The sequence below is a fragment of the Canis lupus genome, chromosome 28, assembly GCF_011100685.1.
Source record: "Canis lupus familiaris isolate Mischka breed German Shepherd chromosome 28, alternate assembly UU_Cfam_GSD_1.0, whole genome shotgun sequence".
NCBI lineage: Eukaryota > Metazoa > Chordata > Mammalia > Carnivora > Canidae > Canis > Canis lupus.
This window is the reverse complement of record NC_049249.1, coordinates 3,963,833-4,022,938: the sequence shown is the minus strand read 5'-3', so window position 1 is coordinate 4,022,938 and position 59,106 is coordinate 3,963,833. Positions and strand designations below refer to the sequence as shown.

General features: G+C 52.3%; 1 protein-coding gene and 2 long non-coding RNA genes across 3 annotated transcripts; 2 read left to right on the top strand and 1 right to left on the bottom strand.

The window, feature by feature from the left end:
- Nucleotides 1-374: 374 nt before the first annotated feature.
- Nucleotides 375-32,019, bottom strand: RASGEF1A (RasGEF domain family member 1A). The gene is made up of 13 exons (XM_038578117.1): nucleotides 31,922-32,019; nucleotides 12,040-12,240; nucleotides 9,509-9,634; nucleotides 7,980-8,117; nucleotides 6,960-7,181; nucleotides 6,326-6,400; nucleotides 5,897-5,989; nucleotides 5,303-5,405; nucleotides 5,136-5,215; nucleotides 4,037-4,228; nucleotides 3,035-3,158; nucleotides 2,480-2,553; nucleotides 375-2,179 (listed from the first exon to the last, which is right to left on the bottom strand). Exons 1-12 carry the CDS (start codon nucleotides 31,937-31,939, stop codon nucleotides 2,531-2,533), a joined length of 1,395 nt encoding a protein of 464 aa, XP_038434045.1. The 5' UTR covers nucleotides 31,940-32,019; the 3' UTR covers nucleotides 375-2,179; nucleotides 2,480-2,530.
- LOC119866560 lies at nucleotides 17,757-19,511 on the top strand. The gene is made up of 2 exons (XR_005380384.1): nucleotides 17,757-18,172; nucleotides 18,887-19,511. It is a non-coding gene; the product is annotated as an uncharacterized LOC119866560 (long non-coding RNA).
- A 231-nt stretch (nucleotides 32,020-32,250) lies between the features above and the next one.
- On the top strand, nucleotides 32,251-35,034 carry LOC119866561. Its single transcript, XR_005380385.1, has 2 exons — nucleotides 32,251-32,815; nucleotides 33,439-35,034. It is a non-coding gene; the product is annotated as an uncharacterized LOC119866561 (long non-coding RNA).
- The last annotated feature ends 24,072 nt before the right edge of the window (nucleotides 35,035-59,106 follow it).

Here is a 59,106-nt window from a genome sequence, read left to right as displayed (position 1 = left end):
AGAAAGAGGTCAGGAGGTGTCCCCAACTTGCCCTGCTCCAGGAGAGACCCACAGTGCCCAGGGACACTGATGGTTCTGATTAGTCCTGCAGTAAAGGAGCCTTTACAATCTTATTTAGGGTAGGTTTCCCCAACTGAAAGGGCCAAGTGATACGATCAGCTTCTAATACAGTTTTGGATCTTTGAGGAAAGCAGAGTAGAACGTACCTCTTGTCCGATCTTGCATTATTTATTTGAAAAGCCCTTTGTCTGAATGTGTTGTGTAGATGAGAGTTCCTTGCTCATTCTTTGAAAGGCCATGGAGGACCTAGACATACCCACACCTCCTGCCAGCAGCCCTCAGGCCTCACCAGCTACACACACACAGCAAGCATGCAAGGGGAGCAATATGTTCTTTTATTGATGCAATAGGTCCAGTCACACCAACAACTGACATCCTGCATTATGGTACAGCTTTGTACTCAGAGTTCATCTCAAAATACCAAAACATCATAGGGTGTGTATCAAAGTGGGAAAATAAAGTAGCAAACATAGACACTGTATCAGGTAGGTACTAGAACTGATGACCCAGTGGAGTGAGTGCACATTGACATGAAAGCTCCTTAAAGCAAGAGGGAAAGTTCTAACATTGTATTCCAAATATATAGTCTCAAGTTTTTAGCCTTCCTTTTTTTCAAATACATAAACAAAGCAATATGTACTATCAAGATACAATATGTACTATCTAGAATGTCTGAAAAGTGCGAAAACACTGTGACAATACAGTGTAAATATTCTGGCTCCACCCAAGGCTGCAGTCAGCAGTGGATCTCAGAGCCACCCCTTCCTGAGGCCTCACCTCCACATCTCCAGGCTCTCCTAGGAGCTTTGGGAATTAGCAACTAACTGCCCCATCCTCACTCAGGCATCTCAACCGCAGTGGCTCCTGCAGAAGGAAGCCAGGCCTAGAGAGAAACAAGGGTGAGTAGTTCCACATCTGCTTGTGCTGAATGAAAGCCCCACTGTGAGGGGAGAGAGAGCAGATGACCCACCGCTGGCTTTTGAGGGATCAGGACTTGCCATCCCACAGCCAGAAAGACAGAAAATGGAGTATACTCCTCAAGTTTGGGTGTGGAAAATACCTCCACATGCTGGGCAGTTTTAGGAGTGGGCTCCAGCAGTCTGGTGTGATGTTGTTAGATTCCGTCCGGGCACCCCCACCTGGAGGGCCGGAGGAGGCGGGCCACTAGAGGGCGCTGCGTGAGTGGCTTCTTTTCACTTTGTACTGGAGTTTCAAGAACTGCTTTAAATCTCCCCATCCTCAAGTCGGCTTCGTACTCTCTTCATTACAGCTCCGTGTACCTGTTACAGCCTAGAAAACGGACAATTGCACCATATCCTCCCCTATGTTATTTTAGATTTTCTCTTTTCCTATAATGTAGTTGAACAATTTGCCAGACATATTCCAACAGAAAATATGCTGCCAGGTATCCCCCTGGCCCTCCCCAAACCCCTAAATCCCTGATAAAGGAAAATGAAAATGTAAACTTTGGAAAGCCCGTACTCAGGTTTGCTTCTAGAAGGATGCAAATGAAGCCCCCCGGCCAGCCAAGCCCTTCCTGCTGGAGCCTCTCTGGCCTAGGCTCTCAGGGCAGGTGCCTCGTGGCCCAGGGCACAGCTTTCCTGGCGATTCCGGAGCACTGGCTGCCTGAGGGCTAAAGGAACAGAGCGGGAGACCGGCCCTCCAGTACTCTCTAAGGCACTAACCCCGACATCAGAGACACTGGCTGGAGGGGCGTCCAAGCAGGCAGGGCTCACATTGGTTTTGGTTGGGTTTTTTTTTTTAATATTTTTTCATAAGATGTTAATAATCAAAAGTAGAAAATAAAAATCTACATTTCATTAGAATAAGATGTTATCATGGATGCCATCTCCCATGATACTCTTTCCCCACCCCTCCCCAAAGCAGGGCCCTGCCCTGTTATTTAAAATAAACAACAACAACAAAAAAACTTTGTAAGTGCCAAAGGTTGATGCATGAAATATTTTTCATAAAAGTTATATACAAAATGGACCCCAACCAGTGAGGCCGCCTCATCTCAACCCTTATCAATCAAGATTAAAACTCAGTGCATGTGTGTGCTTCATCCAGCGTCTGCGGGCTGCATCCGCGCCTTCAGGCTCTGTTAAGGAGAGTGGTCCTAGAGGTAGGCAGGGCACAAGGAAATGGTCAGGTGGTCGGCAGGCCCTTCCCCTAAGCAGGCAGAGGGCGGGCCATGCTATCTGGGGAGGGCCTGGATTCTAGGAACCGGCCAGCAGGGGAAGGGTCAGGGACACGTGGACCCAAGTCCAGCCTCCCACCGACTGGCAGCCTGTGTGGAGGTACCCCCTGGCCGCCTTTCAGAAGAACAGATCATGCTCCCCAGTCCTCTCCCTTCCTGTAGACCCAGGCATGGGACTAGTCTCAGGGGCTCACAGGCCTGTCCCTAGGGTTTTCTTACCTGAGAGTCTTCCAGCTATCTTTTTCCATGTGGTTTTCAGGACCTTCGCTTTCAAAGGAGGCGAATGAAGAGAGCTGCGGGATGAGAAGCCCCTCAGAACCCATGTGCACGTGCAGTCAGTCTGCACACCACGCCAGTTAACCCTTTCTAGGGGAGCAGCTGGGCAAGGACAATGACCTCTGGTCTGGACTTTTCCACAAGTCTCTGTTTCATGAGGTGATAGGCCCCATGAGATCTAGAGCTCCCAGCTTCCTTCTTAGGGACTTAGGGACTGAGAAATTTCCGGTTCTGCAGCACTAACCCAACCATGCTCTGGCTCTCTCAGGTGGCTTCCAGAGCCCTCTCTCTCCTTGTCCTCATCCTGTCATCTACCCACTGCCCAACCTCATGTACTCACCCCTTTGGGCTGAGCTGCTCCTGTATAACATGAGGACAATGATCAGGCCCGCCTCCCAGGGCAACCCCATGAGGGCAGAGGCCCTGGATGTGGGGGAGTCAGGGTGACATGTACGGTGTGGGGACATGGGTGTGCTGCCACGGGGAGCTGGGCCTCACCTTCCTCGCTGTAGATGGGTGCCGTGAGCAGATAATTCTGAATCTTCTTGTCCTTCTCGAAGGGACACTCTACCTGAGTCCATGTCATGAACTCATGGATCTGTCTGGAGATCTCCCAAAATTTCTGAAAATACAGAAGACCAACTGGAATGTTCATTTGTCATTTTCAGCTTGAAATCCTTGGTTAGGGTTAGGTTCTGGTTTCATTCTGCATCCCAGCAAGATGGGACAGTGACCCTAGTCAGCTGACTTTGTGGCCACAGCAGCACTTGATGCAGCATGAGAGCCAGTAAGTGTCCCCAAGACCACTCTGTCTTGCTCTTTGCCTAGACCATCAGGCTGTGGCAGGGTCTGTGCCCCCCCTGTGTAAGACCCAAGAGGTCCCCATATGAGACTCCAGGCTGAGGCGGGTATGCAGGCCACACCTGGCATAACACCACCAACCAGAACATGCCATGATCTCACTCTTTAGGGCCTGTGTAAGGATCCCTAATTCCTTCATACCCCTTACCTGTGTGAGGTAAACACTGGACAACCTCACTTCCCCTACACCTCCCCGATCACCTTTGTCCTACCTTCCCACCCTTGGCCAGCGACCCTTAGCTTCCATCTGGAATTCTGTTGCTGCTTCCTTCCTGCTCAAGTCCCTTCTTGCCCAAAGCCTTCCTCCCTCCCAACGCCCCCCCCCCCAGAAGGTATAGCCCCCTTCTCTGTCTACCTGTTGGGACCAGGGTCCTGGGTAAATACAAGTTCCCTGTGGCTCCAAGCCCTATAACCAGAGCATCCACCCAGAAGGGTTGGGGTCACCCTGATACTTCATAAACAGCACACATAGCCCCCCCTGGAGCTTTCAGTCCTAAAGGCCTTTCTGTACCAGGGTCACCGCCTTGCAGCCTAATGGCACAGACTGTCTGCCCTAGGATAAGGCTGAGGGGTCTGTCCTGCCTTGTGTTGGGACAGTTTGGCCCCCCTCCCCTTGGACCACAAGGGGGCTGAGCTCACCTTGAAGTTAACATGCCCATTGGGCAGGTGGTTGGTGTGGATTTTGTGCAAGAAGTAAATGTCCTTAACGAAAAGGTTGAACACAGGGATGACAATCTTCTCTCGGCTGCTGTTAGCCATCTGGGACCTTTGCGTGGCCCCCTGCAGGGCGGTGCGATAGTTGCAGAAATTGCTGGATGGGTCCATGTGGTGCTGTGGGCAGATGGGAGGATGTGGTGGGCAGGGCTCTCCCTGCACCTGACTTGTTCAGAGTCCCCCTTGAAGGTCAGGAAACAGTGATGGGGAAGGTACTTCCCCACTGGGCAGCCCGGACCGTCACCAGAGGGGCCTCCTTACCAGGAGTGAGCATCTGGCTCAGCACTGGGTCTGGGCCCAAGCATCATCAGGAAAGTTAGAGAAGTCTCACAGCTCACACACACCTCTTCCCTGCCCTGCTGAGTCTGGGTCTCACTTTCCTTTCAGAACCTTCCACTGCCCCTCTACTTGGGCCAACACCTCCCAAACCTGACAAGCTCTGCAAGATGTTTATAGAAAGTGGATTCTGGGGACGCCTGGGTGGCTTAGTTGTTGAGCGTCTGCCTTTGGCTCAGTGCATGATCCCAGGGTCCTGGGATCGAGTCCCACATCAGGCTCCCTGCGGGGATCTTGCTTCTCCCTCTGCCTGTGTCTCTGCCTTTCTCTGTGTCTTTCACGAATGAATAAATACAATTTAAAAAAGAAAAAGTGGATTCTGTGATCAAATATATTGGGGAAGGCCTGTCCACTCCTGGGCCACCCAGATAATCCAGGACCACAAGAATTCAAGCCAGGAAAAGGCCAGTCTGCTTAGTCAGCATCACCCAGCACAGGGCTCATGGGCCCATGTTTCTCAACCTGATTCCTAACCATGCTCCAGAACTTGCTTTAGGCAATGCCAGTTCTGACTAAAGTCCCAAGGGCTGTGGAGAGCTTCAGCTACCCACTTCCTAGAGCAGCCAGGCCAGCTCAACATGCCCTACACCAGATGGCACTGTGATAGTGGGTTCTCAGCAAGGGGGCAGAGCATGATGGGACGCCCACCCTTCCTCAGGCCAATGCAGGATGAGGCTGAGGTTCCTACCTCCAAGACATCAAATTTGGCCGTCTTGACTTTGGACCACGTTTTCTTCAGCCTCGCCACAGGACTGAGGTTCATGCCAGCTGCAGGGAACAGCGGGTAGGGTCAGGATGGGGGTAGGCAGGCCATGCAAGAGCTGGCTAGGAAGCCCCCGGGGCCTGGACACTCACAGATGATGGCCATCATGGAGTTGAAATTCCCGATGTTGAAGCACTCCCGGGCCACATCAATAAAGAACTCTAGCATGCGGGTCCGGTGCTTCTTCTTCACCACCTTGAGAGCAGCCAGACAGCCTCAGGGTGAGCCCACCGTACGAGCATCCCTCCACCACCAGTCCCTGAAGGGCAGGCTGGACAGGAGCCACCCTGGGCCCTCAGAGCTGTCAGACCCAGGGTTGGGGAGATTCCCATGGGCTGCAGAGGCAGGAAATGCAGTGGTGGCATTTTCGATGCTGGGCAAAGGGGCCGGAGAGCAGTCCGAGATCACTAAGGGAGCCCCAGATAAACTCACAGACTGTGCTGGTACACTCCACGGATGGGTGTGTCTCAATCACTGTGAGACTGGCCAGGGCACCGGGGGGGGGGTGGGGGGGTGGATAGTGGTGGTAGGGGTAGCAGGGATGTTGGTGGCCCTGGAATGGAGGCTTCTGTCTCCACTTTCAGAGTTTTATCATCTGAGGGGTACAGAAGTCAGAGCCCCAGGCAGCCTCGTGGGTTTGAGAAGGGACAGTGCCACCCTACACACATGGGCCGTGCAGTGCTTACCCGGCACACCTCGGTGGCCACTAGCATGCTAAGGCAGTTGAACCAGTTGTCATAGGCCTCCAGGCTATAGGTCTTGGTCAGGTCCCCTCGGCACTGGTAGAGCACAGCAGATCACGGGGAGCATGAGGACCCTGCCAGCAGGTGCCGCCCCAGTCCTACCCCCGGAAATGAGCTGGCACCATGGCCAAAAGAGACTGAAAAGGACAGTGGGCTCTGGGCAGCTGGACAGGCCCAGGGCTCCCAGGACGCCCCTCCCCAAGCTCCTGGGAACACAGACCCTTCCAGTCTGTATCACCCTGCATTGCTGTCTGCAGACCCCCTGGAACAGGCACTAGGCCAGACCCATTTAGTTGTGAGGCCCCCACCCTGCATGGGGTATAGACAGGGACCCCCCTTAAGGCCACCCCCGAGCACACAGCAGCCCCTCACCCTGTGCTTGTCCCGGGAGTCCATGTGGCTGACGATCTGCATCAGGTCCTCAGGGTGAATGCTGCTGACCCTCTCCTAGGATGGGCAAGGACGGGAAGGTGACAAGCCTGCCATTCTTGGGCCCCATACCCAAGGTGTGGGCCACGTTCAGAGTGGCAGTCAAGACCTTCCTGCACGTGTGTGCCACAGCCTCTCCTTGATCAGAGCAACCAGCCAGTGGGCAGGTTCTGCCCACCCTCACCCCCAAATGTACCCTTGGGGTCTGGAAGACCTTCCCCTGGGAGGGGAGGAAACAGGGCTTCATGGGAGTGAGGCCTTGGGGCAGTGGCAGCTAGCTACAGGGTACCTTCCAGCCCACGGCATAGGCAAGACGAGGTGACGGGGTGGGGGGAACTGGCTCTCCCCCTCCAAGCCCTTCACCTCCTGGGCCAGTCCTCTATCCCGGGGCCACTGCAGTCCCATCACCCCAGCCCCTCCCATGCACAAAGGGCTGCTGTGATCCTGGGGACCCAGAAGCAGAGGTTTGAGCTGGCAAGTGAGCTTCACCTGACTCCCCAGTCTGACCAGCGAGGAGGCACCGATGAGAGCATCGGTGATACATCCTACCCCAAGCAGTGCATGCTGTGGCACTGACCAGCTCTATATGAGTCAGCTGCTGGGCCAGCACCAGGGGGTCGCAGCACACGCCCAGGATGTCCTTCTGAGTGGCTGGGGGCTTAGCCTTGAGGACAGACCCTTTGTCCATGGCTGGTGAGCGGAGCTTCTCCCGAAGCTCCTGTAGCTGGCTTCGGGCAGCCAGAGACAGCAGCAGGCTCTGTGTCATTTGGGCAATGGCCTTCTTCACTGTGCCATTCTCCTGTGAAGGTAGGGGACAGTGAAGGTGCTGGTGTGGGCTGGCAAGACCATCACCTCTCCAGAGGAGCCCATCTCCTCCCTAAGGATATGCCTAACTTTGAGCCCACATCCCTACTCAAATCTGCCATGAATATTTGGGCCTTTGAGGACAGAATGGAACACAGTGGGAGCTCCTCTAAGTCCTGCTGAGGGTGGCGCAGCTGCCTATGCTGTGGGGATGGGAGCTGAGGGCCAGGCCAAAGCCAGGGGTAGAAAACCATGGCTTTCCCAGGAGCACGCAGCTGAACCACTTTTGGCCTTCCCACAGTAAGGCAGCCTACAGTAGGGAAGAGAGCATCCTCTAGGACCGGGAACCTTCACTCCCTGCAGGGTGGGAACAGCCCTGGCCCTGCCCAGAGCTCTCCCTGGGCTTTGTGAGCCCTCAAACCAGACAAGATGCGGAGCACACAGAGTACTCCCCAGGTTTCCGGTCTCCGCAAAAGGCCGGGAGTGAGCTGGGAGGCCAGAAATGCAAACAGGCTTTTACTAGGCTCCCACTCCACTCACCCCAAACCCAGGAAAGGGTAGGGCCTGGGCTCATTCCAGGGTCTCCCACATGCCAAGTGTGCCAAGGCCCATTGCTGGACAGCTGAGCAGTTTGGGGATGGGTACAAATGGAGCCACCCAGTCATCTTAAAAGGTGACAGCATAGAAGACTGCATAGAGAGCTGTCCCTGAAGACCCGCCCTCCTGTGAGTGTAGACCCTCTCCCCCAGACATACACCCACGGAGCTCTGCAGGGCTCCAGGGAAGACCTCACCTCATCACACAGTGTGACCCGGTGAGTGATGGCCTTCAGTTCGGCCATCGCCTTCTCATCCTGGAAGTCATAGGGGAAGGCCTCCGTCCACTCCTTCAATAGCTGTACGATCTTGGCTGAGAAAGACTTGAGCTTGGCCTGAGGTGGCAGGGCGTAGAGCAAAGTCACCCTCCACAGTGGGCAATGAGATGACAAGTGGTACGAGCCTCCCCCTCTCCTCCGGGTCTGGGGTGAGGGTGCTTGGGAGGACCATCCCCTCCTTGTCCCCTGTGGATTTTGTTGTACCTGCTTTGTTTCATATTCCGCTTAGTACAGCAATTTCACTTAAATTCATTTTCAAAAAAATTTATCCTCTACCATGACATAGAAAACTAATTTCCTTTGTTGTTATTAGAAGTCACCCATTTAAAATAACTGAAAACCAAGCAAAATTATTGAATGAGAGACTCTCGCCTGCCCCCTCTCAGTTAAAAGCAGATTGGCAAGTGCTGGGAAGGGGTGCAGATGCTCAGAGGCATCCTCTCTCCCAGCTTCATGTCACTAAAGGTGGGCGGGCACCCCTGCCGTTGCCAGGGCCACACACAGAAGGCCCGAGGAGGGTGTGCCCAATGCTGGTCCTCAGTGCCCAGCCCCACACTGTCCCACTAAAATGACCACATGTGCCGGCACCCCTTCTGTGCCCACCACGGCTCCTCCTCAGCACTGACCAGCTCCTGCCTGCCTGGGCCTGCCCTCCGGGCTGTTCTTGCTGCCCTGTGGGCCTCTAGCCACTCCTCATCCCCACATTTTTTTGGCCCACATCTGCCCCACCCCTGCTGAGCTGCCTCCAGCCTGCCTGATCCTGGCCACAGGCCCAGCTGGTTCTCCCCCCGGGCTGGCCTGCATCCTGAGCATGTGCAGGTGCACGGTGAGGCCTGGTCTGGTGGAGGGAACATAGAGGACAAAGTCATTAGCAAATGGGGGGCAGGACATGCTCTGCCGCAGCCCAGACTAAGCCCTGCCAGTTCTCGGATGGCATACCTACCACCCCGTCTTCTGCACCAGACCAGACTTCTGGAAGCCGCTTCTTCCAAAGCACATGCCCACAGCCATCCTGGCCACCAAAGCCTGGCTCAATCAGAAGAGACAACAGGGAAAAGAGCCCTCCTGAAAACCACTCCAGGCAGGAGAGTCAGCCTGGGAGTGCTGCCACCTGACCTCTACCCAGAGTGGTTTTCCTACCAGCTGGGGTCCCGGCACTGACCAGGATTGCTGGCAGGGCTGTCTTTCCTGGAAAGAGGTGTGAGTACCCACCAAGAACAGTTATTTGCAGCATCCCATGAAGAGTGCTGAGCTGTGTGTGCACCCCATGCCCCACAGGGAGCCATGCCCCAGGGGTGCCCAGGGGGCCAGAGACAAGCCAACCTTGCCCAATCAGGGAGGGCCCTGGGCTGGGCTCAGCCAGACCTGTCCTGCCAGCTTCTCTCCCAGCTGTGAGCAAGCCAGGAGCTGGGGGCACAGAGACAGGGAGCACCCATCAGCACCTTTACCTTCTCAGACCCAGGAGTCTCCAGCTGCTGCCTCTGCTCCAGGCAGATCTGCCCCACACGGGCCAGCAGGTCATGAGGGGGGATGAAGACCCGGGAGCTCAAGAGGAAGGTAAAGATGTATGTCCTCTGAAGAAAAGAGACAAGGAGAGAGGATGAGGAGCAGGTCAGGCCTGGTGCGGCCCCAACCGGTGAGGGCAGGGCCAGCGAGCCCCATGGCGGCCCGACAGCACCACCCAGCGGCCGTGCCTTCTCCCGCAGGCTTTGCTGCGCCTTGACTGCCCTTCTCTTTCTCTGTTACCCAAATCCTGCCCCCACCCCCGCCCCGCCCCCTTGCAAAGCACAAAGTAAATCCCCCTTCCGAGCAGCCCCTGGAGGCTTCCCCCAACAAGCTCAGCTTCCAGCAGCTCGCTCTGCTGGGATTCTCCTCCACCCCGTCTTACCCCGCGATGGGAGAGAACACCCAACCTTGAATGTTGGTGGGACTCTCCCAACCTCACACAGTGCTCCTGGGGCCAGGCTCCAAGCGTGCTGCTTCTCCAGATACTTACTGGCCTTGCCAGGGGAAGCAACTTGAGGGCAGGGTGGGGCAGTCTCAGGCCCTGCACTCAGCACCCAGCACCCAGCACCAGCGGATGGCTGCAAGCCCCAGTGCAGTCACTAACCAACTGTGGGCCTTATCTCCACCTGGCACACCAAGGCCCCTCTGTCCCACAGCCATGTGCTCTTGTCACTGGGCTGTGTGGTACAGGTTCTGATAGGTCCTCGTGACCTGGACTAAAAGGGAACAGGCCCCAGGGCCCAGGGTTCTCGGAAGCATTTCGTGTGACCTGGGTCAGCACCTGTGAGATCTCCACATTGGCCCCTGCCTACAGACAGGGTGGACTTGGGAGTGGGGGAAGCTGCTTGGGGCTTTCCTGGGGAGTCTACCCCTGCATGACTGCTGCAGGCTAGAGGGCCTGGGACCCTTTGCCCGCACTCTGGGCCCACAAGGCCTTGTGGAACAGGACTCGGGATTCAGAGCCTCAGGCCCTCACTGCCCCCATGCAGCCTCCAGAGGCCATTAGAGGAGACTCTCCTGGGAACCGCAGGGGTTCCTCCAACCACATCCCCTAATACTCACACTTCCCATGACCTGTCCCCAAGCTGTGCAACATGGGTGCTCAGAGATCCCTGCTGGTCGGTGGCCCCTTTCTAAGCAGATGGCTCAAACGTGTGATGAAAGTCACCCGGGCATCACACCTTGGAGTTCTTAGCCAAAGTGAGAAAAGCTCGCAGGGCAGAGCCATGCATTTCCAAGGAGCACAGAGATTTACTGGTGTGCATGCATCCCCAGTTGCCAGCATACATGGGGCAGGGGCAGCAGGGGGAGGCTGGGGGAACCCAGGAAGCTGGCAGAGGAGCTGATGCCTAGCTGGACTCTGGCAGCCCTAGCTTTCTGCTCTACCGCCCCCTTACTCGCTCCGGGAACACAGGCATAGCATTTGGGGGATAATCCTGAGTAGCAGCCAAGAAGGCCCTTCTGGGACAGACCTAAATGAGGAGTAGCCCCCGCCACGAGGCCACAGAGCAGAGCTGGAGTTGGAGGTGCCAGCCCCTGGAAGGCTGATACCCTGCCTTAGGCTGTTTCAGGGCCTCAAGGCCCCTCTTCCCAGCTGCACCACCAATCCCAGCCCCAGCCCAGGTCTGGAAGGGTTTTCAAGAGGGATGGAGCCCTATGGCGGGGGGTAGGTGGGAGGCGTGCCATGTTGGGCCGGAGGGCACAGGCACACCGAGAAGCTGAGTAGGCTCCAGCAGCATTAGGTACAAGCCGGAGAGTGGGGAGGGGCAGCCCCTGCCGACGGGGAGCACAGCTCTGCCCTCAGGACGGAGGGGGGTCGTGGCTGGGATGCGCTGCTGCAGCCTGACCCTCCTGGGGAGCAGCAGGCCTAACACCACTGTACCTACGAGATGGCCCCTAGCAGAGGCAGAAGGGAAGCCACACGACAAGGGACTCCTTCTAAGAATGTACCAATGGGATCTTGAAATGAAGAGGGAGGATTTGAATGCAGGCACACGCCTGGGGGTCTGTATGCTGGCCAAGCGTGGCGGGCCTGTCTCCTCTTTTTCTGGACGATGGCAGTTCACGCACAAAACAACCTTCCCAGCTCAGGGACAGGACACACATGCAGGGTGGGTGGACCCTCACCAGGACTCCAAGGCACCAGCCTTACCCCTTAGACTGCTCTTCCTCCCTGACATCCCTGCCAGAGCTCAGGTCCCTATTTCACCCTCTTGTGTATCCTTCCTTATGCCATCAAGGCCATCTCCCAGCTGCCTGGGGTAAGCAGGGAAGTCACTGAAGGTGCCTCTCCCCTAGGCTGGGGGCAGGGGGCAGAGCAGGAAGCAGGGCTGAGGCTCCCTGATGACCTTCCCCTACCACACTGCTCTCTTCAGTTCTCGGTCCGGGCCTCCTTCCCCATCCCAGAAGCAACCTCCCCTGAAACCCAGGTGGCCCCCACTCATCCCACCCATCTCCAGGTCGTGGCACTCACATCCGGGTAATAGTCCACTGTGGGGACCAGGTGCTCCATCAAGGCCTCCAGGGACCCAGAGATGAGGCGACCCTCTTGGAAGACAAGCTCCCCAGAGCTACTGGCCCCGCTTCCTCGCTCCCCCATGCCGGGCTGCACTTGTCCACTATGGCTGGGCCCGAGTATGCTGGAGAAGACGACGGACGTCTGGGGCATAGTTTCCTGGGAAGAAGAAAAAGGCATCACAGGCCCAATCGCCAGGCCCTCCTCCTCCTAGGCTGGCCTGCATCCTGAGTGTGTGCAGGTGCACGGTGAGAGCCCCACCAGGAGGCTCTCACCAGGGCCAGGAGGAGCACCCCCCCCATGGGTGGGCGTCAGAGGTGGGCAGGCAGGCCACCTGGCAGCCCTGCAGCTACTGGATATCTGATAAATGTTTCTTCAGCACCTGCTCTGTGCATAGCAGGCCCCATTCCCACAGCCCGGACACAGAACTCTGCCTCCTGGGGTTACATCCCAGTGAAGAAGAGAAAACTATGGAGGAGAAGACCAAGCATGTAGGGGTGGTCAAAGCAGCCTCAGGTGGTACCACTGGGATAGACTGATGCTGTTAGTCATGCAGCATCCTGGGATAAGAAAGGAACATTCTAGGCATAAGGGACAGCAGGTGCCAAGGTCTTGAGACCAGTGTGTGTAGAGGGAAGAAGCAGGGAGAATGGTCTGAGGAGTAACAAGCCAGACTATGCACACCTAGGCTGGGGGCAGGGGGCCATGTGCACCTCCTCTGAGTGAGACAGCAGGCACAGGGACTCCGAGTGACTCAGGGTGAAGGTCACTATTTCTGCTGTGTGGAGACCCAGCAAGGGAGGGATCTGAAAACCAACTGGCGGGTTTTGCTATAACCCAGGAAGAGATGGCTCAGATCAGGTGGTAGAGGAGGGAAGTAGGGTCAACTCCGGATGCTGTGAAGGATGGTCTTGGGCCTGAGGATTAACCAGCATGGGGAAGAACATGAGGGTGGGGTTTGAGGAAAGATGTGGAACTTGCTTTTGGAGCTGAATTTGAACTGCCTATTAGACATATACATCAGACAGCAGTCTGGGGTGCTCAGGGCTCCCACAGCTGGGGCTGCCCACAGTGTCCTGGCAGGACCAGGAGGAGGGTGCCCACCTCACCCTGCAGCAGGGCCTCTACTGGAAGTCTTCATGAGGTCTAGGAGACTCTGCAGCCCTCCTGGGCCTCCGCTTCCCAGTGCCCGGGGCAGCTGTCAGTGCCTGGGAGGTGCTGCGTGGGGCTCAGAGGGAGGCACATTTGCCAGCCCAAGGCCTCTAAAGTTAGGGCCCGTGTGTGTGCTCCCCCTCCTGCCAGCCAGAGTGGCCTGTGCTACTGGCTGGACTAGTCTCACCCTCTCCCCACTTAGAGGGCAGGCAGGTCTAGGTTGGAGCAGAGGAACGGGGCGCCTTCTTGAGCTCTCTCCGTATCTGGTGAGCACTGAGTACTGGTGAGCAGGCCCCAGTGCCCTAGCCCCGGCTTCCCCAGTCAGCCATGCTGCTCCGCTTCCCTAGGGGTGGAGGCCACTTCCTCCTGTTTAGGGGAGTGGAAACTGCATACACCCTCCTTGGGCTCCCATAGCGCTCACCTCTGCTGCTGCTGCTCCTCCCAGCCCTCGCCTGCTTTCTGATCCAAACTGGGGCAGGCTTCTGAGCCAGTGTGGCCTCAGTTTACCCAATGAGCAAACAGTAGTCATGATTATTTTATTGCTATGAGAGGGCCCTGGCTCTCCAAGGTCTACACGAGCAGATCCGACTTCCACCCCACAGCACGTCAGCTGAGCCTCACATGAGGGAAAAAGGACACTCAGCCTAAATAACACAGGCTTACCTGCAAACACCTGAAGACTGCCTTAAAATTCCCAAAAACTTCATTGTAAGGAGAGTGAAAACTCAAGAAAAGCCCCAGAGATTGAAAGGTCCTTGATCCCCAGGCTCAGCTGCCTCACTTGGGGATGGGGTTTCAGACTCACAGAACACACCCCTCAACACGTGCTGGCATGCACATTCTCAGGCCCTGGCCCAGACCTGCCAGGTCAGAAACTCAGGCACCGTCTTCCATCTGTGTGTTACCAAGCTGTATGGGGGGCTTCCTAGAGGGCTCAAGTCCACATGCCTCTGGCAGCCACCTGACCACACCTCGCACCTGCCCATGGCCGGCCCCGCAGTCGACACCCCGCTCCTCCCCACCTGGGGGTCTGGTCCTCCAGTGCACCCCACCACACCCTGTTCATCACAGCCCAGAAGACCACAGGATGGAGCTGCCAGGAGGGGCCCACCCCTTCGGCTTGGGGCAGCAGCCCCTCCTGCAGCATCTGGGCTGAGGACCCCATGACTATCCCCCCAACTGTACAAGATCCCATAGTGCCCATTTTTCAATGACATCAATATAGGCTTACATAAATGCACAGAAATGCGTGGCCGTCACCACCACACTAATCACAGACTTCACTGCAACGGAACTGGGGAAGGATGAGACTTTCACTTTCCATTCTACACATTTGCAAGCTATTTGGTAGCTTTTCTAAATGGTACGTCCGTTTGTCATTTTTAAAATAACTTTGAAAAAATGAAATAAAATAACTTTGTTTTTTAGTGCAAAGAAGCTGACTTTTGAAATCAGTACTTTTTACAAAAGCACATTAAAGAGGCTGATGCCCAGGGCTGGGCCTGTGGATAGAAGCACAGGCACCACCTCAGGTCCCCGGAGAAGGCAGGCTTCAAGGCGGGGGCCTGGAACCCACACAGAGAACAGGGAGGGCCCACAGGGGCTGTATGGGCACCCCAGCATCCATCCTGCCCGGGGACCCACCCAGGGATGCTGCCCACATGTCCTCCTCTCTCCCCTCCTCTGTGTACTGAGTTCATGGGGCCTGGGAACCTGTCAGAGCCCCTTCTTTGCTCCCTTCTCTGTCCCTAACAGAGCCCCCCACCCAGCCATAAGCGTTGAGGGGTCTCCAGGCTCAATGCCAAGTGGGCAAAGATTTAGAGCACCCTCCGTTTTGAATCCCACTACACAACAGCCAGCTCCTTGCCCCTGGACAAATCTAATCTGCCTCAATTTCTGTAGCCATTAAGTGGAGATGAGGACAACCCTTGCTGAGCCCTCTGCCTGCCTGGCATTTCTGCTGGCCACCCCCCTGGCCTTGTGGTCCCTTCTGTTCTTGCACCTGGGGTCATCCTCTCCCATCCCAGCAAGAGCAGAACTGCGTCACTGGCCACACTCCTTCGTGTCTATTATCCCGACTGGCCCACTTCTCAAGGAAGGGCCACTCAGATGGAACGCCCAGGATATCTGGGCTCCTGTCCTGATGAGTATCACACAGCAAGCGCAATCATAATAAGAAACAAAGCTCAGATTGAGGACATCACACAAGCCATCAGTGACACCAATGCTAGCACTGAGTCCTCTCGTTAATCCTCATAATAGGGCGCTTGGATGGCTCAGTTGGTTAAGCGTCTGCCCTCAGCTCAGGTCAGGGTCCCAGTGTCCTGGGATCAAGTCCCACTTCGGCTCCCTGCTCAGTGGGGGGGGGGGGGGGGGGCTGCTTCTCCCTCTGCCCCCCCCACTTGTGCTCATGCTCTCTCAAATAAAATCCTTTTTAAAAAATCCTCACAAGAACCCCACAAGAACTCTCATAAAACCCATTATTCTCCCTATGCTGCAGATGAGGACAAGGCACAGAGAGACTAAGTAACTGGCCCAGGTCACACAGCTAGATTCCAGCAGCACCCGGATGGCAGCGAAGGCCATCAGGGAGACCTGAATCTGAAATTGGCTTGGCCACCTGTCACTTTGTCAGGATCCTCATCCTTAATTTCTTCACCTGTGGGATGGGCACAGGGTGTGTGCTACTTCCGAGATTTGCGGGGAGGATGAAATGTGCACAGTGTTGCACACGAGACACGCTATCACCTCCCCGTCCCGGAGGAGCCAACTCCCAGGACGTGCCTGCTCAGCACCCCGCACAGGCCATGTGGGTTCCCAGGACACAGAGGTGCAAGATTATTCTAGACACAGGCCCCCAGAGGCCTCAGAGGGCCCGGCCCTACACAGACGCCCTAAAACCAGTGTGGTGCTGGAGCTGCAGCAGCAGTAGCACCAGGAAACTTGTAGGTGGTTCACCTCGGCCTGAGTCAGAACTCACCCACTCCCAGGAGTTTTAGACCCTCTCCTAAAGCTTCGCGGCTCCCAGCATGGCCCACCCAGCAGCACCTTCACCTGGAGACTTGCTAAAATGCAGGACCTCGAGTTCCAGCCCAGGCCTACCTCGGCGACACGGAGTTTTCGTGGGACATACTTGTGCCCTTGAGAGCGTCAGCCTGCAAGCGAAGCGAGCCAGCTTCACCTCGGCCAGCGCTGTGGCTGCCCCGAAATCACCGGGTGTTTAAAAAAACGTTCTGCCCGCCCTGGCCCCCCACAATCCTGATTTAACTGGCCCAGGGTCCCGTCCAGGCCGTGGCAGTTTTCAGGGTCTTCCAGGTGAAAATGGGAACAAGGGGTACAGGGAGCCTCTCTTTCACCTCCTCTGCCTTTGGCTAAACCCAGACACGACTGGAGGCTATGGACACTCGGAAGAGAGCTCTGGAAGCCTCCTGAGCCCCGGCCCAGGAGGACGGAGCCAGGGTGGGCCAGCCTTCACACCAGCCTCTGCAGGTCCTGAGGTCGGAACCCACACCTCCGCCTCAAGTTAGCTGGGCCCACCTGGACAAAGCAGCAGCCTCCTGGGGGGAGGGGAGGCCACTTACACCCCACCTCCTCTGCCTCCCCTCAGCTCCCCTGTTCAGGCAGGACGGCAAGCACCTTCTCATTAGAGATGCACTTGGCTCACAGCGAGGCAGGTGAACGTGATTCACCATCTCCTGGAAGCTGGGCCTCGAGAGCTTCACACCTTCCACACGGGGCCAGGTGGGTACCAGGCCAGGCCCGGGGGCCCAGGTACCCAGGCACAGGCGGGAGGGCCCTCCTGCCAGCCCGACAGACACTTGGCTCTGCGCTGAGTGCCAGCACTTGCCTGTTTCATGCCTGGTCTTACTTGGCTCTGCCGGGCAGCCAGGTGAGAAGCTATTGCCCCTGCCCTGGCAGAGTGGCACTGTGGCAGCTGGAGTGGGATGGGGACAGGCAGGGAGGGCTGGCCTGGGAGAGGCGCAGGCCAAGAGACCCTTAGCTACCTGCTGCCAGCAGGGTCCAGGAGGCTGGCCAGAGATGAGGTAGGCCAGGCGGGCAAAGCAACGAGCTGCAACTGTTGACCTCTCTCCATCCTTCTGCCCCTTCCCAGGGTATCCCCCACCACTCTGCTTCATCTGGCCTATCTGTTGCTGCTCCCCAGAAAATGAAACGGCTACCATGGGGCCCTGCAGCTACCCCTGCTTCGGGGCTCACTCCTGTTCCTCCTCCATGGTCTGATAAGGGACATGACCTTGGAAAAACCCCCAGCCACCTCACCTGCATTCCTTGAATGCTCATCTTCACCCCAATAGTGACCACCCACCCACACCTGCCCGGGCCCTTTCATGGGGTTCAGGTCTGGGACTTTAGTGAGAGAGTCCAGAATAAAGTCAGGAGACACTGTCTCAAGGACACTGGGGAAGTCTCTGAGCTGCTCTGAGCCTCGGTTCCCTCTGCTATCAGTTGGGTATAGTTTCCTGCCCCACTTCCCTGACAGAGTGATGGTGGGGGCTAGATGAGAAACTGGAAGCCAGCATCCCTGGGAGTGGTGCTAGATGCCACTGTGTGCCACCATGTCTGTGCCTTGCCTCAATGACAACGGAGTGGCCAGTACTGACCAGCCTCTGGCCTAGGGGCTCGCACCATCACCCTCAGCTGTGGGTTCTCGCTGGGGCCATGTTCTGTGGATCCGTCCAGGCCCCATGCACAACCCAAAAGTTGTAGCGGGGGCAGGTTACACCCCAGAGGGGACTTCGGATCAACGGGACATGGAAGCACAGGTAAACTCCCCTTCCCCACCCCAGATGGACTGCTGGAGGCACAAAAGTCTTACAGAGCCTCTCCAAAGACACCCAGTGAGATGGACTCCTACAGGAAGGCATCCCCGTACCCGTTCGCTCCCCTTCCCTCGCCCCTGCGTCTCTGGACCACACTCCGGGTAAGTGCGGGCACTTTAGCTTTGGCTCAGGCTCCAATCTCTGGGGAAGCTGGGCTGGGAGAAGAGCATCCATTTGTCTTGCTTCTGCGCCCTCTGTCCCCTACACCCCCTCACCCCCACGCCGGGCCTGCAACGGGCACATGCTGATGGCCGAGTTTATGGGACAGGGCGCTGGCCCCTGAGCTTCACATCAGGGGTGGGGAGCGCAGGAGGGGAGAACGCACAAGATCGGCTTCTGGCCCAGAACTGCGCTCACACACCGGGCAGCCTTAGTACAGGAGGTGAACACCTGCTCCAGGCTCTGCTCGGCCCAGCTGAGGGACCGCTTGCACACACTCCTCCATCCGGGTGCCTTCCTGGAGGAACGGTCCGGAGCTCGGCCTGATGCAGCTCAGAGTCAAGGCCCGTCTTAGGGACGTGGCCAAAGTTCTTAGCTTCTGAGTATTTGCAGCTGCCCCGCATCTCAAGTCTGCACACACACATGCAAACCTTGTAAGGAAAACACACAGTGACAAAAGCGTCAGGAGTGAGCAGAGGGCCCTGGAGGAAGAGAGGGAAGTGCAGTGAGTGGGGGCAGATGGTCTCAGAGACTTCAGGAGAGCAAGTGGCAAGAAGGCAGGCAGCCTCAGCGCCCCAAGAGACCCGGCAGTGGAGGAAAAAGAGGGTTTCTAGGAGTTTTCTGTAGAAGATTATGAATCAAATTCCCTTTTGTAGCCTCCTTCAGAGACTTCAGCTAGAGACGTGAGTACCACACACGACCACGCTGTTTCCTGATTCGGCGCCAGCAGACTGGGGCCCTGAGGGGTCCAGGCCCTCCCTCGGGGAGCAACACAGGAGGGCATCTGCTTCTGGCCACACGTGTGCAAAGGCCACACACGCCCTGGGAGGGACAGCCATGCACCGGACCTGTGCACACCTTTTGTGACCTGCTGTACCGTCCTTCTACCCACAAACTCCAGCTGTGCCCTAGATGGCCTGCACGGACCCTGCAGCCCCCGGCCATCTCCCCCAGAGCCCCCGGGACCCTGGGAGCTGCTGCTCTGACAGAGGGCCAGGGCCTCACCATGAGGGCCGGAACCTGCTGTGAGCACCCAAATGTCCCCCTCACTACGGGTCCCCTATACTCTCATGTTGGCCCAGGCCTGGGCAAGGGCTACACTCCTTCCCAAGTGCTTCTCCAGCTTCCTGTGCCAAGCCATCCAGTGAGGCCCCGGGGAGGCCCGACACTGCCCAGTGGTCCTGCAAAGCACTCCCAGTCAATGAGCTGATGTTGTCGCCAACGGTTTACTGGAACATTGTTGGGTAAGGAATATAAATGACACTGACTCTGATGCCTGCAGTATCTGTTGCAGAGTCTTCTGTGTTCACAACTGTCCAGGCAGCCCTGTACACCTTCCTGGAGGTGTTCCCATGCCCAGCGTCTGCTCTCAGACAACTGGCCCTCATCTCTGGCCTCCCAGCCCTGGAGGGAGCCTCCAGGTCGCTGCTTCATCCCTCAGGGCCTTTCCCCGGCCGGCTCTGGGCAGGAAGGGACTCAGAGTGGCCAGCTGGGGCAGGAGCCTCCTCAAGGGAGGGACCGCAGCCTGCCACACTGGTGGGCTTGCCGAGCCCTCAGGCCTCCTGGCCTCCAACGCCCAGCTCACCAGCTGCCAACACCAGCTCTTTCCCCAAGGCAGATCCTGGGAAATGGGAGACAGAGCTCAACCCCGACAGGGCATCTGCAGGAAGCAAGCGCTTCCTTCAGCCCCAGGGGGACTATTGGAAGAACACAAAAGATAACTGGCTAACCTCAGACAAAGCCAACTCTGCCCCAGTTGATAGTGGGGACGGCAGCCTTTGGAGGGAATGGCCTCCTGCACAGCAGGACAGGAACAGGGTCAGGCCTTCACTCTGAAGGGTAGGAGCTGGGCAGGTTCCCAGGGCAGTCAGAATTTTAGCACCCCTTCCAGATCACAGAGTCTGCAATTCCAGAAATTTCTGAGAAACACAAAAGCAGGGATAAGCTTTCTTTTGACTAACCTTCAAATGTTTGTCATCAGGGGTTGGAGCCCAGCCATATGCTAGGTATCACACATCTCACTTGATGCAATGTCCCCTAACCCAGGGGGCAGCACAGAGACACCCATTTCTCAGATGAGGGCACTGAGTTCAGGGCATCTGTATAACGTTGCTCTGGGGGGCAGCTGTGAGTACGTCTGCCCACCTCCCTGCTCCTTCTCAGCACTGTCATTTCTGCTCATCAACGTCCCTGGCTGGGCATGACCCTCTGAGCACTGGATGAAGGCTGAGGCCATCGCCCTGGACACATGAATCAATGCACATCCCCATGGCATTCTGCATGTAATTCCAGGGACTGGTGGGTACCCAGAAGCCCATCTACAAATGTGAAGTTAAGACTAGCTTCCTAGAAAACAGGAATAAAAATGGCCTTCGGGGCCCATCCTGCATGAGTCCCCCATGATCTGCCAGGAGGTGGAAGAGGCGCACCCGTCGGCCTTGCCTCTGCCAGTTTCGCAAGGGGTGCTTCTTTTGGAGGCAGCACGTGGGCTTCTATTTTTTAACCTACTCAACAAAAACGAAGACTATTTTTAGCTCAGCAAGCTGCAGGGCATCACAATTAGCAACTGAAAATTACACATTTTGCCAGTCTCCCCTCTTTTGGCTGGAGGATAAAGAGAGACAGAGAGACAGGGTGGGGGTTGGGAGAAAGTGCTCCTGGAGGGAGCTGGGTGCCAGTGCTTTCACCCCACCCTTGGTGGGCCACTTAATCAAGAGGGCAGCCTTTGGCAGAGATTTCAGAATGAGTGTATTCATGGAGCTATCTTGGGTTACATCCTGGCTCCAGAAAAATCCAGCCTTGGTGGGAGCAGGCAGGAGCCCCGTTGGCACTCAGAGGCCGCAACTGGGGAGAAAATCATGTTGGCTACTTGGACCAGGGCCAGCAACACACACAGACCAGCTCTGCTGGGGACTCTGGGGCAGCCAAGGTCAGGCAGGAGCACAATGGACCCCATCACCCTTCTAGGGCTGTCTGCTTCTCTAAAATCATTTGCACTGGGGCGGAGTAGGAGGTGGAATGTTCCACAGAACCCAACTCCTTGTCCATCCACCCATCCATCCATCCATCCATCCATCCACAGATGTTAACAAAGACCTACCTAGACACTGGAGACCCAGCAATGAAGCAAACACGATCTCTGTGCCCACGGAGCCCCTACTGGAGCAGGCTGTAGCTGCCAGGCATAATGACCCATCTCAATGGATGCAATATTGGGGGTTTAAAAAGAATCAACACTCTAGAGTAGGAAGAGGAGAAGAGGATCTGGAGTGTGGGGACAGAGCAGATGGTAACCTAACCAGATGGAGAGACTGGCCTCCCTAAGGAGGTGGGGCCTGAGCAGACTTGAAGGAGACTTCTAGAAAAGGAAGAGCATGGTGAGCAAAGGGAAGGGCTGGTGTCAAGGCTTCCAGGCCCTACAACCTATGAGCCTTCATCCCACTGGCTCTCTGGAAATCTTCCCTGGAGCATGTCTTGCTTGCTCACTTCCAAACAAATATTTCCTGATTGCCTATCTTTCAGCCATACTAAATGTGTCGGGCTGCAGTGGGCAGGGCACCCTCTCTGCCTTCCTCTACTGCCTACATAGGTCTCAGGGGAGACTCCTCTGGTGTGGGTCCAGGATGAAGCACGCCTTCCAAGAGGCTCTCCTGGAATCTGAAGGTGACCCCTTTGAGGTGCAGACTGGAGAGAGGAATTGGCTGAGGGGACCCTCACTTTACACAGCAGGAAACTCTAGGCGGGAGGTTGCAAGACAAATCAAAATTGTAAATGAAATGCTTGTTTACATGCATGCCCCCTGGGGACACCTGGGTGGCTCAGTGGTTGAGTGTCTGCCTTTGGCTCAGGGCCTGATCCTGGGATCGAGTCCCGCATCGGGCTCCCTGCATGGAGCCTGCTTCTCCCTCTGCCTAGTTCCGGCCTCTCTCTGTGTATCTCTCATGAATGAATAAATAAAATCTTTTTAAAAAATGCATGCCCCCCCCCCAACCACTTTTATAAGGTTCCTTGTGCATATGGAAAATATTTTGGTAAACCTTTAGTGGATCCACCCTGACTTAGGGCCAGGTGGTGCTGGCAGCTCTTGGGGCAGATGGCCCAGTGACCTGCCAGTGGTCCTCAGGGCATCATCTGCAAAGGGCACAGATAACACCTGCTTGAGAGGATCTGTGTGCTCAGCTCACAGTCATTTCCATAGATTCTGGTGGGTGCAAGAGCTTCTAGGAGCCAAGACTCTGCAAGCCATAGGTTGCCCCAGCCCCCAGAGTGGCCTGCCCTCTGGCTCAAGTGGTTGGATCCTGGGCCACAGGGGAGCAGCTTCCTTCAGACCTGCTGTCCATCCGCCTCTGGCTCCTTCACTCCCAGGAATGGAGGGCTGCCCCCAGTAGCAGAAGGACACAAGCAGCACCCAGCCTGAATTCAGACACTCCTAAGGCAGGAACCTCCCTCTTGGGGGCTGTCCTCCTCCTCCCCACACACTGGCTCTCAGACCCTCCTAACTTTGAGCTGTAATGTGTCTCCCTTAAGCACCAGAGAGCCCTGGTCCTGTCTGCTGGGGCCACATGCTGCAAGTTTTTGGAGTCTGGCTGCAAGCATGAGCTGGAAGTCCAGTGGACTGGCAGTAAGGTCTGACCATGCCACAAGCTGGAGCCACATCCTCCTCTGCAAAAAATCAGCACCTTCAGCACCTATATCACAGGTGGTAGTAAGCATGCAGTGAGGCCCCCACACTCAGGACATGCTCAGTATCAGCTGATTGGGGTGGACTTGTCATCAAAGCTACCTGCTGCCTTCCTAGACACAGATTTTGGGGGCTGGTGCTGGCCTCTCCTGACCCCATCTCTGAGGTCCCTCTCACTCACCTCCTCGTGCCCAGGACAGCAGAGTCCCCTCTTGCACATAGGAGAAAAGTGGGGAGAAGTTACCTCCTGCCTCCAGACAGACCCATTGATCTGGCTGCACTGCCCTGCCCTGGCAAGTGGGGCTCTGAGCTGGTTCTGGCCTCAGGGTGGCTGCTTGGCCCCTGCACAGGGTGGGGAGGGGTGGGGGGTGACACACCCGTGTGGACAGGTCCTCAGCCCTCCTCCCTCCTCATCCTCATGGACTTTCCAGCAGGGAAGGCCTTGGGAGGACATGGCTGGTCCCATCCCTGCAGATCGGGCCACAGGAGCACCCTGCAGCTCCTACCTCTCCGTCCTCCCAGCCAAGTGGGCATCAGGAGCTCCTGGAGGGCAAGCAGTGACATTTTTTACATAAACTAAGCTTCTGGAAATCACATCACAAATGCCATGAGGAAGGGCCATATTTACCTCGGTGTTCCCTGTGGGCCTGGGGGGCAGTCTGGGGCCTGGAGGGGGCTGCAGGCTGGACTCCAGCCAGGAGGCGGCTGCTGTGGGAACCAGAGCCGGGCAGCACCTCCCCGGGCGCCTCCTCGACAAAGGCCTAGCCTAGGGAGCAATGCTGATAATTAAAGCTTTGTTACAGACGCATGATTCATTTTTTTTTTCCTTCTGAATTCCTTCCTAGCACCAAATACTATTTGAATTGAGTGAAGGAATCTTGCCATCTCCTCTTCACACTCCTAAATACAAATTCTGCAGAGCCCGGCTTTTTTCCTCATTTTTCCCCTCCTTCTTTTCTCCCTTTCTGTCCAGTCAGCTTCTTCTGGTGGCTGCTCAGGGGACAAAATGTCATTGTCCACCAATAACCATCCTGTTATTGAGCCTTGAGAGGTCCCGGGATGGAGCAGGTAGGATTTCAGAGAATCCTTGCCCTTTCCCGCAGGGCGGCGGGCTGGCACGCGGCCTCCCACTCGTGGCTGAGGGCCCTGGGACGGGGGCGTTCCCCGGGGCCTCTTTCCCCTGGGGCCCACCCCACTGGATTCCACAGGGGTCACCCCAACACTCCCCCATGTGCGGTGCAGCTTGCACTCCTGGAGGTTAAGCGGCCGGCCACAGGCCAGGACAGGAGAATGCCCCAACAGATCCACTTGCGAGCCAGTCCTGTCATTTCTGGGAGTCTTCTCAAGGTGTCCCAAAGGGGAGCAGGGCACAGATCCCCACCTCTACCGGACTTGCTCCTCTAGGGTCCCTTTTCTACGTGGAGCAGCCACCTAAGAGGCTGCTGCTCAGAACCTGCCCCGTCACTGGGGCTCTGCCCATCAGGCAAGAAGAGCCGAGGTTCCAGGAGGGGGACAGTGAGGGGACTGCATCAGAGCTGAGGGTCCTTGAGAGGCAGGGAGGCTGGGCTCCCCAGGATGGGTGGGGTAGGGAGCGGGACAGGCTGTGGCTCAGACCTTCCTAGGTGTAAGCATCAGCCTCCACCTCCAAGGCTGCCTAGGGTTGCTAGGGTATAGAAAAATAAGAACACACAGTTCCTTTATTTTCAAATGACATCTAATTAGGCTAAGCAATGATTTTCCTTTGTGTTTAAAACAAATAAAAATCAATTTCCTTTGCTTGAACTGTCATCCTCCTTGCAGATACCCCGAGGAGTGCCCCAGGACCCTGCTGTGCTGGGAGTAGGAGGGTTCTGTGTAGCCTTGGGGTGGAGGGCAAGGGGGCTCCCAGCTCCTCCCTGCTGGACCCAGTGAGCCGTTTCCACTCCCTGGGCCACTTCCTATATCCACTCCCTTGTACACAGCAGCTTTACTGCCACACCCCCAATGTCCCCCGGCCCTGGGGGCTCATGACCAGTAGCGAGATCCCAGCCAGCCCCCAGGAGTACCAAGGGCCCAACTGCCTCCATCCCTCCCCAGGGTAGCACACTTCCCCACATAAGGCACTACATATGCTGCTAGCACAACAGCTGTCATCCCATTTTCCAGAGGAAGGAACAAAGGCTGAAAGGGCTTACTTATATCATCAGCCCAGATCTTACAACTCCAAAGTAGGAGTCTGAGATCTGAAGCCTGGTGAGTGTGACCACTATGATCTGACATAAAACCTGGAACCATCAGCACAGGCTCAGGAGAAAGGGGAGCAGATGTAAGATGAGGCAGGTAGCAGCCAGCCAGGACCCTCTGAGATGGACATGGCCTGGCCCAGGTAGAGTCACCTGCTTGGATTGTGCAGGAGAAGAGCCCGATGAGTGCAGCGCTGAGGCCAGGATGAGCGGGGTGGTCATGTCAGGGTCCCAGGGCCAATCAATGATGTGCCCCCAAGAAATCCCATGCTGGGAGGATTTCAGGACCTCCCTGAAACAGCTCAGCAACCTCACTGGCAATGGGTGACATTCATGGAGAGCCTTCTACCCACTAGGCCATCCTGCACATCCCATAGCACTCTCCAAGGCATTACTGTCCACCTTCCATGAGGTGCAGACCAGAAGGCTGAGGATAGCCCCAGGCCACATGATCTGACAGGGCAGAGCTGGGGGCCTAGCCACATCTCCTCCCCAGCAGGCTGTTTCTTTCTGCCAAGGATTGAAAGTGAAAAGTGAATAGGAGAATATGCCTGCCCTGCTGTGCCCAGGAAATGGGTCAGCTGTCAAAGTCCAAGCACAATGCAGGAGCTCCTCTTCATGGACCAGATAGAGAGCAGAACAACAACTGATATTTTCTACAATTTCTGACAAGTGGTGGATACCCAGAGTTAAGGGGTAGAAAGGAATGAAAACAGTGCAGTGTCTTCCCTTGAACCAGAGGCATGGAAGCATGAAGAGACAGTACATGGAATACCTTCCATCCAGAGTATTCATCTGCATTGTTCACACATCCTATAACCAATGAAACCCCAAAAGAGTCTCCCAACAGAAATGTACGGGTAACGGAACATTGTGGACACAACTTAACACAATAGCTGGTTATTAATAAACAAACTGTGAACCAAAGAAGTCTACCCACTTGATTAGAAAGCTTCCCTAAGGGCAGCCCCGGTGGCGCAGTGGTTTAGCGCAGCCTGCAGGCCAGAGTGTGATCCTGGAGACCCAGGATGGAGTCCCACGTTGGGCTCCCTGCATGGAGCCTGCTTCTCCCTCTGCCTGTGTCTCTGCCTCTCTCTCTCTCTGAATGAATAAATAAATAAATCTTAAAAAAAAAGAAAAGAAAGCTTCCCTAAGTCATGTTTGTGTTAAAGAGGCAATCAAAACTCCAATTACAGACATATCAGAGAAATAACCCTTACAAGAAAATGCCTCATGAAATTTGATATGGCCAAAGCTGCTCTCAGAGAAACATTCATAGACTTCAATATATTTTAAGTAAACAAGAAAAAATGAAAATGAACTCAGCACTTGACTCAAAAAGCTAAAAACAGTTTCAAAACAAAACAGACCTACAGCAAAGCAAAGTGGAAGGAATTACTAAAATATAAATTAGTGTATTTAACTAAGGAGAGGGTAAAACTTGCTGACTGAATGTAAGAGCTGATTTTTCTTTTGAAAACACAAAATAGAAGGATAAACCTCTCACAGTTCTAATCAACAAAAGGGTGGAATAAAGGGAAGGAGGAAGGACAGCAGGAGGTTGGGAGGGAGGGAATGAAGGGAGAAGTAGGGGGAAGATGGTAGGAGGGAGAAAATGCAAAAATACAGCTACTAGGAATGAAAAAGGGAATCTAGTCTCAGATACAGAGAAGAAACTATAAAAGAATCAACTATATAAATCTGTGCTAAAAGGTCCAAAAGCATTTGAACAGGGATATTATTTAGAAAATATAAATAACCAAAATAAACAAAAAATGCTTAAACCCCCAAAAGACCAATAACCATAGTGCAAATTAAAGTTGACAGCCAACCAAACCTTAGGGAAAAATTAAACCAACTCCTGGCTGAGACAGTTTCTAAAATGAATTATTCCAAGCCTTGGAGAATAAGATAATTTTATAAGATATTTAAACTATTTCATCTATGCAATTCATATTGGAAACCTTTCCTATTCATTTTACAAAGCTGACATAACTATGATTTATAAATGTGACAAATCTGTCCCCTAATAAAAAGTACAGATAAATTCTTACTTATGAATATGGATGAAAAATACCCTAAGCAACTTATCAGTAGAATGAACCCAGAAGCATTTTAAGGCACAATTGAGTCTGACCCAGTGGGATTTACTCCAGAAACATGAGGATGATTTAGCTCAGGAAAGCTAATAAGTCAACACATTAATAGGTCCAAGGAGGAAAGGAATTTGATGATCTTGCTAGATATAGGAAAGCTTTCAATGAAATTTAATATCCATTCTTGCTGTACACTCTTGGCAATTAATGCAAGAGAGGAGCATACTGTTCATGATGAAGAATATCCAAACCATTGAAATTTAGAGCCAATTTCAGACTCAGTAAAACATCAGAGGCCTTCTCATTAAAATGAAGATCAAGCCAAGGACAACTGCTATTATTTAATGTTGCTTTGCCCCTTTCAGAAAACACAATAAGATAAGAAAATAAATAAAAGATACATTAGAAATGAAGAGCTAGAACGTTCCTTGTGCAGGTAATCTGATTAATTTCTTAGGTTTTCTAGGAGGCCAAACTGAAAAGCTGTTCAAACTAGTAAGAAAGAATTCACTTATCAATTATTTAATATTCATTTTTAAAAAAATGAACAGCTTAGCTATCTACCTCCCCTGGGTACAAAGTGTCCTTGTCCCCAAAGATATCCCCACCATGTGGAGCAGGTGCCGGATGCTCAGTCCAGCGGCAGCAGTAGGGAGAGGTTGTGTGTGAGCAGCTGTCCCGGGACCTCCCAGCTCTGCAGGTGGCCCCACCTTTGGCCAAGGATACAAGGGCCACCCAGGTCAGCCACCGGGCCACACACCGTGACACTGCACCGCTGCGCCCTCCAGGCTGGCACTAGCCTCCCCTGGGAACCCGCGGGGGCGCTCCTCCAAGGCCGCTGCCCACGGCTCACAGGAAGGCCAGGCTCCGGGAGCAGAATGCACGTCCGCTCCTCCTGCTCCCCGGCACTGCTGCAGCCGTGACCCTGGAGCCTGGAGCCCCCTTCCCCTGGGTTACTGGCGCGGCGACCTCTTGAAGGCCAAGTGAGACCCAGTCCTGGGACTGGGGACTCTGACTCAGTGGCCAGCCCCACATCAGGCAGGGGGTAGCCGTGACATCTGGGAACTGCTGCGGCTGGGCCTCGGCAGGCAGGTGGGTGTGAGCAGGACAGCAAGGGCGGCTTGTTCCACTGCAGGCTGAGGTGCCCGCCAGTGGCTTTGCCAGAGAAACGCCACCGAGGACAGGAGGCCACAGGGCTGAAGCCCTCGCAAGCCTGGGACTCTCCTGAGGGGAGAGACTGAGAGACCCCACTAAAGGTCGATGGCTGCCTTACTCCTCCTGAGACCCGGAAACACCACTGCCTTTGTCCACATGCTCCCACCTGACTGCTTGCCCTGGGGCCCCTCCACCTGTCTGCCGCTGGGGCCCCTTTGTCCTGGAGACCACAGGGACCCAGACAGTCCAAAACCCAGCATGATGGAGGCATCCTGGTCTGGGAGCCAGTTCTACCCCCAACCTCCTACCTAAACTCAAGTAAGCCAGGCTACTGTGGGCCTCAATTTCCCCATGTGTAAAACAAGGAGGCAGAACTTAGCAGTCTCCTCGGGCCATGTCCAGTTCTCATGTTTATTCCTTCCTTCCCTCACTTACTCAGTCAACAAACATCCATGAGGCCCTACTGACCTGTGCTGCATACCTGGAAATGGAAGAACCCATGGGCCTCAGTATCTGCCAGAGCAGACAGGTGCAACACCACCATGCAGCGTGAGCAACTCAGGACCAGAGTCTGTGCTGAATGCTGAGGAAGCACAAGGGTGGAGAGGACTAACTCTGTAGGAAGGAGTCAAGGAAGGCTTCCTGGAAAAGGTGATTTTGAGATGGGCTTCCAAGGATGACCAGGGATTTTCCAGGAGGTTAGGAGAAGTAAGAGCATGGAGACAGGACAGGTCTCCTGGCTGACGCAGCAGTGCTGACAGACGCAGCCATCCTCTGGTCACTCCTCAGCAGCTCCCCTGGAGGGTAAGGCCCACAAAGCCCAGAGGTACAGAGGATATGGGCAGCCTCCACAGAGACCTCAACTCCAACACAGGCCACACAACGCCTGAGCCAAAGCCTATGCATTCCAAGGCCAGCCTGTGACTGTCCCCCAAGCAGCCCTCACGACTGCCTAGCCCTTGAAGACCAGACTATGGCGGTCCTGTGCTTACTAGGTAGGCAGGCCATGCTGTCCCCAGGACTTCTGCCAGTCCCTGATACACACAGCAGGCAGGTCAATACCGGACTCTACAGTGCCCTTGGCCCACCCTGCTGTCCCTGGGGAAACTCACACAAAGGGCCCCCATCCCAGCAGGCAGGACCAGCAAGCTGGCGGTGTGGTGCCCAGGCCAAGCTGCCCAGGGGCAGCAGGCACTGGCATGAGCTGTACAGCCAGAAGGCAGCAAGGGGGCAGCAAGGGACCCATAGGATGGGAGACGCCAGGGCTCCAAATCAGCACTCCACGCCAGACCTCCGCCCTCCCATTGCCAGGTGACATCTCCCCGGGGGGATGTCAAACTGTTTCTGCCTCCTGCCCACCCCAACGGTGCTCCCTGCATCTTTCCTCACCTTTTGCTGAGGGCAATGTCCTTCTTCCTGGGGTCAACCTGCCCCTTGCTGCCCCCAGTGCCACCTCTCCGCCGCCCCCCACCCGCAAGGCCTCTCGCCAAGCTTCAGGGCACTTCTGGATGGGCCCTTCTGCCCTGCACCGCAGCTCCCTGACCTGAGCCCCTGGGTCACGCTGCTGGTTCCCCTTCCTGTCCCTCTGGCCTGCTCTGCTCCTGACACCCAGCCTCCATCTGTCCTCTGGACACATAGGTGGCTTCCTCTTCAAAGTCCTGCCTAGCGCTTTCCCAGTGTGCCCTCCAATCCCACTACCACCTCCTTCCCTTCCTCCCCTCTGCTCTTCCTGCACACCGCACATGGCACACGTTCCGAGGTGTCCCCTCACCATCCTACCCCAGGTGCAAACAGCAGTGGGGGTCGTACACTGGGCCCTTCTAGCCAGTCTGAGCAGGATGGTCACTGCCCATCCTAGTGATACTGAGCAGGGCCACGTGACTCATCTGGCTCAAGAGCAGGGAGCAGAAGTGCAGGCGGCACTCTGAGCTGGGGATTACCACGCTAGTGCAGGAGCCTCTCTTCCACTCCACACAGAGCCTCAGGAAGGCTTGGGGCAGGATCCAAATTGCAGTGTTGTTAAAACCCACTGGGTTCATGGGGTTGATCTGTTTCTGCAGATACCCTGAGTTATTCTGACCCATGTACTCTCCCTAGGTGCCATTCCTCTTTCTCACCTTACCTTTTCTCTTTATCATCACCATGCAACATTCCACATATTTAATTTTTTTTCTAAGTTTTTTTTTTTTTTAAGAAATTTCTGCACCGAACATGGGGCTCAGGAGTCGCACGGTCATCCAATAGAGCCAACCAAGCACCCCTCATGTTGTATCTACTGATGGTGCTTTCCCCTATTCTCACTTGCTAGAAGGTGGGCTCCATGAGGACAAGGAATGTGGTGTTTGGTCCCCTGCTGAATCCACAGAACCTGCACACAACAGGTGTTCAATCAATGTGTGCTGAACAAGTGATGAATGAAGAAACAAACAAACGAGGCCTGCGACTTTGGCACAGCCAGGGCTGGCCAGCTCAGCGGAGGCCCCCCTCTGTGTCCCTGCCTCCCCCCCCCCCCCCCCCCCCACCCCCGCCACACACACACACATGGGGCCTGAGCTCCCAGGTCAGGCTGCATGAGAAGGGGGCTGGGAACAGAGGCAGCTCCCCGTACCTGAGTCACACTGCCAATCTGTCTCAGAGGGTGGATTCTAATAAACAGCCATGGAAATGCAGCACGCTGCCTCATGATCAAGATTACATCCAGGACATGTTCTGTCTCCTTTGCAGCAGCAAGGAAGCTACCCCTGCCTTGGAGCCCACACTCCTTGAAGCCCCACCCTGGAGCTCACTCTCCTTAAATATACGGGCATTTGTAGGCCCACACGGGCACCACCCTGCCCCCATACACACCTCTCCCTCCTTCTCCCTCTCTCACTCACACACACATCCCATATATAAACACGCCTGCATTTTCACATACTCTCACTCTCGCCCACACATGGCACACACACATACACACCTCCCACGAGCCCACTTCGTCACAGACCTCCTCCTCTCCCCCACCTCCTCCAGGGCAAACAGGTGGTTCTGCACCCTCAAGTCTGGGAAAGGATCCAGGGTTGTCCGGGCTCTAACAAACCTGACTGCCAGTCCCAAGGCAGCCACCCTCCCCCTGGTCATGCTGCTGGGGCTGCTGTCTCCTGCCTGGCCTGGCCCTATTCACACCACAAGGGCCCCTGCGACGCGTGCAGGTGCCCCTCAGCCACAGCCGATCACTAGTATGAGCAAGCCGTGCCAGGAAGAGCACTAGCAGCCCAGGGCATCCCCATTCTGAGCCCTGGCGCCGCCCACCTGGCAGCAGGTGCCCGGCGGAGACCTGCAGCGGGAGTGGTTCCCTAGGGAGGCTCCTTCGGGGGCCGGCCGAGCAGGGCCAGGCTGGTGCGGAGGGTCCACTGACTGCCGGAGCACAGCGCCTCTCCCCGAGCTCTCGGCGGCGCGGGAACCCCTGCCCGCGGTCTTGCCGCCACCGAGGGCTCGGCCTGCGCGCGCCCCCACGTCGCCGCCTCGCCATCCCGCACCTGCCACGTGCCGCAGCCCTACCTGGGGCTCCAGAAACATCCTGGCCGCTGCTCCCCGCCTGAGCCCCGGCGCCGCGAGCGCCCCGAGCGCGGCCGCTCGTCTCCCCGAGGCCGAGGAAGACCCGCCCCCGCCCCGCCCCGCCCGCCCGCGGGCTCCCGGGCCGCTGCCCTCCGGCTCGCTCGCGGCCCCGCGCGGGGCGGGGCGGGGCGGGGCGGGGCACCCGAGGGCCTGGGTGGGGCCGAGGCCCGCGGGGTCGCGCCAGAAACGGGGCGGGGGCGGGGGCGGGGGCGGGCAGGGGCCTCGGGGCGCGGGGAGCGCAGGGGCGCGGGCCGTGCTGTCAGTCCGGCGGCCGCACCAGCGCGTCAGTGCTGCGGGGCGCGATGTGCCACCGGGCGAAGGGGGGCTCTTGGGTCGGGACTCCGGCGGGTACGAGCGGACGCGTCGGCGAGATCCCGCTCGCGGAGAGCCCCGCTGTGCCCCATCGCCTCCCTTTGAGCCTCCCTTCCACCTTTGCGACCTCACCTCATCGTAGATATCCACTACAGAGCAGGTGCTTGGCCAGCACTTGGCTTGAATGCTTCCCTTGACGGGGCGCTCACTCTGGACGCAAGCGTCACACGGAACTCTGTTCTTCCATCTCCTTGAGTGAACACGGGGGATACGGCAGCTGCTTTTGTGGGAGGACTAATCTGAGACGTGGCGTGGGGCGGGCCTGGCACGTGGCACAGTGAGCCGTCATTCCACCCCCAGAAGCCCCAGCACTCCGAAGGAATCCTGTCGGGTGACACGTCACCCCCTCCATCGTGTGCCTGCCGTGGACCCCAACCTGAGCTCTGATAATTTGGATGGAAAAGATGGACTGAGCCAAGAGCACCTTCCCTGGGAGACCTGGAACTGGAGGGCTCCGAGGCTGAGGTGGGAAAACAAATGGGGGAGTCACCACTAGGGAGGAGCAGGGAGATTCTCAGCTTGCACGCTACAGAGAGGAGAGGATGCCCAGAGATAGGCTGAGATAAGCCCAAGAGAGTTCACTCGCAAGCCCCGGGGCTCGGAGGGGCAGAGGTGACTCTGTGTCCACACCAGGCCCACAGGCCCACCCTCTGTCCAGCAGCCTGGTGAGACAGCATCTCTCCTCCCAGGTACCCCTTCTTGTTGGCCTGCTCTCTTAACAGTCCCAAGATTGGTCACCAGGCTGAGTTCAGTGGACGGTTATTTCTGTCTTGCATAATTAGGGGCTGTGCAGGGTCCCCTCACCTACCTCCCCCTAGATGATGCAAGAGTTTGGAAACAGGTGTCTATCTCTTGGAGCTCTGCCCACCAACCCCTCACTCTCTGTTAGGACTGGAGCCCAGGTCTCACTGCTCTAGCACCTGGCACTGTTAACTGCAGCCTCGTGCAGCTCCTATGGGTGGGCCGTGGGGTGGGGGGGTAGGAAGAAGCACCAGGCAGAAATGGCCAGGGCCACAGACCACTGGCACATCAGCCCTCCAAGCTTTCACATTGCTCTTTCCCCCTGCTGCTTCTGCATCTCATTTCAGGTCAGCTGGAAGATACAAAGTTTATGGTGGCCTCTGCAGATGACTAGCCAGGGATTCGCCTGGCTTTTGGGTCCTGGGCCTGTCTGTCCACCCTATCCTTTCAGATGGCTCCAGAGCACCAAGAAGGGTGAAGCCTGGGTTCTTGCCCTGGGGAAGCCTGCCAGGCACCCTGTGATCCTCAGCTCTAACCCACAACCCTGTGTGACATCTGGGCCCTAAGGTGGCCACAGTATGGTCTCAGGAAGTCCATGTGGGCAGTTAACACGCCTGACACCCCCTGCACCCAGAACAAGGAACAAGTCTTCTCCTCTGCTGCTTTAAACGGTACAGCCCAGAGGGGGTGGCTGAGCTGATATGCAGCTCCATAGCACCTTCCTGTACAGTCACAGAGCTGTTTCTCCCAGGTGTTCACCTACAGATTTCACCAGCATCCCCAAGGACCAAAATAAGGTAGATGCTTCCCCAGGAGGAAGGAGGGCCCTTCTGCCCATTGTCTCAACAATGGGAATGTCCCTATAGACACAGAGGGCATTCTCTCCTTTGCTCACAGGTGTGACCTCAGCATTCATGTATGAATCTGGACTATATCTATACCCTTCCTGGTGCCCAAAGAGGTGGGGGAATGGGCATGCCAGGGCTGACCCCTGCTGGCCTGTTCCCTTGCTTGAAGCTGTGGGTAGAGCTGGGTGCAGGGAGTAAGATCCTGTAGGGAGGGCTTATGGAGACTGCCAGGTTTGGCTTTAGAAAGTAGAGTATGATCCAGGTGTGGAATGGCCAGTAGACATCTCCTGGGAGCTTCTGGAAAGACAAGGCACAGAGGAAGGATACCCCAGATGATGAGAGCTGCATGTGAGGCCAAGAACCGCGTCTCCATCCGGTGACCATGAGAGGACACTCCGAGGAAGGCAAAGAGCAGGGAAGCCATGACCATGACCCTGGACACCCTCGCCAGTGCAGACATCTGGGACAGAGGGGACCCTGGGACAGGAGGCTAGACCTACTGCAACAGACTTCTGATCCATGTCCCTCCTTCCACCTACACTTGAGGCTCGAGGTGAGGGGCCTGTTCAGTCTGCATCAGGGCCCATCCTCCTCTGCCTAAAACCCCCAATGAAGGAAAGCCAGAGTCCCAGTGACCCGACGACTTGTCCCCATCTGAAGCCTGCCACATTCCACTGAGCCCTTGCTCACTGTGTGCCAGCCCCCGAAGTCCTGTCCTCCCTCCCTCCCCCTGCATCAGCAAGGCTCTCCCTGGAGGTCCTTACAGACACGTCACCTGCCCAGTGACATATTTACAGACTTTAACCTCCACTGCGGCACTTCCTGCCCCCTTTTCTCCTTACTGTACTGCAGTCCACACATTCCTATTTCCTCATTAATCTCTAGGGAGAACTCGGCCTCCATGAGTACAGGCCCTTTGTCTCTCCTGCTCACTGCTGTGCCCCAATAATTGTGATGTTTGTGCATGGGGGCACTCGGCACTGATCTGTTGAATAAGTGTCTGTGTGTGTCTGTGCATATATGTGCAGATACAAATGTAGATGTAGATATCCAGCACGGGCCTCATATCCACAATATATGAAGAACTCCAACAAATCAACAGTGTCAAAAGACTCAATTTTTAAAAAATGGGCAAGTTGAAGAGGCATTGCATAAAAACAGATCTCTAACATGGTGATAAATGTAAGAAAAAGGAAATAACAGTCAACCTCATTCGTCATCAGGGAAGGGAAATTAAAACCACAGTGTGACGCTGCCATACACCCACCAAAATGGCTAAAATGAAAAGGCAGAAAGTGCCAAGTGCCAGAGAGGCTGTGGCCCAGTGGAAACTCTGAGCAGCTGGCAGTGGGAGCAAGAACTGGTAGGGTCCCATGGGAAGATGGTCCACTTGTGCCTGGAAAGCCCAGGAATTCCTCCCTGGGTGTAGCCCCCGTAGAAATGCTGACATATTCACACCAAAAGGCACATCGAGGAGCATTTATAGCAGCACTATTCACAATGGCACTAACTGGGATGCTGCTGGCTGCCCTCCACGAGAGCTGCGGGGTATTCATCCAGGAGAGCCCCACAGCAATGAGGCTAGACAGAGTCAACCACCCACAAGGACCAATCTCACCAAATCATGTGCAGCTAAAAAAGCCAGGCACGAAAGCCAGGCACATGGGATCAGGATCCCGTGTACATCAAGCTCCGAGGGCCCTGCTGGGGTTGGGGCCGGTCACCCATGTATTCATCCCATGAAAAATCACTGGGGCTTCACGCTTGTGACTCAGGCACTTTTCTGGACACACTTTGAAACAATTTATGTTTAAAAAGTTGAGAACAATGTGGCGCCTGGGTGGCTCAGCAATTGAGCATCTGCCTTCGGCCCAAGGCGTGATCCCGGGATCCTGGGATCAAGTCCCGTATCGGGCTACCTGCAGGGCGCCTGCCTCTGCCTCTCTCTCTGTGTGTCTCTCATGAATAAATAAATAAAATCTTAAAAAAAATAAACAAAAAGTTGAGAACGAAAAAGATAATGACATGGGTCAGGAAGAAGCCACCTGAGCTCAGGGACTTCTGAGTACTCTGTGAGCCACAGCCGAGGGAAGCTGATGTGGGAGAAGGAGCATCTCGGGGCCCCCGAGGCCTTAGCCTCCCTCTCCTCATCTGCCCAAGAACAAAGGCCCCTCTGTGAAAACACCTGCTCCTGTCTTTTAAAAGGTACCACTTGCCAGGTGTTGGTTGGAAGATGGAAGGTGACCTAAATTGGGTTGACGGACATCACAGAACAGAGGAAGCAGGAACCCAAGTGCCCCCACAGGGGGTGTCAACAAGGACAACGAAGGCCTTGCATAGGCTAAGACCTCAGGGGCCTGAGCTCTGGGGTCAGGGGAGGCCCGGCTGCCAGTTTGAATGGCAACTGCGAGACCACGCAAGAGCGGGCACAGAGGGTGAGGGGGCAGATGACAGTGGGGCTCTGCTTCCTGCGCTGACTTCCAGCCCACTGGCCCCCTTGTCACCCAGAGTAGCTGTGTGGGCAGAGCTCCATCTCCAACCTCTCAGCGTCGTGGGCAAGGCATGCTACTCTCTCAGTTATTGTTTCCGGGTATAAAGCAGGGTTTGAGACACACAATTGTGAGCGTGGTTGGCAAGACACAAAGTAAAATAAACCGAGCACTTCTAGAAACTTCTACTTCTCAGGACTCACACTGTCCAGAGGTTCTAGGCTCCCCTGGGAGATAGCCTGGGCTGTCTACACTCAGCAACACTCTTTTCCCAAGCCCTTGCTAAGAGCATTTACTAGGAACCTGCATGACACAGTGTGGCCTGTGAGCCTGTCAACTCCCTGAGTGGCCATGGTTCCCCTATGGAGCTCATACCCATGGGCTGTGCCTGCCACCGGGGGAGGGGAAGGAGTGCCAGTTCTCCTCAGCTTCGATGCAATCCCCAAGAGACCTGGACCAATCGGGCACTATCTGATGTCCACTGGGGAAGCCGCACAGGCCTCTGCATCTCCCTAAAACCATCCCATTAACACTCACCTTGGGGGAATCACATTCTGAGCAAACAAATCACTATGGTTTTAGGCATCACTGAAGGAAACGGTGGGGGTAGGCAGAGTTGGGGAGGACAGCTAACCTTCTGGCCTCCCTCATACCACAGAGGTCAGGGCTCTGCCTAAATAAATGACCTCCCCCATCCCCATCTGGGGGCAGGAACCTCCCAGGCCTCTGCCCTACCACCAGCACTTGTCCATGTCCTGTGGCCCTCCCCTTCGTCCTGACATCATAACAGATTGGGGGCGAGCCGCCCACCTGCCCTGAGGGTGAGTAACTAACCATGTTGTTTGACCCAGCATGTAACTACTCATAACTAACTCACAGACTCTTCCCAAAGCCAGGGTGCCCCTCCCCTCTGCCCAGCCCCTCCTGCCTTCTGTAGGCCTGCCCTTGCCCCTCCCAGTACACAAGGATCAGAGGATGGCAGCAATACAGAGGGGTGAAGTGGGCTACATGGGGACTGAATGCCGGGGATGGGCATCACCCTTAGGGATGGTGCTGGAGTCCCTGAGGGGTTACCTTACCTCTGTACATCTCTATACCTCAACACTCACTTTGGGAAAACAGGATGTTCCCAAGGCCCTGGAGAGCCCTTGCCCAAAGACTAGAGGCCCTGGTGCACCTCCTTCCACTTGGCCTGGCTCTGGCTCACCCTCTCTGTCCATTCTGCCGGTGTCCTGGGTCTGCATCCAGAGGGCACAACTCCTCAGGGAGTCCTCATCAGTCCCAGGGGGTTCCGGGGTAGAGCCTGGGAGTACCAAGGGTGGAGGCTGAGAGGACAGGAAGATCCTGGATCTCTGCAGGAGAGCCCTGCTCCTGCAAAGGGTGCCAGAAGGTACTAAGCTGTTAGAGAGAACACGCCCTTTGGAGGGAGAGCTGGGGGTGTATAAGAAGAACCATCGGTGCTCCTAGTCTGGCTTCTGCTTCTGGAGAGGGAGGAAAGGTAGGTAGGAGGGGGGTCCTTCTTCTGTCCTGGTGAGGTCCTGAGGTGGGACCCAGGCCACCTGTGGGAGGAGGGAAGAAAAGACACAGACCTGGCTGTGGGTCCTGTCCTTCCAAGGAAGGGGTGGGGGTCAGATCCTAGCAGTGCTCTGGACCGGGGTATGTTCCCCCAGGTCCTGTTGCCCCTTCACACTGAGTCTCCCTAGTCCTGGCTGGCAGAGGTGGTCAGAGTATGGACCATCGACCACTATACAGATCACCAGGCAGAGATGGAGTGACCTGACCCAGGACACTGCCCTGGTGCCCACCAGTGGTTAAGCTGGCCCAGGAACCAGAGTGGGATGGGCAAGTGAATACCACCAGGGCTGCTGAAGGCCACACTCTGGCCCTTTCTACTACCCTACAAAAGGCCTCGGAGAGGCCACACTCAAGATTCCTGCTCATGAAGAAGTAAATTAATTTCTCACAAGTGAGGCTTCCCTTTGGGTGACAACCCCGGGCCGGGCCAGTTTACGGAGTGAGGTGGTTTTCCTGTCATTGTGTGATACCAGCAGCCAGCATTCATCTTCTGAGAACAGAGGAGGAAAGGGAATGCTCTACTGAGGAAAGGTGAGAAGAGAAGCACCCCCAAAGGAAGCCCAGACATGCCCCCCTGACAGGTGCCAGCAGCAGAAATGCAGAGGAAGCTGGCTGCTCACCACTGTCAGATTCCTGCCGGGCTGGAGAGGCAAGGCCCTATCTGTCAGTTGCCCCCCAAAAGTTTCCATTTGTCTGGCATGGCCATTGGCCACGCTGAAAGGCTGCCCTGACATTGAGGGGCCTGGTTTCACCGGCAGTGGTTGCCTTCAGAGAATGCTCCCTTTGCCGAGGGGATACAGCCTCTAGATTTGGAAGCCTGTTGCCAGAAAGCTGACCCTGCAGTGGTTGCTGGGAGGGCAGGTCTGAGGTGAGACTTCTGGGTTCTGCAGGGCCCTGGGCCACGGAGGGGGGCAGAGACCCTGAGGCTGGGTCCCCCAAAGTGCATCACCTGAGCTAGGCCGTCCCCTGGCCTTGAGGGACAGCAGGCCACTCTGTCCAGGAGAGTGGTTGGTCCCTGGATGGTAGGGAAGCACAGGGGACTCGCAGTGAGCTGCGCATGGACTGTGGTGTCACTAGCAGACTGTCCTTGACTGGTTCACAGCTACTGTAAGCCTCAGTCCACCCTCCCCAGCTCGGAATGAAAACGACACACATAACATTCTTTCTCACAAGACGGTGCTGAGAGCCAAATACCGTTTGGAGGGCCCTGGTTCTCCTGTGGCCTTTCAGCAGAGAGAGGGCAGAGAGAGATGAACCAGTAGCCTGGCAGGACAGGGAGGCCACATGACCGGCCCTGTCTGGGAGGGAGGAGGACATCCGATGAGCACCAAAAATCAGGGATGACATGGGGAGGAAGCACAGGGGCAGAGGACAGGACCCCTCCGTCTAGCCTGTCCCCTTACTCCATCCTACAGGGAGGGGTCAGAGGCCCAGAGAGATGCCCTGTTCCACTGCAGGGGCTGGGACGCCATCAGCACCCAACGGAGGGGGTGCAGGACAGCCCAGCCCACTGTCCTCTGCTTCTGCCGCAGAGTGTCGTTCCCATCCACTTCATCTGACCTCACCTGCACAATGCCCCAGCCGTGTGGTCACTATGATTACAAGCACTGAGCAGGTGGCTCTCGGTGGAGCTGCTGTCTGGGTTTGCATCAACCTGCAAACCAATGCAGTTTGGCCACAACCTCCACGAAGACTCTTAGGTGAGGAGACAGGGCCCAGAGCAGAGCCTGGAAGCTGCTTAAAGCTGCAGAACAGAGAGGTGCAAACATGGGGCCAGCTTGGCCCCCGAGAATCTCGTGGCCTCTGGCCTGTGCTCCCTGATGGGCTACAGGAGATCAGGGATCTGGATCAATGCTGGGCACATTGGGCTCCCTACTCAGGGCTTTTCAGTGTCTTGTAGATCCAAGAAGTGTTGGAAATTCTAGTCTAATTAGAAAAAAGTCCTCCTTACTCCAGGAAGGCATGGTCACAAGCAGGAGGTAAGCTGGCTCTCGGCCCACTTACACCTTGGCCTGTCACCCTTTTGTGGCAGCCCCACTCTGGAGGGAGCACTGGATAGAGCATTTCTCAAAGTTTTGATCACAGAGCTGCTTCCTCCCAAATGTTCCAAGACACCCTGCAGCAGCTGAGGAAGACCCTTCTAAGGTCCCCCTACTGGCTGGCTATCTGGTGTGCCTGCCTGCTCGCCAGGATCCCACTGTAGGTCCGCAGGACAGCCCTGCAGGAGGCCCCTGCCAGGCGGGAAGCCAGAACCCGCATGTCCCTTCAGTCATCTGAGAATCAGAATCTCCACCTGTACCAATGCCCTCCATCAGGAAATGCCTTAAAGTGTCATGGAGGATTAGTGATGTCTTTTTTCACACAAGACTTCCAAGAATCCATCCATTTGCTTCTGCCTCCTAGAGGCCAAGAGGACAAGGTGTCTCCGGAAACTCTTCCTGGAGTCATGTGCTGTCCCGCTCCCCTGGCTCTGCAGGCCGTGGGTCCACGCTGGCCCCCCCCCGCCGCCCCCCGCCAAGACTCAGCAGCATGGAGCTGCCACAGGGGTGTGGGTAGCAGAAAAGGCCGGCAGGCTGGGCCAGGGGTTTCCTCTAGACAGAGGCTCTTGAACCTGAAAAATCTTCTCGGAATTTGCAGAAAAGACACCTGCCAGGCCCAGTCCCCAGAGATCCTGCCTCCCTGGGTGTCGGGGCAGCAGGGGGTGGGGGGGGACTCAAAACTCTTGAAGATGGCATCAGAACTCAGATTGGAGAGCTGGGCCATGGGACTGAAGGGCGATGCTCAGGGGGGACAATCAGAAGCCATTCAAGGAAAGGAGGGCAGAAACATAGGGCAGTGGAACCCAGTGAAACTCAGGGGGTGGAGGGCAGGTGTGTGGGAGGTCCAGGAGGAGAGTGAGGGGCCACCCCGCAGGAGGGGCTGGGGCAGGTGACTTCCCCACTTGAAACCGGTCATGACATAAACCAGGCCCTCCTGAGGAGCCTGATAAAAGTATCTGTGGGGGTGGTGAGGGCAGGAGTTGTCAAGGGAAAGATAGAGGAAACCCCTTCCCCCACAAAGCTCTTAACACCCACCCCATCACATGCACAGAGGACACGGTATGAAGGTCCTTGTGCACCCTGCAGAGCTGCCACCTCTGAACCCAGAAAGGAGGGTGGTGGGGGGCTTCAGTCTTGTGCAAATAAGGATGCTGGAAAGCCCTCAACAAGGAGCAAATTGCTTCATGGCAACAAAAATCCCTGAGTAATCAATTTTCACCTGTAAAATTAATGTGAAAGGTAATACAGAGTGTTAGCACACCTGCCAGGGAAGGCCAGGGTAGGAGGAGGCCAGAAGTGGAGCCAGAGATGGGTTTCCACAAGGCACCTCACAGGACAGAAGTCACTTCTTGACAGCAGGCATGGCTTAAAGCACAACACACCCGTGTGTGTGTGTGTGTGTGTGTGTGCAAGAGTACACATACGACTTTTTATATGAGCACGTATGTGTGCATGTAATTGCACATGTAGGCTTTGTGCAGGAGTGTGCACGTGTGTTACATGCACACTCGTGCGTGGGTATGCCAGTGTGTGCCTGTATGTGTTTTTGTATGCATACACGTGTACGTGTGCTCATAAAACCAACTGGTATATACACACTGAAAGGTTAATCAGGGTGCGTGCCGCATACTGGCCTCTTCTCATGCCCTCTTTGCTCTTCATTTATCTTTGTCAAGTACTTCCCAAATTCTCTCCAAAGAATGTGAATGGCTCTGTCATCAGCCTAATGCAAAGCATATTCTTTTTCTAAAACCAAGACTTGAGGCTTGAGCTAGCTGACAGGCTCCTGGAGACGGCAGACTTACCCCCACCAGCTGGTATATAACCAAAGCTTGGAGGGTGCCCAGGGCAGATGGGGGTAGGGAACGAGGAGGTCAGAGAAGCCGAGGACCATCCTGGAGGGGTGTCAGGAAAGGCTGTATCGGGTGGCACAACTGCATGGGAGTAGCACTATCCAGACATATAGGTGGGCTGGTGTCTCGTCTCTGTCATAAAGAACCTGGGAGAGTTTGAGATGCTGCCTCACTCCTGGGTGTGTGTGGTCAGCAGCGCTCGTCACTCCTCTCCATGCATCCCACGAGCTTCTCCCTCCAGCTAGCCAACCAGAAGGCTCTACTTGGTGGCAGGCAGTGACATGCTGTGGGAGCTATCTGAAGGCAGGCAAGTGGGCCCCTGAGCTAGCCTAACAAGTGCCTTCCTTCCACACAAGTAGCTTTTGACTGTCTTCAGGACATGTCTACTTGAGTCTTACCTCTAAGACTTATGTTACTACCCACCCTCCAAACTGTCCTTCTTCCCTTTCTGCTCCCATTGTACACCCTGTCACCTCCTCCAGAAAGCCTTCCTGACTTGGCACATCCTGAAGGTCCTCACCCAAGGACTGCCAGCCCACTCATAACATGCACCTTATACCCTAGTCTTCCTCTCATCGCCTCTCAAGAGCTAGTGGCTCCCTGGAGGGCCTCACTGTGAGGATCGGAGCTCATGTCAGAGCTCCATGGAATTGAATGCACTGGGCTACATTAGTGATGTCTGCTTCAGGTGACGATTAGGAGGAGGAGGAGGCACCTCACTGGATCTGCATCCTTTCCCCTAGCTCCTCATTGGTGGGGGGTTCTTCAACAATTGTCTGGGAATTTGCATTCCTGACTAGACCTATTCACTTACTCATTTTTTAAAAGGTAATGAACATTTACTATGTGCCAAGTTCTCAGAGACATGGTCGCTGCTCTCAGGGTTTACTCTCAGGGCCACAGGAGCAGTGCATGGTCAACAAGTAAACAAATGAACAAAACAGAGCCTCTCAGTCCCAGGAGGCCTCCCTGGGAGATGAGCTGGGAGCAGAGACCCTCATGCTGGGTTAGAGCCATCCTCTAAAGGTACTAGGGGCATACCAGGTGGAGAGCATAGGAAGTGCAAAAGCCCCAAAGCTGGAAAGAACTCTGTGTATTCAAGGCACAGAAAAACCAGTGTGGGAGCCTATATAGTGAGAGACACCTAGACACTCCTGGCTGTCCTGGAAGTTCCCCAGAAGCTCAGCAGAATGGCTGAGTTTGGGCCTGGGGAAGGGGGGCTACCTGGGAGGCTCTCATCCTCTTCTGTTACGGAGAGCCTTGCAGGGTTCTGACACCCCCACCTGAGACCCTGAGCAGCCCCAGTATACCTGGGGTGCCAGCTTTAACCCATTTGGGGCCGGCATGGCAGTAGGTAGTTTTCAGCTGGATGTGGATGGAAGCTTCACTCTATAGATCCAGGCTAGCCATCTATGTGCAGCCCAAGGGCTGCTTGTCACCGGGCTGGCCACTCCCCAATCTGCCTCTCCTCCAGGGCTGAGGCCAGACCTCTCCCCTGCCCTCTGCAAAGTGCTGTCCCCCTCACAATCACATCTAGGTCAGGCTCCTCGTTTGGAACAGGGGGACTTGCAGTGTCTTAGGGATGCCCAGAGAAGGTGTGGTAGGACTGGATCAGAGGCCTATATCCTCTCCTCTCCACCAGGTTACTTGGCTACTGTTCACAGTCCTCAGAGGAGACTGCCAGAGAGCTCACATTTGAGATCTTCTTGTGTGTGGGGTGGTGTGTGTGTGTGTGTGTGTGTGTGTGTGTGTGTGTGTGTGTGTTGGAGGGATACTCAGGTCCAGCCTGGCCTGGGGGACGCAGAGCTGTCAGCAAATGAGGAATAGACTCCTGTCTCATGGAGCTCGTAGTTTCCCCTTGTGCTTGGCCAGCTCTGCAACTCCTTCCCAAAGCCCTCATGTTCCTGGAGCTCACTCCCTGTCCCTGGGGGCTCCTGGTGGGCTCTCCCACTTCACCCTTCCCCTTAAAAAAGAGCCTCCAGCCGCTGTGTGGGTCAGTGCTAGGAGCTGACCCTGTGGCCTTGCCCCCTCCCTCTGCCTCCCTCCACACCCCACTCTTTAGCCTTTCTGCCCCATCTCCTCGCCCCCTCCACACTGGTCCAGACCTGTAATCAACAGTGTCCCTAACCCTTCTTGGGCTGCCTTCCAACCTCCTCTCATCCACATTTCTAGAAGGAGGAGCCTGCGATGCCACTCTTATTTCTTCTGGTTCTGCACACATTCCCAGCCCAGGCCCCTCTCTTTTTTTACCCTCTAGAATAATATACTGGCTCATCCCTCACTGTCCCTGCCACCCACTCCAGGGCAACTGCTTCACTCAGGCCCTCCAGTTCAATATGACATAACTGCTCACAAGTGAGCCTCAGCCTGGTCCTAAGGTCAGATGCCCAAAAACAGGAGCTCCCCAGGCTCTCCATGCTAGGATGTCCAGCCTCAGCCAGCCCTGCAGGAGTCCTTGAGGAGCCCTCCACATGCAGAGTCATTTCTCTGTGTACCCTAGTCTGGCTGGGACTGCCCCATTCTCCCTCTTGGAGAAGAATAGAGGCTTCTAGAATCCCTTGGGCAAAGGCACATGGAGACCCACCCCTCATGCCCTGTGGGCAGCTATCTGGACCCAATACCATCCTTGAACTACTGGGAGAGAAGAGGCCCAACAGGCAGAGGTGTGCTGGGGCTTGATACAAGTTACATTTGAGCTCCACCTTCAGAAGAGTTTTTACCCACAGAACAATATGTGGTCTCCTATGCTTGAGCTTCTCTATTTACTTTCACTGACTTCAAATATTTTGGATAGTTACATTTCTTGACAGTTTACTTATACTTTATTGTATGTTTGAGGAAGAGTTTGGGTCCCTCCTCTGATTGCCTTGTTCATTGTCCTGTCCCCACACCTTCAGATATGGTCACAAATAGTCCTTCCAAAGTCCTGCAACCCTCTAAAGGCTCGAGGGCCTCTGTGAGGATCCTGTGGGCCCTCCTCTAGCTCTGCCCTTCAGTGGGAGAGGCTGTCTATGGTGGACAAGGAGGCCCTGACAGCCACTCAGACATCTGAGCAGGGAGGAGCACCGGAGGACCCCCAAGGAGCATCAGAGGTGAGGCTGGTTGGGCTGTCAGGTGTGTGAGAAGGCAGTGGGCCTCTAGGAGTTATGCCCTCCTCCTTCGGGAGGACTGAAGCTGCCTGCCGGTGAGGGTCTGTGCACAGCCAGAGTCTCTCTTGAACTGGAGAGAATAATGCTCCAGGCTGGTGGAAAGGGATTCGTTGCTAACTGGATACGAGGTGAGCTCTGTGTGCACAAACCTGTATGCTGTGCATATGCCTATTCCTGAGTAGACACAGACATTACTGGAAGGGCTCTTTTTCTTTCTCAGAATCACTGGCTCTTGAAGGATGCTGTTGTACCCTCTCCTCTTACCCCAGAGAGCTGTGGTCCCCTGGCCAGTACCCGTTCCTGGCCCTCAATGAGTGGCAGCCCAGGGCCAGGACTGGACAGGGCTATCCTGAAGATACCTGATTAACTCACAGAGCTGAGACAAGAGCACATGCTCTTTCCCCCTGGAGGCCCACCCCTGTCCTGAGAATCCTGTAGGAGGGAGAGTGGTGGGCGTGGCCTGCAGAGAAGTGTTCTTCATTCTCCCAGCTGACACCAACTACAAAAGATTATATAAGAAAAAGTAAGTCCCCTCTCACCCCAGCCCCTCCCCAGAGATAGTCACTATTAACAGTGTCTTATGTGCAACCTTCCAGAACATTCTAAGTTCATGAAATTATTTACATGGGCATACAGGGTTCTTTTTCTGAACTAAAGTGCTCCTACTTCACACACTATTTCCAACTTGTTCTTTTTTCTGGGCAATTCCTCAGGTTCTATAATAGCTGCAGGATACTCTGCTAGGTAGCTGGGCTGTCACGTGCATGACAGTTCCCCTAGCAAAAGGCATTCAGGTGGGGTATGATCACCACAAACATTCCTACACTTAGCATCTTTGGCCAAGGGTCTTTATGCAAACATGTGAGCATATCCGAAGGATAAACTCCTAAAATAGGATGTATCAGATCAAAGATTATGTGTATTATAATTTTTTTAAGATTTTATTTATTTATTCACAAGAGACACAGAGGGAGAGAGAGAGGCAGAGACATAAGCAGAGAGAGAAGCAGGCTCCATGCAGACAGGGGACTCAGTCCCACGTCTCCAGGAACAGGCCCTGGGCTGAAGGCTACGCTAAACCGCTAAACCGCTAAACCGCTGAGTCACCCCGGCTGCCCGGTGTATTATAAATTTAAAGAGACATCACAGAAGTGCTCTCAAGAAAGGATGGTCAGGTATCAATGAAATGGTAGAGCAAGCACCTCTGAAAACTCTCCCCATAAAATCTTTCTCCCCAAGAAAACTAGCAAAAATTATCAGAATCAACTTTTTTAGAACTTTGTAATTAGTCAGGGACTTGGAGCAAATCAGGAAGCATCTATTCTCAAAACAAAAACAAAACCGAACCTCACTAAGATTTGTAAGCTATGTGGCATTTAATTTGCCATAATCCCATTCTCCACTCAATTAGCTCCCCATGCCTTGAAAAACAAGACACCCTACCTGTCATGAAAATCAGTAGCCTAGAAGCCACTGCAGAGTGCAGAACAGGACTAAAACTTTTTCAAGCCCTCATTCTCAGAAAACTGTCATTATTTTACCTGTCTGGTGGTTCCCTGGAAGATCCCCTTTGCAAGGATGTCTGCATTTGACCTAACTTAGAGCTCATCCAATTGGAAAAGCCTATTCCCCTGGGTTGATTGTCAGAAACAATTACAGGCATTTAACTTCACAGCTGCCTGAGGCAGTGAATAACAGCAGAGTAGACTAATCAAGGAGCTTAAAAGACAAAGCTCAGTAATGAGAGGTCCGTAGGGGCTGTAAGAAGTTGCAATGTATTCCTGGGGACCCAGAAGCCACATGTATGCCCAGGCATGTGCACATCCTTAGATAAGCCCTGGGAAGACCCTCTGCTGGCTCCAGCTGACTTGGAAGCAGGAAGTGAAGGCTAAGACAGAGCTGTCCACTACCTAGCCAAGAGCTGAAGGCGTGCCCCAACAGGCACACAGAGCCCCTGGGCAGAGACTAAGAGACTTACTGGTTCCAGGCATTTAAGGAGCTCCTGCCCAATTATTAAATGACAACTAAGATAACCAAAAAGAAACTCTAGTGGCCATTCTGCAGAATTAATTCAGAAAAGTCACTATACAAAGAAATCACAATGGCTTCAACAAACAGCAATAACAATAAATCCTGAAAAGTAAGAATAAATTATTTAGAATATCCAGTTTGCAACAAAAAATTAGAAGACATGCAAGAAAATAAAACCTACAAGCAAAAAAAGCAACCACTAACAACTGTCCCTGGGGAAGTCCAGACATTTGACTTATTTTTTGTAAGTAATCTCTACCCCTAATGTGGGACTCACACTCATGACCTCAAGATTAAAAGTCTCACATTCTTCGAACTGAGCCAGCCAGATGCCCTCAGACACTTGACTCGTTAAAACAAAAAGTCAGCCATTTAAAATGTATTCAAAGAGGGATGCCTGGGTGGCTCAGCAGTTAAGCATCTGCCTTCAGCTCAGGGAGTGATCCCAGGGTGCAGGGATCAAGTCCTACATTGGGCTCCCTGTGGGGAGCCTGCTTCTCCCTTGCCCATGTCTCTGCCTCTTGCCTCTCTCTGTGTGTCTCTCATGAATAAATAAAATCTTTTAAAAAATTAAAATGTATTCAAAGAAATTAAGTAAGGCAACTTACAGAATGAGTGAAAATATTTGCAAAGCACACATTTGATAAGGGGTTAATATTTAAAAAATATAAGAAATTCATATTACTTAACAACTAGCTAGATAAATAGATAGAACACAAACAATCCCATTTAAAATGGGCAAAGGGGGCAGCCCAGGTGGCTCAGCGGTTTAGTGCTGCCTTCAGCCCAGGGCATGATTCTGGAGACCCAGGATCAAGTCCCATGTCGGGCTCCCTGCATGGAGCCTGCCTCTCCATTGGCCTATATCTCTGCCTCTCTCTGTCTCTGTGTGTGTGTGTGTGTGTGTGTGTGTGTGTGTGTGTCATGAATAAATAAATAAATAATCTTTAAAATAAAATAAAATGGGCATAGGACCTGAATAGACATTTTTCCAAAGAAGATATTCAAATAGCCTCTTAAGAGGTATGTGAAAAGATACTCTACCAACAGTGCACAAGGGTTTTTTTCTCCACCTCCTCACCAACATTTGTTACATCTTGTCTTTTTGATGATAGCCATTCTAACAGTAAATTGGTGCAGCCACTATGAAAACCAGTATGGAGGTTCCTCGAACAATTAAAAATAGAGCTACCATATGATCCGGCAATTCCACTTCTGAATAGAGATTCAAAGGAAACAAAAACTCTATGCCAACAAGTATGGATACTGCAGCATTATTTACAATAGCCAAGACATAGAAACAACGTAAATGTCCATCACTGAATGAATACAGAAAATGTGAATAGAATACTATTCAGCCATAAAATAGAAAGAAATCCTGACTTTTGCAACAACATGGCTGGAACTTGAGGGCATTATGCTAAGTGAAAGAAGTCATACAGAGAAAGAAAAAATTGGTGTATATTTCGCTTTTATGTGAAATTTATAATAACCAAACTCATAGAAACAGAGATCAGATCTGGGATTGCCAGAAGCAGGAGGTAGGGGGTAGGGGAATTAGGTGAAAGTGGTCAAAAGGTATACATTCCTTAAGTAAATTCTGAGGATGTACCATACAACATGATGACTATAGTTAACAATAGTGCATAATATATTTGAAAGTTGTTAAGAGAGTAAATCTTTAAAGTTATCAGAAGGAAAAAATTTGCAATTATGTGAAGTGATAGATGTTGACTAACTTATAGTGTAAACACTTTGAAATATACAGTGTATCAAATCATATATTGTATACCTTAAAATTATATAATTTAATATGTCAATTATATCTCAATAAAACTGGGGGAAAATAATTTTAAAAATTAAGGAAACTATGTCTAAATAACTAAGGAAATATGGAACCTGCTTAACCAAATGGAGGATATCAATAAAGGGATTTCTGGTTTTGAAAACTATAACAGGGATGATGCCTGGTGTCTCAGTGGTTGAGCATCTGCCTTCAGCTCAGGGCATGATCCCAGAGTTCTGGGAAGGAGTCCCACATTGGGTTCCCTGTGGGGAGTCTGCTTCTCCCTCGGCCTATGTCTCTTCCTCTCTTTCTGGGTGTCTCTCATGAATAAAATACTTTTAAAAAAGAAAAAAGAAAACTATAGCAACTAATAATTAAATAAAAATTTTAACTAGAAGGGCTCAACAGCAGATTTGAACAGATAGAAAAAAAATAATCAGTGAACCTGAAGGTAAGTCAATTCCTATCATCTAGTCTGAGGAACAGAGACTAAAAATAATGAAGAAAAATAAACAGAGCCTCAGATACCATTGTGCATGCCAACATATGTATAATGGGAGTCCCAGAAAAAGAGGGAAGGTAGGGGAAGGAGCAGTAAGAATATGTGAAGTATCATGGCTGAAACTTTCCAAATTTGATTTTAAAAAATGAATCTACACATCCAAAAGGCTCAACAAACTCCAAGTAGATTCCTCATCAGAAATCCTGGAGGGCAGAAAGCAGTGGGATAACATATACAAAGAACTGAAAGAAAAAGAGAGGTATCAGGGGCTTGAATGTCTCAGTTGGTTAAGCATCTGACTTTGGCTCAGGTCATTATATCAGGGTCCTGGGATCAAATCCCATGTCAGGTTTCCCACTCAGCAGGATGTCTGCTTCAACAGGTATCTAATTCTCCCTCTTCTTCACCCTCTTCCTGTCCCTCTGCTCCTGCACACTCTCTCTCAAATAAATAAAATCTTAAAGAAAGAAAGAAGAAAGAAAGAAAGAAAGAAAGAAAGAAAGAAAGAAAGAAAGAAAGAAAGAAAGAAATCAACCAATAAATCTTTATGCAGAAAAACTATCCTTCAAAAACAAAGGAGAAATTGCCCAGATAAATACAACAGAGAACTCATCACAAGGATACTTAACCTACAATAACTACTAAAGAGAGTCCTTCAGGCTGAAATGAAAGGACACTAGCCAGAAACTCAAATCCACATGCAAAAATAAAGAGCACTAGTAAAAGTAACTATATACATAAATATAAAAGACAGTATAAATGTATTTGGCACTTATAACTTTTTTCTCCTATCTGAATTAAAAGACAACTGCATAAGTCAATAATTATAAGTATGTACTGATGAGTACACAATGTATAAGGATGTAAATTTTATGACAATAAGAGCACAAAAGAGAAGGAAGGTAACAGCTGCAGAGGAGCAAAGTTCTTGTATGCTACTGACATTAAGTTAGTATTATTCTGAACTACATTGTTAAAAATTAAGGTGATAATGGTAAGCACAACTAAGGTAAAAACTCAAAAACATATAGTAAAAGAAATGACAGGGGAATTAAAATGGTTCTTCAAAACACCTATTCAACACAAAAGAAGGCAACAAGGGAGAAACAGAAGAACAAAAATGACATTACATATGAAAAGCAAATAGCAAACCCTATCTCACTAGTAATTATATTAAATGCAGATGAATTAAACACTTCAATAAAAAGTCAGAGATTGGCAAAATGGATTTAAAAACATGATCCAACAATATGCTTTCTACAAGAGACACACTTTGGATTCGAGAACAAATAGGTTGAATAGGAAAAGATATTCTGTGTAAAGAATAACCAAAGGAAAGCCGGAATGGCTGTATCAGACAAAATAGACTTTAACATCAGATAACATAGAATTTATCAGACAAAATAGACTTTAAGAAAAAAATTGTTACTAGATATGTGAAAAAGACGTTTGTGTGATTCTTTCACACTTGGCCAGTTGAGAATAATAGTTCAATAAATATATTTCTGTAATACATGTTAGAAAACTATTTAAATACGTATACAAAAAATATTTCTGGGGATCCCTGGGTGGCGCAGCGGTTTGGCGCCTGCCTTTGGCCCAGGGCGCGATCCTGGAGACCCGGGATCGAATCCCACATCGGGCTCCCGGTGCATGGAGCCTGCTTCTCCCTCTGCCTGTGTCTCTGCCTCTCTCTCTCTCTCTCCATGACTATCATAAATAAAAAAAAAAAAAAAATTAAAAAAATATTTCTAAGAATGCCACTATCTCAGAAAATTTAGAAGAGTATTACTTCATTAGGTATATGTGTTGACCATTTGGTATTGTATATAGAAAAACTGATTAAACACATACTTTAAAAAAAAGTTTCTATGTACACTGCAGGCTTGTTAAGATGAGAACAGTTTTATTTCTGTGAAAAGATGTGCTTACAGGTCTGTAACTCATGTAGAGACACGTTAATAGAAACAAACACAAAAGAGGTTCCTAGAGTGTCACTTGTTCAGAAGGTTGAGAAAACTGCTATTTTGGTATATGGATATGATATCAGTCTCTAATCAATTACAGCATTGTTTTAAGACTCACATAAAAAAAAAAAGACTCATGTTAAGAAGCTATTTGTAAGGGGCACCTGGGTGGCTCAGTTGGTTAAACATCTGACTCTTGATCTCAGCTCAGGACTTCAGCTCAGCTCAGGTCTTGATCTCAGGGTTGAGTTCAAGCCCTGTGTTGAGCTCCATGCTATTTTTTAAACCTATTTCTAAGATTGCTACTTACTCATTATTTTGAACCATGTTATGCAGTTATTGGATATATTAGTAATTCTGCAATAATGTACAGCTGTGTATGAAGACATATGAAATATATGTTTCTGGGGTGCCTGGGTGGCTCAGTCAGTGAAGCACCTGACTTGGGCTCACGTCACAACCTCAGGGTTCTGAGATGGAGCTCCAAGTTGGGCTCCCTGCTCAGCAGAAGTCTGCTAGTCCCTCTCCTTCTCCCTCTTCCCGTCCCCTTGCTCATGCTTGCTCGCTCTCTCTCTCTCTCTCTCTCACATACACACAAATAAATAAAATCTTTTTAAAAAATAGATGTTTCAAAAAGAATAGATTTTTCTAAGACTGCTAAAAATTGTTACTACTGAAAAAAAGGAGATTTTATAATGATAAAAAGGTCAATCCAACAAGAGGTAAACAACTATAAATATATGCACCTAAAAACAGAGCCCCAAAATTTAAGAAGCAAAAACTGATAGAACTGAGGGGGGGAAATAGACAATTCAACAAAAATAGTACTCAACTTCAATACTCCACTTTCAATAATAAATAAAACAACTAAACAGTAGATCACTAAGGAAACAGATTTGAACAATACTGTAAACCAACTAGACAGAAGAATACATATTCTTCCCAAACATACATGGAACATTCTCCCAAACAGACCATATGTTAGGCCATAAATCAAGTCTTAATAAAATTAAAAGAAATAAAAACATACAAAGTATGTTCTGTAACCACAATGGAATAGCAGAAACATAAAAAACATAAAACATAAAACATGCCTCAAACATAAAAAAACTTGGAAAATTCACAAATATGTGAAAATTATACAACATGCTCCTAAATAACCACAGGGCAAAGAAGAAATCACAAGGAATGTTTTTAAATGCCTTAAGATAAATGCACATGAAGACACAACATACCAAAACTTATAGAATGCAGCTAAAATACTCCTTAGATGGAAATTTACAGCTGTAAATGTCTATGTTTTACAAGAAGAAAGATCTCAATTTCTATTCAATATTGTACTGGAAGTTCTAATGAGGGCAATTAGGTAAGGGCACACATATAAAAGACATACACATTGGAAGGAAAGAGTAAAATGGTCTCTACTTGCAAGTGACACGATCTTGTAGATAGAAAATCCTAAGGACTACACACACACACACACACACACACACACACATTATTGGAACCAATAAGTTCTAAGAGGCTGCAGGATAAAAGATCAATATACAAAAATCAGTTATAATCCTATATACTGGCAATAATTGTATTCACAAAATAGTATCAAAAAGAATAAACTGCTTAGGAATAAATTTAACAAAAGAAATGCAAGGCTTGTATACTGAAAACTACAAAACATATTTGGAAAAAATTAATTCAGTCTTAAATAAATGGAAGGACATCCCATATTCATGAATTGGAAGACATTATTGTTAAGATGACAGTGCTCCCCAAATTGATCTTCAGAGTCACTGTGAGCCCTAACACAATTCTAGCTGTGTTGGGGATGTGTTTTTCGGGGAGATTTTTGATGAAATTGACAACTTGTTCCTAAAATTCACATGGAAATGGAAGGGACCTAGAACAGCTAAAGCACCCTTTTTTAAAAAGAAGAAAAAAGGTTCTCCTCATTGGTATAGTGGTGAGTATCCCCGCCTGTCACGCAGGAGACTGGGGTTTGATTCCCCGACGGGGAGATGACAAAAAGAAGAAAAAAGTTGAAAGACTCACACTTTCCCCATTTTAAAACTTAATACAAAGCTATAGTAATCAAGTCTGTGTGATACTGGCACAAGGACAGACATAGAGACCAAGGAACAGGATGAGAACCCAGAAAAGAAAAACCCATGTATCTATGTTCAATTGATTCTCAACAAGAGTGGCAAGGCAATTCATTGGGTAAGAAAAAGTCCTTTCAACAAATGGTGCTGAGAGAGCTGAATAGCCTTCTGTAAAAGAATGAAGTTGAACCCGTACCCTACATCATGGATCCTCCAAATGGATCCAAGACCTACGTATAAGAGCTAAAACCATAGAACTCTTAGAAGAAAACACAGATGTGAAAACTCTGTAGCTTTTGAATTAGGCAACAGTTTCTTAGATATGACACTGAAAGCATAAGCAACCAAATAATAAGGACATGAACTGGACTTCATCACAATAAAAATGTTTTTCCTTCAAAAGATACTATAAATATACCAAAGTGACAACCTCCAGAATGGGAGAAAGTATTTGTATACTATACTATATATGATAAGATTATATCAGAACTATCCAGATTATATAAAGAACTCTTACAATTCAATAATAATAGACAAATAACCAAATTAAAAATGGGCAAACAATCTGAATAGACATTTCTCTAAGGAAAACAACAAATGACAAATGAGCACATAAAAAATTGCTCATTCGTTGTTAGGGAAATACAAACCAAAACTACTATGAGACACCACTTCACACCCACTAGGGTGGCTATAATAAAAAAAAAAAGATGGATAATAACAAGTGTTAATGAAACTACTGAGGAATTGGAACTCTAGTACAGTGCTGGTAACACTGTAAAGTTGTGTAGTTGCTTTGGAAAACACTCTGGTAGTTCCTTAAGATTTTAAACATGGTTTTCAGTAGTTACAGTCCCAGGTATATAGCCAAGATATTTAAAAGTTCATGCCCACATAAAACCTTGTATGTAAATGCTCACAGCAGCATTATTAATATTAGCTACAAAGTGAAAATAACTCAGTGTTCATCAACTGATGAATGGATCAAGAAAATGTATTGCGGGTGTCTGGGTGGCTCAAGTGGTTAAATGTCCAACTCTTGATTTTGGCTCAGACCATTATGTTAGGGTCCTGGGATCGAGCCCTGTGTCTATCTCCCCACTCAGTGGGGAGTCTGCTTGTTTCCCTCTCCTTCTGCCCCTCCCTCCTGCCCTCTCTTTCTCTCTCTAAAAATAAATAAATCTTAATAAAAAAACAAAGAAAATGTGTATCCACACAATGAAATATTATAATTAAAAGGAATAAAGTACATGCTACAACATGGATGAAACTTGAGAGCATCATGTTAAGTGAAAGACACGAGACACAAAAGGCCACATGTTTTATGATTCCATTTACATGAAATGTCCAGAATAGGCAAATTCTGGGTCACACAATAGATAGTGGCTGCCAAGGGCTGCCAGGTAGGGGATGGGAAGCAGCTACTAATGAGGATGGGGGTTTCTTTCTATGGTTAAGAAAAGGTAGTGGAATTAGGTAGCAGGAATGATTCTACAGCCTGTGAATATACCAAAAACCACTGAATTATTCACTTGTAAAGGCGAATTTTATATGAATTATGTATTTCAACTTTTTCAAAAAGGAGGAAAGAGATGGCCCAAGTTCACTCCACTGGGACATTGAGACAGCACCCAATTCCCCTCACTTTCACTATAATCTATTAATAGGTGAGAGTGATCTCATTACAGATTCAATTTGTATTTCTTTAATTATGAGTGAGACTGAGGCATCTTTGCCTTGAATTACTGGTTTGGGGGGGTTCTCCCCTTTTTTCAACTGGCTCATGGATTTTTTTTCTTATTCATTCAGTGATTACATAGTGAGTATATGCCTTACACTGTTCTAGGCACTGGTGATACAGTCATAAATACAATTAACAAAGTCCTGGCCTTCATGAGGCTTACACAATAGAGGAAAGACACAAATAGTAAACAAGTGAATACATGCCAACTGGCAGTAAGTGCCAGGAAGAGAACCAGAGCAAGCAGGGAGCACCCAGAGTAGATGGGGTGGGGGAGGGGAGGGAGCCAGGGGCTTTGCTGTTTCCATCAGGCAGTCAGGGAAGGCCCTTCTGATAAAATGACTTCTCAGCAACACCTGAAGTAATTCATCTGGATCTAAGGGGATATCCCTAGGACACAAGCATACATGGCCTGTTCAGGGAACAACCTACTCAAGACCTGTGTTGCAGGGGTGAGTGAGGGTGGTAGAAGTAGGCACAGATCCTGCTGGGCCTTGAACCCTGACCTCTGTGGGCCAGGAAAAGGGCTTGGATTAGTTTCCTAAGGTTGCCATACAAACAACCACAAACTGGTCATTTAAAACAACAGAAATTTATCCTTTCACAGTTTAGGAAGCTAGATGTCTGAAATCAAGGTATTGGCAGCACGATGTTCCCTCTGAGGTTCCAAGGAAGAACCCTTCCTCGAATCTCCCTAGCTTCTTGTGGCTGCCAGCAATGCTCAGTATTCTTTGGCTTATCAATGCATCCCTTCCATCTCTGCCTTCATCATCACATGGCTTCTTCCCTCCATGTCTCTATATCCCCCTCTCCTTACAAGGACACCCAGCTAAGGCCCACCCTAATCCAGTATGGCCTCATTTTAACTTGATTACATCTGCAAAGACCCTATTTCCAAATAATGTGACATCATAGATTCCAGATGGACATGAATTTTGGGGACACTGTTCACACCAGTAGAGGGCTTCTCTTTAGATCTCTGGTGTCTGTGTCTATCTACGTTGTTCCCTGCCTCTTTCTTCCATCCATATACTTTCTTTACTTCCCACTGGAGGGTTTGAGTGAAGAATGACACAACCTCTTTTAACCACTCTTGTTGGCTTATGGAGACAAAACAAAGGGGCAAGATCAATATAAGAGATGAGGTAGATACTCTTTGCAAACTCTATGTGCTTGAGGGGATGGCCTGTGCAGGGGAAGTAGCAGGCTGAGGTCTTTATCAAGGATGGAGTTTGCTCATTAATCAGATGTGAGTTGTGAGAAAAGGAAAATGAAAAGATGCCATCACAACTTTAGGCCTGAGAAATGGTAAAAACACCTATGGATTGATAAGAGCACTTTTTGCAGGAAGAAATTCTTCTGACTTCTAGTTCAAGATGGCAAATGAAGCACATGCACTTGCTTTTCACCCTTCCCTACCTCCATAAGATAAAGGAACACGGAGGAAAAGTTGTGGTTGAGGGTGGGTCATTGGTGGACAAGAGTGACTCACACCTCCGGAAAACAGAAGGCGGGTGGGGGTGGCTGGATGAACGAAGTCACAGAAAAGCCTGAGCAGGAAGCCCCACCTTTCAGGGGAGAAGTGGGCATCCAGACAGAAGGCCTTGTGGAGGTCTGCCCCAGGGAGAGCTCACCCCACCCTCCTGCCACAGGATATGGACAAGTCATTACCAGGCTGGAGGCGGGGTAGACCCCACATAGAAAGCTGTCTTCTTTATTTTTTAAAGCAATTTCTACATCCAATGTGGTGCTCGAACTTATGACCCTGAGATCCAGAGTGGCACACTCCCACCGACTGGCGCTGCAGGAGAGCTGTCCTCTAAGCAGGCCTCCAAGGTGGAGCCAGATGCCCCAAGTGAAGCCCTCAAAGCTCAGGCACTAAGGGGAGGGGCGGTGCTGCTCACACAGGCCCCCAGCCCCCACATGCTGACTCACCTGGGCCCCCCTGCTCCCGTCTGTCTGGGAATTCCATGCAAGAGGCAAGACTTGTTGGGATACAGTCTGACCCCAAGACAGGAAGGGAGAGCTCAGCCAGCCCCCAGACCTCTTCCATAAAACAGACAACCTTAGGTTCAGGAGGTACAAACAGGCATAAGAGAAGAATGAACAGCATGAAGGCAAAAGGACAAAGAGCCAAGGGAAGAACCGACCCCAAAGGAAACACATACTTTAGGCAACAAATCTTAAAAGAAATGACTGTAAAAGAGCTACAAAGACCTCCCCTCTGCCCCATATCCAATCCACCACCTAGTCCCAGCAGTTTTGCCTGCCCTATATTTCCCATGTCTGACCACTTCTGTCTATCCACCCTCATTGGCAACCTAGTCCAAGTGACCATCTGTTTCCCCCAGGGAATCTCTTCCCAGGAGTCACTGTTTCACTGCTACCCTCCCTCATTTCAGCCCCTCCCCAGCTGCTAACCGCTCTACAGATAGGATCTTGTGTGAGGCTTTTGCCTGCCCCTACTTCTTAAAACATTCCAATGGCTTCCCACTGCTTCAAGGAAGACAAAACCTGGTGAAGTGGCTAGCAAGGTGCAGACTCACCTTGACCCCATCCCCACTGCTTCTGGGTGGCTCTGCCCCCTCCCCCACAGAACTCTGCACAGGCTATTCCCTCTGCTCAGAATGCTCTTCCTGCCTGCCTGCCCCACTCCCTGCACACATACCTCCTCCGTGCCAGGGCTTACAGATCAGGAGCCTCCACAGCCATACTATTCCTGGGATCATCCTATGACTGTCTCCCCTCTCAGCCATCTTTCCCACGCCCTTTCAAATAAAGCTGGTCCTTGGGATCTATTTTGCATTATCTTGGGGTTCTTTCATTGCTAAAAAAAAGTTTGAAACCACCTGCCACACACATCATATCACCTCCAATTTGGAAGAGGCCCTGAGAACAACAGGCTGAGCCTGCAGGGAGCCCCCTAGCCTGAGTCCAGCCTCTGTTGGGGCTGGGTGCGGGGGGAGGGGGTGTCTTGCTCTGTAGAGCAAGCACCTCTTCTCAGCAGGAAGGACGGACACAGGGCTTGAGGACAGGTTCCAGAGATGGGTGGGATTCTGCCTTGTCTGCTGTCAGGCTCCCAGTGAGGGCTCAGCCTTCATTCAGATACAGATTTTTGCTATGAATAAATCTTCTTTACATGAGCTAGAAGGCATATTAACAATTCACTCTCCATCCCCGGGAAATCTGGGCTCAACATTCCCAGTGAGCACTGAGGCCAAGGACCCTGGGCAGAGGTCCCTGGTCAGGTGTGGAGGGGGCAAGAGACCGCATTCTCAGAGTGAGGGGCCTGGCCTGGGTGGGGAGCTGCTATTGAGGCATTTGGCTGCAGGGTCTGAGAGTTCCTTAATCAGGGCAATGCTCTCGCAGATGTTTCCATTTGTGTGTTTCACGTTTATTTTTAAAGCAAGATTATTCAGTGCCCTCTTCAGGTAGAGCCCCTGAGGGAGGTGGCACAGTGCCTGGAGCAGAGCCAGGCAGCCTGGCGAGGTCCCCGGCTCTGCATCCCCCACTGAGGGAGGTGGCACAAGCCTGTGTTCACCTCTCTGAATGTCAGTCTCCTCTTCTAGAAAAGGCAGCATGTGATGTCTACCAGGGAAGAAGGACACAGCTCCCAGTCCGGCACCCTCTCCCAGCACTGCACAACCACACACAGGGCCGCCTGGGGGTGGAGGGTCCACTACAGCACCGAGCCACTTGGATGGCTCTTGGCTGGGTGATGAAGAGATGGGCTTCCAGTTCAATGCACATGTTCACCAACCACCAGGAGACAACTGTCCCGGTGGACCAAGGACAGTTCCCTTTCTGCCTGTTTTCTGACATAATTCACTCTCAAAAAGTGTCCCCCAAACCCACTCAACAAGATGGCTAAAAATGGATCCCTGGGCTCCACCCCCAGACTGACTAAACCAGTCTCTGGGGTTGTGGCCTGGGAAT

Excerpts from the sequence above, each read along its gene's own strand:
- RASGEF1A (XM_038578117.1), bottom strand. Across the intron at positions 7,182-7,979 it reads GGGTCACACTGTGTGATGAG|GAGAATGGCACAGTGAAGAA; the intron begins GTGAGGTCTTCC and ends CTACCTTCACAG. Across the intron at positions 6,401-6,959 it reads AGCTGACTCATATAGAGCTG|GAGAGGGTCAGCAGCATTCA; the intron begins GTCAGTGCCACA and ends TGCCCATCCTAG.